The sequence below is a fragment of the Oncorhynchus clarkii genome, chromosome 16 (genome assembly GCF_045791955.1).
Source record: "Oncorhynchus clarkii lewisi isolate Uvic-CL-2024 chromosome 16, UVic_Ocla_1.0, whole genome shotgun sequence".
NCBI lineage: Eukaryota > Metazoa > Chordata > Actinopteri > Salmoniformes > Salmonidae > Oncorhynchus > Oncorhynchus clarkii.
Window position 1 is genome coordinate 73,063,629 of NC_092162.1, and position 72,089 is coordinate 73,135,717.

A 72,089-nucleotide genomic window follows, 5' to 3' on the forward strand; every position below is an offset into this window, starting at 1 on the left:
TATTTTATTTCACCTCATTTTAACATTATGTCATAAAGAATACATGTTGAACTTCATAAAAACACGTTTTCAAGAGGTTAAATAATAAAAATGACAATAGTAAATAACTATTAAACTAAAACACCACCCGTAAACTATATTTTGGTGTTTGTTTCATTAGTCGATTGTTGACATAGTCCCAAAATGTTTTGCTTGTTAGCACTCAAGGTTTCAAGATATGCAACTTTCAAAATACATAAATCAACCCTGTATGGTGCAAAACGCAGCATCATACGGGATTAATCTGTGAAGAGCACACTTCACCAGTGTCCATTGAAGGTGAGCATTTGCCCACTGAAGTCGGTTACGACACTGAACTGCAGTCAAGTCAAGACCCTGGTGAGGATGACGAGCACGCAGATGTGCTTCCCAGAGACTGCTTCTGACCGTTTGTACAGACCCACAGTTTCATCAGCTGTCCAGGTGACTGGTCTAAGATGATCCCGCAGGTGAAGAAGCCAGATGTGGAGGTCCTGGGTTGGCATGGTTACACGTGGTCTGGGGTTGTGAGGCCAGTTGGGCGTACTGCCAAATTCTCTAAAACGACAGAGGTGGCTTATGGTAGAGAAATGAACATTCAATTATCTGGCAACAGCTCTGGTGGACATTCCTGCAGTCAGCATGCCAATTGCACACCCCCTAAAAACTTGAGAATCTGTGGCATTGTGTTGTGATGAAACTGCACATTTTAGATTGGCCTTTTATTGTTCCTAGCACAAGGTGCACCTGTGTAATAATCTTGCTGCTCAATCAGCTTCTTGATATGCCACACCTGTCAGGTGGATGGATTATCTTGGCAAATGAGAAATGCTCACTAACAGGGATGTAAACACATTTGTGAGAAATAAGCTTTTTGTTCTTATGTACCATTTTGGGATTTTTTATTTCAGCTCATGAAACCAACAGTTTACATTTTTGTTCAGTGTAGATGTTCCTTTAGATTTTTGTTTTTAAAGGAATAGTTTCATCATATTAAAATTACAGTTCAGTTCACGTAACAGGATTGACCTTAAAATGAGAGACAGATGTAAATGAATCACTAATTACATTAAATAATGATCTTCAGAAATTACTTCTGAAATCAAAGCAACAAAATAACTAGGACTCTACAATGATGGTGAAACTTGGTGAAATGTTTGGATGCCACTGCGCTATGATAAACTACGTTCATATAGATGATTTCGCTATAGTCTTGGACCGATATTTAGTCAACATTCATAATCTGCTTTCTACTACACTGAACAAAAATACATTGAGTTCTATCAGTGAAGTAATTTTTGGAACCATTTACATGCAGCCTGGTCTAGGCCAATTGATGCCATGTAGTGTCCTGCAAACCTTTGCCCTGTTGTTGGAGTGGTGAGACAGCCTTTACTGGTGTCAACAAGCCACTTTGCTCGCCATCTCCACTATGGGCTTCTGGATACTGGTGTTTGTTTGATGCAGATGAGAAAATGGCGGCTTCCTGGGCGGCATGAGAAGTAGCCAAAGACAGTACTAGCTTCTCATTTTAACTGATATAATTATCTGGGTGCAATTTCTTAAATTGAGTCCCGCTCTCGAGACTTTTGATTAGTTACAATTAACGTGTAAGTATAATGTGGTATTGATCATTTCAATTTTTCTTTTTTTTTCTCGTTGCTTTTTGTTGTGACGGTATCTCCGCCATTTTTCTTGAGGGAAGTTGGCTAACTTGCTAGCAAGGCTAATAAGGAAAAGTAATTTATAACTGTTAATGCTTCAATGAAAGATACGTTAATAAAAGAAGTTCAACTTAAAATTTCCCCCCAAATTATTCTACCATGTTAGGTTTGTACTAAGGTTGCTCGTCATTCATAACTAGCTGTACTTGGTCAAGAAGGATATTAACTTTAGCTTCTAAGCCGGAAGCTAACGTTAACGAGAGAGCTAGCTAAGAAGCTAAATAGCTATATGCTAAATGCTATGTATAATCTGTCAGTAATGTTATTTTGAATCTTGATTTGCAGTATTAGCTAGCTAGCGGACTATCAAAGATGCTTCACTAGTGTTAGCTAGCTAGCTGTTAGCTAAACCAGCGCCTTTTTGACAGCTAACTAGCTAGCTTTTGTCAGATACCATCACAGTACAACAAAACAACACAAATGAACATTGCCTGCCTGCAACAATTACTAGAGATGACAATTGGAGTGGTACTGTTGGAAACAGGTTACAATTAAATCAACATATCTGCATCTAAATAAAATAAAAATGTCCTGAATAACATTAAATATGCATTTCTGCTCATGATAAAAGCATGAGAAAATAAACAGCTGGTGTGGCTACCTTCCCGGGACAATAATATCCAAATGTACATTTGGATTGTAAATTATATACGTGGAAGGAAGCTAACTCGTAATATATATAATTATAATAAAAAAACAATTCAGTCGTAACTAGCAAACTGGGTTCAGCGCCTAATTTGTGTCGGCCATTTTGGGTGGTTAGTTTGCGCCAAGATGGCGGCACCCATTGAATCGCACCGTTTTGCTTATGTGGAACTATTAACTGCAAAACACAACAAACAAAATGTATTGTGTGAATTTTGAAGAGATGCACAAAGTTGACTGCGAGTAACACCATTTTATTTTACATTATTATTTTTTATAAATGGCTGTGCATTCATGGTGTTACGGATTTATGTTGTTTTGACCTGCCGGCTTTTTTTTCTACAAATTTTCTGCAAAGCGTCGAGCAAGGTAAAATGGCGGCTCCCATAGATTTTTTATTTAGCTTCTTCTTGGCTAAATAAGCTTGCTTGCTACTGTTAGCTAGTAAGATAGAATCACAGCCGCCTGGACCTATTCTCAATACAACTATATACAATTGGACTTGAACTGGGATCAAAACAAACACATCTTGATTTTATATATATATATTTTTGTGTGCAGTATTTTAGCAGGACGCGATTATTAATCCTGTTAGTTTAGCGTTAGCCAACTAGCTGGCTATTCCTGACAGGAGCTAACTAGCGAGCTAGTTCATTTAGCATTGTTATACTTTTAGCTATTTATCTCAATTTTCAACTAATATTGAAAAGCTTTTCAATTTGGATTTTTTTTTCCCCACTCAAAGAGGAACTTCATCTCCCGGCACAATGGCATCTGGCTCAGTCCTGCAGCCACGGTGGAAGCGGGTTTTGGGTTGGTCCGGTCCTGTCCCCCGGCCCCGACATGGGCACCGTGCGGTTGCAATCAAAGAATTGATGGTCGTTTTCGGGGGGGGCAATGAAGGAATTGTGGATGAGTTGCACGTTTATAACACAGGTAAGGTTTAACGTCCAGTGGTTCATGCATACATTTAATACATATGGTTAAATCCTATCGTTAACATTTTTTAGCAATTGGATTCTAAACTAGCGCTTCCGCTAAATTGTGCTAGTCAGTTATTATATAGAAATAGAATGTATGGTTGGCTAGCAAACTACCTATACATATTATATTTAACCAAGTACTTAATCCGCTTATGCATTGTCGTTCAACATAGTGAATTAGCAATGCACCTCAGTGTTTGGTACATGGTTAAAATGTGACTTCTGTATTGCTCATCATTTTGCAAGGTAAGCAAGCGCCAGTGTTGACGTGCCGTGAAATGTAATGGGATCAGTAGTTCATTATGTGTGGGTAATGGTTCGCCTTGGGTGCTGATTGGAGAGAAAATCCAGAGAGAAATGGCGGGTTAATAGAAAACAGCAACGTCATAATATCAACAAAGATCCATCATTATTAAACACCAATCCACGATGCATTCTATGTTGTGCTATTTTTTTTTTTAAGCGTACCTGAGCACTGTCAAAATGGCGTGTCAAATAGTTGGCCACTAAACAAAAATGCAAAAAAATAAAAAATAAAATGCCATTTACATGCAATAGCACTGTATTTCAATGGTCTATCAGTGGTGCAGCATCAATAATTACTTTCCATATTGGCACATTTGTTAGACTATATTATTAATTGAAATCACTGGAATCCTCAGACTGTGGCTTTTGACATTTTTGTAGTTAAGCAGGTTATTACTACAGTGACATTTGTTAAATAGCAGGGGTTGTCATTAATCTAAGAGTTGATTGTGTTTCAGCGACCAACCAGTGGTTCATTCCTGCTGTCCGTGGTGATATCCCGCCTGGCTGTGCTGCGTATGGGTTTGTGTGCGACGGCACCAGGCTGCTGGTGTTCGGAGGGATGGTGGAGTATGGCAAATACAGCAACGATCTGTATGAACTGCAGGTACACGCTCAGCCCACATAATACACGGATTAGTTATTTCGTGAGACATTGGGGCGTAAAACACTATTGCACAAACAAAATCTGTATATTGTATTCTGTCAATTTAAACCAATTTCTCTGTTTTGCATCAGATGTCAGCCTAGGCTAGTTGGAGGTCGTAGGGCCACACCCAAGCTTGTTAGTGAGTTATCATCTGCATGATGTTATTTTCTCTGGCTGTCCACAGGCTAGCCGCTGGGAGTGGAAGCGTCTGAAGGCCAAATCTCCTAAGAACGGCCCTCCTCCCTGTCCCCGTCTGGGCCACAGCTTCTCCCTGGTAGGGAACAAATGCTACCTTTTCGGAGGACTGGCTAATGACAGCGAGGACCCCAAGAACAACATCCCCAGGTACACTACATCAATATATACTGAACAAAATCTAATTAATTACAGTTCATATAAGGAAATCAGTCAATGGAAATGTTCATTAGGCACTAGTCTATGGATTTCACATGACTGGGAATACAGATATGCATCCGTTGGTCACAGATACCTTTAAACAAAAAAACAGGATTGTGGATCACAAAACCAGTCAGTATCTGTTGTAACCACCATTTGCCTCATGTAGTGCGACACATCTCCTTCACATAGACTTGATCAGGCTGTTGATTGTGGCCTGTGGAATGTTGTCCCACTCCTCTTCAATGGCTCTGCGATGTTGCTGTATATTGGTGGGAACTGGAACACGCTGTCGATCCAGAGCATCCCAAACATGAACAATGAGTGACGTGTCTGGTGAGTATGCATATCATGTTGATACATGAGGTGATGGCGGTGGATGAATGGAACGACAAAGGGCCTCTGGATTGTCTGCCATCTCCCTGGTACAGTTGAAACCGGATTAATCCGAGATGAGCACACTTCTCCAGCGTGCCAGTGGCCGTCGAAGGTGAGCATTTGCACACTGAAGTTGGTGACGATGCCGAACTGCAGTGAGGTCAAGACCCTGGTGAGGACGACAAGCGTGCAGATGAGCTTCCCTGACACCGTTTCTGACAGTTTGTGCAGAAAGTCTACCGTTGTGCAAACCCACAGTTTCATCGGCTGTCTGTGTCTGGTCTCAGACCATCCCGCAGGTGAAGAAGCCGGATGTGGAGGTCCTGGGCTGGCGTGGTTGCTTGTGGTCTGCGGTTGTGAGGCCGGATGTGGAGGTCCTGGGCTGGCGTGGTTGCTCGTGGTCTGAGGTGAAGAAGCCGGATGTGGAGGTCCTGGGCTGGCGTGGTTGCTCGTGGTCTGCTGTTGTGAGGCCGGATGTGGAGGTCCTGGGCTGGCGTGGTTGCTCGTGGTCTGCGGTTGTGAGGCCGGATGTGGAGGTCCTGGGCTGGCGTGGATGCTCGTGGTCTGCGGTTGTGAGGCCGGATGTGGAGGTCCTGGGCTGGCGTGGTTGCTCGTGGTCTGCAGTTGTGAGGCCTGTTGGACGAGTTGCCAAATTCTTTAAAACCATACTTGTAACTGTTTCGCAACACAAGGGGTGGGAGCATGTTCCTAGTGACGTACTGGGTTGTCTTCACCACCCACTGGGGGTGGGGGGAGCATGTTCCCAGTGACATACTGGGTTGTCTTCACCTGGTGGGGCTCGAGCGTGTTCGGCAATAGAACTCCTAAAGGGCCAATGGCGTCTTAAAATGTTAATGACATAGGTCTACTTAGTAATAGAAACAACTAAATATTTTGAGTGAATAATTATTTTATATACAGTTGCATTTGGAAAGTTTTCAGACCCCTTGACTTTCTACACATTTTGTTACGTTACAGCCTTATTCTAAAATGTATTAAATAGATTTATTTCCTCATCAACCTGGATTTACTTATGTAAACAGGATTTTATTTACATAAGTATTAACACCCTTTGCTTTGAGCTCAGGTGTGTACCTGTTTCCATTTAAATTCAAATGATTGGACATGATTTGGAAAGGCACACACCTGTCTATATAAAGGTCCCACAGTTGACAGTGCATGTCAGAGCAAAAACCAAGACATGAGGTCGAAAGAATTGTCCGTAGAGCTCCGAGACAGGATTGGTACGGGATTTCTTAAGTTATGTCGTAGCACAGGGGGGGGGATTTCTTTAGTCATGTCGTAGCACAGGGAGGATTTCTCAAGTAGCACAGCGGGGATTTCTTAAGTAGTGTCGTAGCACAGGGGGGATTTCTTAAGTCATGTCGTAGCACAGGGGGGATTTCTTAAGTCGTGTCGTAGCACAGGGGGGATTTCTTAAGTCGTGTCGTAGCACAGGGGGGATTTCTTAAGTCGTGTCGTAGCACAGGGGGGATTTCTTAAGTCATGTCGTAGCACAGGGGGGGATTTCTTAAGTAGCACAGGGGGGATTTCTTAAGTCATGTCGTAGCACAGGGGGGGATTTCTTAAGTAGCACAGGGGGGATTTCTTAAGTAGTGTCGTAGCACAGGGGGGATTTCTTAAGTAGTGTCGTAGCACAGGGGGATTTCTTAAGTTGTGTCGTAGCACAGGGGGATTTCTTAAGTAGCACAGCGGGGATTTCTTAAGTAGTGTCGTAGCACAGGGGGATTTCTTAAGTCATGTCGTAGCACAGGGGGGATTTCTTAAGTAGCACAGCTGGGATTTCTTAAGTAGTGTCGTAGCACAGGGGGGATTTCTTAAGTCAGCTTTCTTCTTTTGTTTTCTAATACTCCTCTGTTCCTCAAGAAGGGGGGAGGCCGTTGCCATCACGACTTCCCATCAAACCAACTCCTTGAATGCCCTTCTTGAAGTTTGCAGTTGTGTGTATTAAAAAAAACAACACTCAAAACATATTTTCGTACCCTTTAGTGTGTTTTATACCTGGGATATCACGTTTCAACAGGAAACAGTTAAACTCACTGGAGAACGGTGTCCACTTTCCAGTTAGTGGATTGGTTGATACTTCAACCCCTGTCCAACCCCTGTCCAATAGATTATTGACTCGCAGTACACAGTGATCCCTGTTGGGATTGAACCCGTAACCTTGCCAAACACTATAGATATAACCAGATGAAGGGAGGCTGTAATCATCATGAGACAGAGGAACATCGGGGCCCCCAGCTAACTCTGGGGAGGGGAGGGGGGGGTCTACCATCCAGTGTGGTGGTTTGGATGGTGTTAATGTAGGCCTTGTCAAAACACAGCAACATTTAACACAATCTAGTCTTTTTCTTACAGCGTAATGACGGAACAGAATAAAATGTAACTGTGTTTCCTTTCCTCCACTCAGATACCTGAACGATCTGTATACGTTGGAGCTGCGTGCCGGCTCCAGTGTGGTGGGCTGGGACATCCCCATCACCTACGGGGTGTTGCCCCCGCCCAGAGAGAGCCACACTGCCGTCGTCTACACGGAGAAGTCCCGTCTGGTCATCTATGGAGGCATGAGTGGTTGTCGTCTGGGGGATCTGTGGATCTTAGACATAGGTGAGTGACGGCTCGAGTTTCCTGCCCGACTAGTTTATCAAATCAAGTTAATTTGTCTAGACGGGATACACATGGTGTTCACAGTACAGTGACACGCTGACTGGCAGGTTTGCGTGGCATCGACCAATGGCTGGCTGCGGTGCTACGTTATCGACTGTGCAGTTGGGCATCACGTCGTTATATCATGTTATGTGCTTGGCTGATATGTTAAACACCTACACAGGCTGTCCAATTATGGTCGAAAGATCTGATTGGTCAACAGACCAAATAGTGTAAAAAATAATCAAAATAGAGCTGTGTGTGTAAACGTAGCCTATTGCACGATCTAGGTTTATTAATATTATAATTAGTATTATTATAATTATTGGTATTATTATAATTATTGGTATTCTTATTAGTATTTTTTATAATTGTTATTATTAGTAGTGTTATTAGTATTATTATAATTATTGGTGTTATTATAATAATAATTATTGGTATAATTTGTATTATTATAATTATTGGTATTATAATTATTGGTATTATTATAATGGTTGGTATTATTATAATTTGTGTTATTATTTAAATTTAAATTATTATAATTAGTATTATTTTATTATAATTAGTATTATTATTATTATAATTAGTATTATTATTAGTATTGTTTTTATTATAATTAGTATTATTATTATTGGTATTATTATAATCGTAATTATTATAATTAATATAATTATTATTAATAATTAGTATTGATATTATAATTAGTATAGTCACTTCACACAGCGGGATCAAAAGCACTAAAATCCCACGTTAAAACTAGTACGGTTACGCTGAACCACAGGACAAGAGAAAAGCTACGACCGCAGACAATCCCAGATAATACACTATGAAGTGGTATAGTGGATCTTTCTAGCAGGTTTTCTGGGCCCAGATTAAGCCTACTTCCTGGGCTGAAATGATTTAAAATGGAGACATTTGTTGTTTTTTTAGTACAGTGGCTGGATGAGTTATTTGCTTTCCTCTGCAGACACCCTCACATGGAATAAGCCCTCGATCAACGGAACAGCTCCTCTCCCTCGCAGTCTCCACTCTGCCACAACTATCACCAACAAGTGAGTTCAATGTCATGTTTTAAAATGTGCGTATGTGATCCCTGTGGGAATTGAACCCACCGAGTTGGCATTGCTGGCTCCTACCAACTGAGTCACAGGATCATACTCATGGCCATCTTTATTCTTCACAAACTCAACTGTCCCACCTCTCTCTCTGTCTCTTTGTCTCACTCTCCCCTCTGTCTCACTCTCCCCTCTGTCTCACTCTCCCTCCTCACCTGTCTCCCTCCTCACCTGTCTGTTCTGTAACAGGATGTACGTGTTCGGAGGCTGGGTTCCCCTGGTGATGGATGACGTCAAAGTAGCGACACACGAGAAGGAGTGGAAGTGCACCAACACACTGGCCTGTCTCAACCTAGGTATGTCAGACTGACCAACACACTGGCCTGTCTCAACCTAGGTATGTCAGGCTGACCGACACACTGGCCTGTCTCAACCTAGGTATGTCAGGCTGACCGACACACTGGCCTGTCTCAACCTAGGTATGTCAGACTGACCGACACACTGGCCTGTCTCAACCTAGGTATGTCAGACTGACCCCACACACTGGCCTGTCTCAACCTAGGTATGTCAGACTGACCCCACACACTGGCCTGTCTCAACCTAGGTATGTCAGGCTGACCGACACACTGGCCTGTCTCAACCTAGGTATGTCAGGCTGACCGACACACTGGCCTGTCTCAACCTAGGTATGTCAGACTGACCGACACACTGGCCTGTCTCAACCTAGGTATGTCAGGCTGACCGACACACTGGCCTGTCTCAACCTAGGTATGTCAGACTGACCGACACACTGGCCTGTCTCAACCTAGGTATGTCAGACTGACCCCACACACTGGCCTGTCTCAACCTAGGTATGTCAGACTGACCCCACACACTGGCCTGTCTCAACCTAGGTATGTCAGGCTGACCGACACACTGGCCTGTCTCAACCTAGGTATGTCAGGCTGACCGACACACTGGCCTGTCTCAACCTAGGTATGTCAGACTGACCGACACACTGGCCTGTCTCAACCTAGGTATGTCAGACTGACCGACACACTGGCCTGTCTCAACCTAGGTATGTCAGACTGACCGACACACTGGCCTGTCTCAACCTAGGTATGTCAGACTGACCCCACACACTGGCCTGTCTCAACCTAGGTATGTCAGACTGACCCCACACACTGGCCTGTCTCAACCTAGGTATGTCAGGCTGACCGACACACTGGCCTGTCTCAACCTAGGTATGTCAGACTGACCGACACACTGGCCTGTCTCAACCTAGGTATGCCAGACTGACCGACACACTGGCCTGTCTCAACCTAGGTATGTCAGGCTGACCGACACACTGGCCTGTCTCAACCTAGGTATGTCAGACTGACCGACACACTGGCCTGTCTCAACCTAGGTATGTCAGGCTGACCGACACACTGGCCTGTCTCAACCTAGGTATGTCAGACTGACCCACACACTGGCCTGTCTCAACCTAGGTATGTCAGGCTGACCCCACACACTGGCCTGTCTCAACCTAGGTATGTCAGGCTGACCCCACACACTGGCCTGTCTCAACCTAGGTATGTCAGGCTGACCGACACACTGGCCTGTCTCAACCTAGGTATGTCAGGCTGACCGACACACTGGCCTGTCTCAACCTAGGTATGTCAGGCTGACCGACACACTGGCCTGTCTCAACCTAGGTATGTCAGGCTGACCGACACACTGGCCTGTCTCAACCTAGGTATGTCAGGCTGACCCCACACTCTGGCCTGTCTCAACCTAGGTATGTCAGGCTGACCCCACACTCTGGCCTGTCTCAACCTAGGTATGTCAGACTGACCCCACACACTGGCCCGTCTCAACCTAGGTATGTCAGACTGACCGACACACTGGCCTGTCTCAACCTAGGTATGTCAGGCTGACCGACACACTGGCCTGTCTCAACCTAGGTATGTCAGACTGACCCCACACACTGGCCTGTCTCAACCTAGGTATGTCAGACTGACCCCACACACTGGCCTGTCTCAACCTAGGTATGTCAGACTGACCGACACACTGGCCTGTCTCAACCTAGGTATGTCAGGCTGACCGACACACTGGCCTGTCTCAACCTAGGTATGTCAGACTGACCCCACACACTGGCCTGTCTCAACCTAGGTACAGTGGGGAGAACAAGTATTTGATACACTGCCGATTTTGCAGGTTTTCCTACTTACAAAGCATGTAGAGGTCTGTCATTTTTATCATAGGTACACTTCAACTGAGAGCAAATTAATTACTTAAAAATCATACAATGTGATTTTCTGGGTTTTTGTTTTAGATTCCGTCTCTCACAGTTGAAGTGTACCTATGATAAAAATTACAGAAATCTACATGCTTTGTAAGTAGGAAAACCTGCAAAATCGGCAGTGTATCAAATACTTGTTCTCCCCACTGGATGTCAGGCTGACCGACGCACCTGCCGGTCTCAACCTAGGTATCTCAGGCCGACCCAACACACCACTCTCTTAGATAAAATGGCCTAAAAATTACCACATTTGATGCCCAGTTTTTATAAAACGTTGAGTACAAACACAGTCAGCAGTGAAGCACAAAAGAAATCCCCTAAAAAAAAACTCAATTCTGACTGACAAACGTACCTCGGTAACAATGTACCTCTCAACTGATCCATGTAAAATGCTGCTCCTCTTGTCTTCTACTGTTTCCATTGACGATAACATCATATTTTACCAGACTCGATGGTGTGGGAGTCAGTTCTACTGGACTCTCTAGAGGATAATATCCCCAGGGCCCGAGCTGGACACTGCTCCGTGGCCATCAACTCACGTCTGTACGTCTGGAGCGGACGGGACGGATACCGCAAGGCCTGGAACAACCAGGTGTGCTGTAAGGACCTCTGGTACCTGGAGACAGGTGAGTGCTTCATCAGTGTCACTTCATCAGTCGGTATGATGCTGGTTATTCACCTGTCACTTCATCAGGCAGTATGATGCTGGTTATTCATCAGGCAGTATGATGCTGGTTATTCACCTGTCACTTCATCAGGCAGTATGATGCTGGTTATTCACCTGTCAGTATAATGCTGGTTATTCACTTCATCAGTCAGCATGATGCTGGTTATTCACCTGTCACTTCATCAGTCAACATGATGCTGGTTGTTCACTTCATCAGTCAGCATGATGCTGGTTATTCACCTGTCACTTCATCAGTCAGCATGATGCTGGTTGTTCACTTCATCAGTCAGTATGATGCTGGTTATTCACTTGTCGCTTCATCAGTCAGCATGATGCTGGTTATTCCCCTGTCAGCATGATGCTGGTTATTCACTTCATCAGTCAGTATGATGCTGGTTATTCCCCTGTCAGCATGATGCTGGTTATTCACCTGTCACTTCATCAGTCAGCATGATGCTGGTTATTTACCTGTCAGCATGATGCTGGTTATTCACCTGTCTCTTCATCTGTCAGTATGATGCTGGTTATTCCCCTATCAGCATGATGCTGGTTATTCACCTGTCACTTCATCTGTCAGTATGATGCTGGTTAATCCCCTGTCAGCATGATGCTGGTTATTCCCCTGTCAGTATGATTATGGTTATTCACCCCGTCACTTCATCTGTCAGTATGATGCTGGTTATTCACCTGTCACTTCATCAGTCAGCATGATGCTGGTTATTCATCAGTCAGTATGATGCTGGTTATTCACCTGTAACCTTCATCAGTCAGTATGATGCTGGTTATTCATCTGTAACCTTCATCAGTCAGTATGATGCTGGTTATTCACCTGTAACCTTCATCAGGCAGTATGATGCTGGTTATTCACCTGTCACTTCATCAGTCAGCATGATGCTGGTTATTCCCCTGTCAGCATGATGCTGGTTATTCACTTCATCAGTCAGTATGATGCTGGTTATTCCCCTGTCAGCATGATGCTGGTTATTCATCTGTAACCTTCATCAGGCAGTATGATGCTGGTTATTCACCTGTCACTTCATCAGTCAGCATGATGCTGGTTATTCCCCTGTCAGCATGATGCTGGTTATTCACTTCATCAGGCAGTATGATGCTGGTTATTCATCAGTCCGTATGATGCTGGTTATTCATCTGTAACCTTCATCAGTCAGTATGATGCTGGTTATTCACCTGTAACCTTCATCAGGCAGTATGATGCTGGTTATTCACCCATCACTTCATCAGTCAGTATGATGCTGGTTATTCATCAGTCAGTATGATGCTGGTTATTCACCTGTAACCTTCATCAGTCAGTATGATGCTGGTTATTCACCTGTAACCTTCATCAGGCAGTATGATGCTGGTTATTCATCAGTCAGTATGATGCTGGTTATTCACCCTGTCACTTCATCAGTCAGCATGATGCTGGTTATTTGTCAGTCACTATGAAGCTGGTTATTCATCAGTCAGTATGATGCTGGTTATTCACCTGTCACTTCATCAGTCAGTATGATGCTGGTTATTCATCAGTCAGTATGATGCTGGTTATTCATCAATCAGTATGATGCTGGTTATCCACCTGTCACTTCATCAGTCAGTATGATGCTGGTTATCCACCTGTCACTTCATCAGTCAGTATGATGCTGGTTATTCACTTCATCAGGCAGTATGATGCTGGTTATTCACTTCATCAGGCAGTATGATGCTGGTTATTCACCCGTCAATTCATCAGTCAGCATGATGCTGGTTTTTCACCCTGTCACTTCATCAGTCAGCATGATGCTGGTTATTTGTCAGTCACTATGAAGCTGGTTATTCATCAGTCAGTATGATGCTGGTTATTCACCTGTCACTTCATCAGTCAGTATGATGCTGGTTATCCACCTGTCACTTCATCAGTCAGTATGATGCTGGTTATCCACCTGTCACTTCATCAGTCAGTATGAGGCTGGTTATTTACTTCATCAGACAGTATGATGCTGGTTATTCACTTCATCAGGCAGTATGATGCTGGTTATTCACCCGACACTTCATCAGTCAGCATGATGCTGGTTATTCACCCTGTCACTTCATCAGTCAGCATGATGCTGGTTATTTGTCAGTCAATATGAAGCTGGTTATTCATCAGCCAGCATGATGCTGGTTATTCACCCCGTCACTTCATCAGCCATCATGATGCTGGTTATTCACTTCATCAGTCAGCATGATGCTGTTTATTCATCAGTCAGCATGATGCTGGTTATTCATCAGTCAGCATGATGCTGGTTATTCATCAGTCAGCATGATGCTGGTTATTCACCTGTCACTTCATCAGTCAGCATGATGCTGGTTATTCACCTGTCACTTCATCAGTCAGCATGATGCTGGTTATTCACAAAAATGCTTGTGTGTGTGTGTTAATTGTAAATGTATTTTTTAAATTACAAAATGTAAATGATTTAATCAGGTTGTTATTTAAGTCCTAACTGCTGCTCTGTTTTTATTCGTCTCCTCACAGAGAAGCCCCGCCCCCCGTCACGGGTGCAGCTGGTGAGAGCCAACACCAGTAGCCTGGAGGTGAGCTGGGGGGCGGTACCTACTGCAGACACCTACCTGTTACAGCTGCAGAAGTACGATATCCCCCCCGCCCCGGCCGCTACCACGCCCGGCGTCAGCCCCGCGACGCCACTGCCGGTCAATTCCTCCCCCAAAAGCCCCGTCTCAGCCTCGGCAGTGTCCGCCCAGGGCCACCCTCTCCAGGGCATCACCCTGGTCCCCTCCATGCCTGGGAGTCCAGTTCCTGCTCGCGGACCAGGTAACCGCTACTTACACGACAGTTTTTAGGCTGTTACTGTAATATTTTAAATGCTGTAGTTTCATTTCTCTGTAACTTTTCAAAAATAAGTAGATTGTAAAGGCTATGGTGAAGGAAAAGACATGCTGTCTAAACAATCTGTTTTTTAAAATTATTTTTATTATTATTTTTTATTTTTTTTACATCAAAATCAAATGGTTTCTTTCCAGATCAGCAACCTTCTAAACAGGGTTTTATTGTTTCTTCTCTTCAGCTATTCTTAAGGTGTCTGCTCCCCAATCCACCACAGGCGCCTCCATCGTCACGGTGAGACAGGCCAACCAGGGCGGGAAATCCCCTGTCATGGTTACATCACTTCCTGCTGGGGTCCGAATGGTGGTGCCGGCCCAGGTCGCACAGGGAACCGTATGAATAAATAAATACATTTATGGTCTGAGTTCTGGTCAAATGTAGTGCACTGTGTAGGATTCCATCTGACAGGGTTCCTTCTGGTTCCATCTGACAGGGTTCCTTCTGGTTCCATCTGACAGGGTTCCTTCTGGTTCCATCTGACAGGGTTCCTTCTGGTTCCATCTGACAGGGTTCCTTCTGGTTCCATCTGACAGGGTTCCTTCTGGTTCCATCTGACAGGGTTCCATCTGACAGGGTTCCTTCTGGTTCCATCTGACAGGGTTCCTTCTGGTTCCATCTGACAGGGTTCCTTCTGGTTCCATCTGACAGGGTTCCATCTGGTTCCATCTGACAGGGTTCCTTCTGACAGGGTTCCTTCTGGTTCCATCTGACATTTAACCTGTCAAATAATGGATTAAGACTGAAGAATTGGCACAAAATTGGCTCTTTTTTGTATACATTTTTTATAAAAAAAAAAGGTTATTTGGGTGTCGTCACTGTATGTTGTCTCTGAGGGCCTATTCCTATCTGCTTCCTCCTTCTCAGCCAATGGGCAGCAGCCCTCAGATGAGTGGCATGGCTGCGTTGGCTGCAGCAGCTGCGGCCACCCAGAAGATCCCGCCCTCCACGGCCACCATGCAGTTGCCAGCCGGTGCCACCATAGTCAAGACAGTAGCCATGAGCCCTGGCGCACAGACTGTCAAAGTAGCTTCGCCTGTTATGGTAAGAGATCCTGCTTGGACTAATAGTAACACACACACTCTCCATGTAAACCTCAGCTGTCAATTATAAAGTCAGCTGGCTGGCTCACTAGAGCGATTCATTTTGTAGTAGGGACGTGGATATTTGATCAATATCCACACTACCTACCGTACCACTTGGAATGAAGCAACCATTTTATTCTAAGTCCTGTAGGAATGTATTCTGAAGGGAATTATTAACACAACATGTAAAGTGTTGGTCCCATGTTTCATGAGCTGAAAGAAAAGATCCCAGGAATGTTCCATTATGAACAAAAAAGCTTATTTCTCTCAAATTTTGTGCACAAATTTGTTTATATCCCTGTCGGTGAGCATTTCTCCTTTGCTAAAATAATCCATCCACCTGAGAGGTGTGGCATATTAAGAAGCTGATTGAACAACATGATCATTACACAGGTGCACCTTGTGCTGGGGACAATAAAAGGCCACTCTAAAATTATTGTGATGTCATTATGGGTTATTGTGATGTCATTCTGGGTGGGGTATTATGTGTAGATTGATGAGGAGAAAAAATATATTTTATCCATTTTAGAATAAGGTTGTAACGTGATAAAGTTTAGGGGTCTGAATACTTTTCGAACACACTGCATATACGAACTGTGTTGTGAGCATAATATATATTCATTATTTGAAACGGGTGTCCAGCCCATATGGGCTTTAAAGGCACTACTTACATTAAAAAACTAAAAGAACAGTAGATATTTGAAACCTGACTCTCACCCCCTCCATGTCTCGTTCCTTCTCTCAGATTAGTAACCCAGCTACTCGCATGCTGAAGACTGCTGCGGCTCAGGTGGGCACGTCAGGTGTCGCCACACCCGGAACGCCCAATCGGCCAATCATCACCGTGCACAAGTCTGGCACGGTGACGGTTGCCCAGCAACACCAGGTGGTTACCACGGTAGTGGGAGGAGTCACCAAGACCATCACTCTGGTTAAGAGTCCCCTCACTCTGGGGGGAGGTGGCACGCTGGTAAGATCACACCTGACAGAGGCTGTTTAGTGGCCTTAGCAGGATCACTTAGTTAGCCAGTGAACTCTGATAAATATGAATAACATAATAATTTTGTATAATTCACTAGACACTTAAGATTTTCTGGTTCGGTTTCTGTAATTGTTTGTTTCGACTCTTATTGAAATAATCCGTGCCCATTTTTCAAGCATCATCATAAAAATGTATTTAAAACAATAACGTTTTAAGCCAGTCAGCTGACCAGCTTATTGACCCCTGGGTTTAGCAGGGACTCACTGCGTCTGTTTTGTGCCCCCGTTCTAAGCTGACCGCGGCCAACCAGGGTCAAAACAAAGTGATGTCTGGGAAGGACGTGCAGCATTGGGTTAGTTAGGATGTCTTCTGTTGTCTTTTACATGAACAGTCCATTCCCCCCCTCACATATGAAACATGTACAGTAGCACAGTCCATTCCCTCCATGAGGGGCTCACATATTAAACATGTACAGTGGGACAGTCCATTATCCCCATGGGGGGGGTCACATATTAAACATGTACAGTAGAACAGTCCATTCCCTCCATGGGGGGGGGGGGGTCACATATTAAACATGTACAGTAGAACAGTCCATTATCCCCATGGGGGTGGGGGGGCCACATATTAAACATGTACAGTGGAACAGTCCATTATCCCCATGGGGGTGGGGGGGCCACATATTAAACATGTACAGTAGAACAGTCCATTCCCTCCATGGGGGGGGGTCACTTATTAAACATGTACAGTGGAACAGTCCATTCCCTCCATGGGGATCACATATTAAACATGTACAGTAGAACAGTCCATTCCCTCCATGGGGGGCTCACATATTAAATACAGTAGAACAGTCCATTCCCTCCATGAGGGGCTCACATATTAAACATGTACATTAGAACAGTCCATTCCCTCCATGGGGGGGGGAGTCACATATTAAACATGTACAGTAGAACAGTCCAGTCCCTCCATGGGGGGCTCACATATTAAATACAGTAGAACAGTCCATTCCCTCCATGGGGGGGGGGGTCACATATTAAATACAGTAGAACAATCCATTCCCTCCATGGGGGGGGTCACATATTAAATACAGTAGAACAGTCCATTCCCTCCATGGGGGGCTCACATATTAAATACAGTAGAACAGTCCATTCCCTCCATGGGGGGCTCACATATTAAATACAGTAGAACAGTCCATTCCCTCCATGGGGGGGTCACATATTAAATACAGTAGAACAGTCCATTCCCTCCATGGGGGGCTCACATATTAAATACAGTAGAACAGTCCATTCCCTCCATGGGGGCTCACATATTAAATACAGTAGAACAGTCCATTCCCTCCATGGGGGGCTCACATATTAAATACAGTAGAACAGTCCATTCCCTCCATGGGGGGCTCACATATTAAATACAGTAGAACAGTCCATTCCCTCCATTGGGGGCTCACATATTAAATACAGTAGAACAGTCCATTCCCTCCATGGGGGGGTCACATATTAAATACAGTAGAACAGTCCATTCCCTCCATGGGGGGCTCACATATTAAATACAGTAGAACAGTCCATTCCCTCCATGGGGGGGGAGTCACATATTAAACATGTACAGTAGAACAGTCCATTCCCCCCATGTGGGGGTCACGTATTAAATACAGTAGAACAGTCCATTCCCTCCATGGGGGGGGTCACATATTAAATACAGTAGAACAGTCCATTCCCTCCATGGGGGGCTCACATATTAAATACAGTAGAACAGTCCATTACCCCATGGGGGGGCTCACATATTAAACATGTACAGTAGAACAGTCCCTCCATGGGGGGCTCACATATTAAATACAGTAGAACAGTCCATTCCCTCCATGAGGGGCTCACATATTAAACATGTACAGTAGAACAGTCCATTCCCTCCATGGGGGGGCTCACATATTAAACATGTACAGTAGAACAGTCCATTCCCCCCATGTGGGGGTCACGTATTAAATACAGTAGAACAGTCCATTCCCTCCATGGGGGGCTCACATATTAAATACAGTAGAACAGTCCATTCCCTCCATGAGGGGCTCACATATTAAACATGTACAGTAGAACAGTCCATTCCCTCCATGGGGGGGGAGTCACATATTAAACATGTACAGTGGAACAGTCCATTCCCTCCATGGGGGGGAGTCACATATTAAATACAGTAGAACAATCCAGTCCCCCCATGTGGGGGTCACGTATTAAATACAGTAGAACAGTCCATTCCCTCCATGGGGGGGGTCACATATTAAATACAGTAGAACAATCCAGTCCCCCCATGTGGGGGTCACGTATTAAATACAGTAGAACAGTCCATTCCCTCCATGGGGGGGGTCACATATTAAATACAGTAGAACAGTCCAGTCCCCCCATGTGGGGGTCACGTATTAAATACAGTAGAACAGTCCAATCTGAATAAGTCACGTGGAAGCGTCATAGTGTCATGCTGCATTACACTAAATAGAAATAGACCTATGTTGATAGTAAAAGTCATGTGGTGTTAGACCAGTCTTTCCTCTGTGATCTGACGGTCTCTCCTACTTCCTGTCCTCTAGCTGTCTAACCTGTCCAACCTGGGGAAGGTGATGTCCGTGGTCCAGACCAAGCCTGGTCAGACAGGAGCGGTGACGGGACAGGCTGGCTCCAGCCTCCAGCACATCCTACAGGTCAGTAATACATTTAGTTATGTAATACAGGTCAGTAATACATTTAGTTATGTAATACAGGTCAGTAATACATTTAGTTGTGTAATACAGGACAGTGGTGCCTGTAGTTGTGTAACACAGGACAGTGGTGCCTGTAGTTGTGTAACACAGGACAGTGGTGCCTGTAGTTGTGTAACACAGGACAGTGGTGCCTGTAGTTGTGTAACACAGGACAGTGGTGCCTGTAGTTGTGTAACACAGGACAGTGGTACCTCTAGTTGTGTAATACCAGACAGTGGTACCTGTAGTTGTGTAATACCAGACAGTGGTACCTGTAGTTGTGTAATACCGGACAGTGGTGCCTGTAGTTGTGTAACACAGGACAGTGGTGCCTGTAGTTGTGTAACACAGGACAGTGGTGCCTGTAGTTGTGTAACACAGGACAGTGGTGCCTGTAGTTGTGTGATACAGGACAGTGGTGCCTGTAGTTGTGTGACACAGGACAGTGGTGCCTGTAGTTGTGTGACACAGGACAGTGGTGCCTGTAGTTGTGTGACACAGGACAGTGGTGCCTGTAGTTGTGTGATACGGGACAGTGGTGCCTGTAGTTGTGTAATACGGGACAGTGGTGCCTGTAGTTGTGTAATACGGGACAGTGGTGCCTGTAGTTGTGTAACACGGGACAGTGGTGCCTGTAGTTGTGTAATACCGGACAGTGGTACCTGTAGTTGTGTAACACAGGACAGTGGTGCCTGTAGTTGTGTAATACAGGACAGTGGTACCTGTAGTTGCGTAATACGGGACAGTGGTACCTGTAGTTGTGTAACACGGGACAGTGGTGTCTGTAGTTGTGTGATACAGGACAGTGGTACCTGTAGTTGTGTAATACGGGACAGTGGTGCCTGTAGTTGTGTGATACAGGACAGTACACAACGATCAACTTATTGGTGAATTCACATCGTCAGCCGATTCTCATCCGTAGTTTCTGTGAGATCCCGTGGAAACAGACATGGAATATGTTCTGACGTATAGAGAAGAGTCTCCAACTGTCTACCAAGCTGAAATGGTGCTGGTTGTTTTCATGCATAAACCAACAGTTGGTGTAATCCATCTCGACGGAGATCACACCAACTCAAGGTGGGGCTCTATTTCACAAAGGTGTAGCATGATAAATGTTAGCTTCCACCTCTCGTCTTCACTTCTGACCCCTCTGTGTCTCTATCTCTGTGTGTCTCTCTCTCTCTATCTCTCTCTGTCTCTCTCTGTCTCTGTCTCTGTCTCTCTCTCTCTCTCTCTCTATCTCTCTGTCTCTCTATCTCTCTGTGTCTTTATCTCTCTGTGTCTTTATCTCTATCTCTCTGTCTCTCTGTCACTCTCTCTCTCTCTTTCTCTGTCTGTCTCTCTCTCTGTCTGTCTCTCTGTTTCTTTCTCTCTCTCTCTCTCTGTCTCTCTCTCTGTCTCTCTCTCTGTCTCTCTCTCTGTCTCTCTCTCTGTCTCTCTCTGTCTCTCTCTGTCTCTGTGTCTCTCTCTCTCTCTCTCTCTCCTCTTCCTGTCCCGCCAGACGAAGGGTCCTCTTCCGGCGGGTACTATCCTGAAGTTGGTGACGTCAGCCGACGGCACGCCCACCACCATCATCACCACTTCCAAGGCCGGGACCACCGTAGGGGGCAAGCCCACCATCTTGTCCTACAGCAGCATGCCTACCTCCACCTCCAAGCCGGGCACCCACATTATCAAGACCATACCCATGTCTTCCATCGGACAAACAGGTTAGTCTGCTTCCTATCGATCGTTTCAGTCAATTGCAGGTCTGGAGCCTTTTTTAAAATTTTGGTCAGGCGCTGGTGAATATTTCTCTGGAAAAAGTCTCTTGCCGAGCACCAGTACATGGATTTGACAGTCAAACTATCACTTAAATAGCAGCCAACCGTTGTCACTGCTGCTATGCTATGCCACGTTGTGATTGGTTTAAGTTAACTAACAGGAACATTTCTGTGATGGCAGTCTCCCGACATCAACATTCGACGTTCCAGAATATAGATATTTGTCTTGACTTGAATCAAAATGCAACACTTCAAAATTAACCTTATAGCAAGCAGTCTTCTAACCAAGCAGTCTTCTAACCAAGCAGTCTTCTAACCAAGCAGTCTTCTAACCAAGCAGTCTTCTAACCAAGCAGTCTTCTACAAGCAGTCTTCTAACCAAGCAGTCTTCTAACCAAGCAGTCTTCTACAAGCAGTCTTCTAACCAAGCAGTCTTCTAACCAAGCAGTCTTCTAACCAAGCAGTCTTCTAACCAAGCAGTCTTCTAACCAAGCAGTCTTCTAACCGAGCAGTCTTCTAACCGAGCAGTCTTCTAACCGAGCAGTCTTCTAACCGAGCAGTCTTCTAACCGAGCAGTCTTCTAACCGAGCAGTCTTCTAACCGAGCAGTCTTCTAACCGAGCAGTCTTCTAACCGAGCGGTCTTCTAACCGAGCGGTCTTCTAACCGAGCGGTCTTCTAACCGAGCGGTCTTCTAACCGAGCGGTCTTCTAACCGAGCGGTCTAACCAAGCAGTCTTCTACAAGCAGTCTTCTAACCGAGCGGTCTTCTAACCGAGCGGTCTTCTAACCAAGCAGTCTTCTAACCAAGCAGTCTTCTAACCAAGCAGTCTTCTAACCAAGCAGTCTTCTACAAATGGTATTCTAACCAAGCAGTCTTCTACAAATGGTCTTCTAACCAAGCAGTCTTCTACAAATGGTCTTCTAACCAAGCAGTCTTCTAACCAAGCAGTCTTCTACAAATGGTCTTCTAACCAAGCAGTCTTCTACAAATGGTCTTCTAACCAAGCAGTCTTCTACAAATGGTCTTCTAACCAAGCAGTCTTCTACAAATGGTCTTCTAACCAAGCAGTCTTCTACAAATGGTCTTCTAACCAAGCAGTCTTCTACAAATGGTCTTCTAACCAGGGATTCACTGATTCACACGATTCACAGATTCCGTGTGTTTTATTGTTTAGCTGTTCTAACAGGACGTGCCTCATCTCCTCCTTTTCACGCACTTGATTTCAACGTGATAATCGATAGGAGTGAACAGTGTGCTTCTCTTCCTATTCCGGTGACCCCCCCCCCCCCCCCGTATCAAAATGCAACATTTCAAAATGTCTGTTCTGCAGGTTGTCCTCTAACCAGTGATGTGAAAAAATATATATAAAGTTTAAATTAAATTGAGTCAATAACATTCAGAGAAAATCCCTAACTGAAAAAACTGCCATCAACATGTCTCCATCATCAAAGGGATTATTTCATTACGAATAAACCTACCTAATGCAACAATGCTGTGATGTTAGTTAGCAGATGTGTATCTTTCAAATTACTACTACTACTATATATATATATATATATGTTATTTAAGCAGGGAGTCACCATTGAGACCAGGTTCTCTTTCACAGGGAGCCCTGCATATACAATGACAAAAATCTTATCCAATATAAAACTAGTAAAATACAGCACAACACAAATACACAAGAAAAAAAAAACTATTACTTTTCTCATTAAGAAGGTGAGAAATCAATATTTTTTTCTAAAATTGATAAGAGGTACCAGAACATCCTATTGTAATGTATTGTGTAGCTGGTTCCAGCGATGAGGTGTTTTAAAACTAAATGCGGATTTATAAATGTGTCCATTTGGGGATCTGATAGTATTTCTGATTGGCTTAACTCACCACCACTAATGAGCTGTAGAGCCTCTCAAAGTCATGTTTTCTTCACCCCAATCAACAAGCAAACCAAGTCTTTTATTTTATTTTATTATGATTTTGTTTTTTACATCCATTGAGAATGACAATAGTTCCTCAATGTCTAGCTCTCTCTCGTTTGATAACCACTCTGTGTGAAAGGGACAAAATGTCATGCTCTGATCCAGTGGAAACATCATGAAAATAGGTCTACAGCTGTGTCTGTCCTGACCTCACTGGCACAGGAGACTAACTCTGAGGACCAGGAATATTTTATACAAGTTTGCTAGTGCAAGCTTTGGGCCTGACCCAAGTTAATAGTTGATACAATGTTTCAAGTTTGTTGCAGACAGACCATGTGTAGCCAATGTTGATTTATAGGATATTTATTGTTATCCATATATCGTCTATTTGCAGGCTGCAATGTTTTTATTTGTTGGCTTTATGTAGGCTTTTAAAAAAAAAATTTTTTACATAGTTGGCAATATAAGTAACTGAGGTTTTTATAATCTATTTATAATTTTGATTAACTACGTGACAATGATTTTGAGATATGAAGCCATTTTATTTTTTAAATTAAATTTAAACTGCTCCATGAAAAGGTGGATATGAAAACCGTAACTGGCACACACAGATTGGTAGAAATTAAGACACATTTGCAAAGCAAGTACATTTCTGTAGGCTTCGGTGCACACCACTCGCATGTGCAGAGGGAGTGGCGGGGAACGAAATTGAATGAGAGACACGTAACGGAGGGGGGGAAAAAAGAGAACGTAGGGAACACAACCGATCACTTGGTTTTGGTTTCTTTTTGTCGTTGTCGTGAGTCGCTTTAATGCACATAACAAATGGAAAGATAATTTGGGATAATTTCACCTGCCACAAAGCAGACTCCAGATGCCGTACTACTACTACTACTACTACTACTACTACTACTACTACTACGAACAACAACTACTACTACTACGAACAACTACTACGAACAACTACTACTACTACGAACAACTACTACTACTACGAACAACTACTACTACTACGAACAACTACTACTACTACGAACAACTACTACTACTACGAACAACTACTACTACTACGAACAACTACTACTACTACGAACAACTACTACTACTACGAACAACTACTACTACTACGAACAACTACTACTACTACTACTACTACTACTACTACTACTACTACTACTACTACGAACAACTACTACTACTACTACTACTACTACTACTACTACTACTACTACTACTACTACTACTACTACTACAACAACTACTACTACTACGAACAACTACTACTACTACGAACAACTACTACTACTACGAACAACTACTACTACTACGAACAACTACTACTACTACGAACAACTACTACTACTACGAACAACTACTACTACTACGAACAACTACTACTACTACGAACAACTACTACTACTACGAACAACTACAACTACTACGAACAACTACTACTACTACGAACAACTACTACTACTACGAACAACTACTACTACTACGAACAACTACTACTACTACGAACAACTACAACTACTACGAACAACTACTACTACTACGAACAACTACTACTACTACGAACAACTACTACTACTACGAACAACTACTACTACTACTACTACTACTACTACTACTACGAACAACTACTACTACTACTACTACTACTACTACTACTACTACTACTACTACTACTACTACTACTACTACTACGAACAACAACTACTACTACTACGAACAACTACTACTACTACGAACAACTACTACTACTACTACTACTAACTACTACTACTACTACGAACAACTACTACTACTACGAACAACTACTACTACTACGAACAACTACTACTACTACTACTACTACTACTACTACTACTACTACTACTACTACTACTACTACTACTACGAACAACTACAACTACTACGAACAACTACTACTACTACTACTACTACGAACAACAACTACTACTACTACAACTACTACTACTACAACTACTACTACTACTACTACTACTACTACGAACAACAACTACTACTACTACTACTACTACTACTACTACTACTACTACTACTACTACTACTACTACGAACAACTACTACAACTACTACTACTACTACTACTACGAACAACAACTACTACTACTACGAACTACTACTACTACTACTACTACTACTACTACTACTACTACTACTACTACTACTACTACTACTACTACGAACAACTACTACTACTACTACTACTACTACTACTACTACTACTACAACTACTACTACTACTACTACTACGAACAACAACTACTACTACTACTACTACTACTACTACTACTACTACTACTACTACTACTACTACTACTACTACTACTACTACTACTACTACTACTACTACTACTACTACTACTACTACTACTACTACTACTACTACTACTACTACGAACAACAACTACTACTACTACTACTACTACTACTACTACTACTACTACTACTACTACTACTACTACTACTACTACTACTACGAACAACTGTATGACTGCAGTAGAATTGTATTGGCCCCCCCTAGTAGTCATACCACCCATAGGATTTTACCTGCAGTTTTGTCTTATAGATTTAACACCCCTTAATGTAAACATTAAGAACAAAAAAAACTGTAATCTGTATTGAGGTCGGGATTTTCTTCCGCGAGCAGAAATTTGGCCCAGTTCCATCTCTTCCCACTGCCGGCCACTGGGCTTCCTGTCATGACCATATTTGGTGGGGAGTGGAAATTCCGACCGGATTCTTCAGGTTTAGATATCTGGTGAAACGTCTGGCTCCTTGTTCCGTCTACTTGTTCTAGCTATGGCATCATTTTTCAATTTAATTTTCGGGAATATAAATTTAATTTTCAACATTAATTTCCAATGATATTGTACTTTTATCAGGTAACGACTAAATGAGTCCAAAAGTGTGCTGGGATTTATTTTATTGATATACCAGAAATGGGTTCCCCCTTGCCTACTACATGCACTAATGTGTTTTAATCTGTTGTCTGGTCAGGAGTGACAGGAAGTGGTATGAAGTCCCCCATTACCATCATTACCACTAAGATGATGACACCAGGCACCGGGACACCAGGCAAGATCATCAGCGCAATGCCCAGAACTGGGGCTGGTCAGCAGGGACTCACACAGGTACACCAACCCCCCTCTATCCCTTCTCTAACCTTTAACCCTGGTGCAGTAACACCAAGCATGATCATCAGCACTATGCACAGAACGGGCTGGTCAACAGGGACTCACACAGGTACACCAACCCCCCTCTATCCCTTCTCTAACCTTTAACCCTGGTGCAGTAACACCAGGCATGATCATCAGCACTATGCACAGAACGGGCTGGTCAACAGGGACTCACACAGGTACACCAACCCCCCTCTATCCCCTCTCTAACCTTTTAATCCTGGTACAGTAACACCAGACATGATCATCAGCACTGTGCCCAGAACTGGGGCTGGTCAGCAGGGACTCACACAGGTAAAGAGGATGTACAAGTCAGTAATAAACCCCTTTATGATAAAATCCATAATCAAATTAGTAAAACTAACATTTGTAAAATGCTGCAGAAATTTGACCTTTTTTAAAATCTAACTCGGCAAGTCAGTTAAGAACAAATTCTCATTTTCAATGACGACCTAGGAACAGTGGGTTAACTGCCTTGTTCAGGGGAACAGTGGGTTAACTGCCTTGTTCAGGGGAACAGTGGGTTAACTGCCTTGTTCAGGGGAACAGTGGGTTAACTGCCTTGTTCAGGGGAACAGTGGGTTAAGTGCCTTGTTCAGGGGAACAGTGGGTTAAGTGCCTTGTTCAGGGGAACAGTGGGTTAACTGCCTTGTTCAGGGGAACAGTGGGTTAACTGCCTTGTTCAGGGGAACAGTGGGTTAACTGCCTTGTTCAGGGGAACAGTGGGTTAACTGCCTTGTTCAGGGGAACAGTGGGTTAACTGCCTTGTTCAGGGGAACAGTGGGTTAACTGCCTTGCTCAGGGGAACAGTGGGTTAACTGCCTTGCTCAGGGGAACAGTGGGTTAACTGCCTTGCTCAGGGGAACAGTGGGTTAACTGCCTTGCTCAGGGGAACAGTGGGTTAACTGCCTTGCTCAGGGGAACAGTGGGTTAACTGCCTTGCTCAGGGGAACAGTGGGTTAACTGCCTTGCTCAGGGGAACAGTGGGTTAACTGCCTTGTTCAGGGGAACAGTGGGTTAACTGCCTTGTTCAGGGGAACAGTGGGTTAACTGCCTGTTCAGGGGAACAGTAGGTTAACTGCCTTGTTCAGGGGAACAGTAGGTTAACTGCCTTGTTCAGGGGAACAGTGGGTTAACTGCCTTGTTCAGGGGAACAGTGGGTTAACTGCCTTGTTCAGGGGAACAGTGGGTTAACTGCCTTGTTCAGGGGAACAGTGGGTTAACTGCCTTGTTCAGGGGAACAGTGGGTTAACTGCCTGTTCAGGGGAACAGTAGGTTAACTGCCTTGTTCAGGGGAACAGTAGGTTAACTGCCTTGTTCAGGGGAACAGTGGGTTAACTGCCTTGTTCAGGGGAACAGTGGGTTAACTGCCTTGTTCAGGGGAACAGTAGGGGAACAGTGGGTTAACTAGGGGAACAGTGGGTTAACTGCCTTGTTCAGGGGAACAGTGGGTTAACTGCCTGTTCAGGGGAACAGTAGGGGAACAGTGGGTTAACTGCCTCACTCAGAGGAACAGTGGGTTAACTGCCTGTTCAGGGGAACAGTGGGTTAACTGCCTGTTCAGGGGAACAGTGGGTTAACTGCCTTGTTCAGGGGAACAGTAGGGGAACAGTGGGTTAACTGCCTTGTTCAGGGGAACAGTAGGGGAACAGTGGGTTAACTGCCTCTGCCTGTTCAGGGGAACAGTGGGTTAACTGCCTTGTTCAGGGGAACAGTGGGTTAACTGCCTTGTCAGGGGAACAGTAGGGGAACAGTGGGTTAACTGCCTGAACAGTGGGTTAACTGCCTGTTCAGGGGAACAGTAGGGGAACAGTGGGTTAACTGCCTCCTCAGAGGAACAGTGGGTTAACTGCCTGTTCAGGGGAACAGTGGGTTAAGGGGAACAGTGGGTTAACTGCCTTGTTCAGGGGAACAGTAGGGGAACAGTGGGTTAACTGCCTTGTTCAGGGGAACAGTAGGGGAACAGTGGGTTAACTGCCTCGCTCAAGGGAACAGTGGTTTAACTGCCTTGTTCAGGGGAACAGTGGGTTAACTGCCTTGTTCAGGGGAACAGTGGGTTAACTGCCTTGCTCAGGGGAACAGTGGGTTAACTGCCTTGTTCAGGGGAACATTGGCTTAGCCTGTTCAGGGGAACAGTGGGTTAACTGCCTTGTTCAGGGGAACAGTAGGTTAACTGCCTTGTTCAGGGGAACAGTGGGTTAACTGCCTTGTTCAGGGGAACAGTGGGTTAACTGCCTAGCTCAGGGGAACAGTGGGTTAACTGCCTTGCTCAGGGGAACAGTGGGTTAACTGCCTTGCTCAGGGGAACAGTGGGTTAACTGCCTTGCTCAGGGGAACAGTGGGTTAACTGCCTTGCTCAGGGGAACAGTGGGTTAACTGCCTTGTTCAGGGGAACAGTGGGTTAACTGCCTTGTTCAGGGGAACAGTGGGTTAACTGCCTTGTTCAGGGGAACAGTGGGTTAACTGCCTTGTTCAGGGGAACAGTGGGTTAACTGCCTTGTTCAGGGGAACAGTGGGTTAACTGCCTTGTTCACTGCCTTGGGGAACAGTGGGTTAACTGCCTTGTTCAGGGGAACAGTGGGTTAACTGCCTTGTTCACTGCCTTGGGGAACAGTGGGTTAACTGCCTTGTTCAGGGGAACAGTGGGTTAACTGCCAGTGGGTTAACTGCCTTGCTCAGGGGAACAGTGGGTTAACTGCCTTGCTCAGGGGAACAGTGGGTTAACTGCCTTGCTCAGGGGAACAGTGGGTTAACTGCCTTGCTCAGGGGAACAGTGGGTTAACTGCCTTGCTCAGGGGAACAGTGGGTTAACTGCCTTGCTCAGGGGAACAGTGGGTTAACTGCCTTGCTCAGGGGAACAGTGGGTTAACTGCCTTGCTCAGGGGAACAGTGGGTTAACTGCCTTGCTCAGGGGAACAGTGGGTTAACTGCCTTGTTCAGGGGAACAGTGGGTTAACTGCCTTGTTCAGGGGAACAGTGGGTTAACTGCCTGTTCAGGGGAACAGTGGGTTAACTGCCTTGTTCAGGGGAACAGTAGGTTAACTGCCTTGTTCAGGGGAACAGTGGGTTAACTGCCTTGTTCAGGGGAACAGTGGGTTAACTGCCTTGTTCAGGGGAACAGTGGGTTAACTGCCTTGTTCAGGGGAACAGTGGGTTAACTGCCTTGTTCAGGGGAACAGTGGGTTAACTGCCTGTTCAGGGGAACAGTAGGTTAACTGCCTTGTTCAGGGGAACAGTAGGTTAACTGCCTTGTTCAGGGGAACAGTGGGTTAACTGCCTTGTTCAGGGGAACAGTGGGTTAACTGCCTTGTTCAGGGGAACAGTAGGGGAACAGTGGGTTAACTGCCTGTTCAGGGGAACAGTGGGTTAACTGCCTTGTTCAGGGGAACAGTGGGTTAACTGCCTTGCTCAGGGGAACAGTAGGGGAACAGTGGGTTAACTGCCTTGTTCAGGGGAACAGTGGGTTAACTGCCTGTTCAGGGGAACAGTAGGGGAACAGTGGGTTAACTGCCTCACTCAGAGGAACAGTGGGTTAACTGCCTGTTCAGGGGAACAGTGGGTTAACTGCCTGTTCAGGGGAACAGTGGGTTAACTGCCTTGTTCAGGGGAACAGTAGGGGAACAGTGGGTTAACTGCCTTGTTCAGGGGAACAGTAGGGGAACAGTGGGTTAACTGCCTCGCTCAAGGGAACAGTGGTTTAACTGCCTTGTTCAGGGGAACAGTGGGTTAACTGCCTTGTTCAGGGGAACAGTGGGTTAACTGCCTTGCTCAGGGGAACAGTGGGTTAACTGCCTTGTTCAGGGGAACATTGGCTTAGCCTGTTCAGGGGAACAGTGGGTTAACTGCCTTGTTCAGGGGAACAGTAGGTTAACTGCCTTGTTCAGGGGAACAGTGGGTTAACTGCCTTGTTCAGGGGAACAGTGGGTTAACTGCCTTGCTCAGGGGAACAGTGGGTTAACTGCCTTGCTCAGGGGAACAGTGGGTTAACTGCCTTGCTCAGGGGAACAGTGGGTTAACTGCCTTGCTCAGGGGAACAGTGGGTTAACTGCCTTGCTCAGGGGAACAGTGGGTTAACTGCCTTGCTCAGGGGAACAGTAGGGGAACAGTGGGTTAACTGCCTCGCTCAGGGGAACAGTAGGGGAACAGTGGGTTAACTGCCTTGTTCAGGGGAACAGTGGTTTAAAAGTCTTGTTCAGGGGAACAGTGGGTTAACTGCCTTGCTCAGGGGAACAGTGGGTTAACTGCCTTGCTCAGGGGAACAGTGGGTTAACTGCCTTGCTCAGGGGAACAGTGGGTTAACTGCCTTGCTCAGGGGAACAGTGGGTTAACTGCCTTGCTCAGGGGAACAGTGGGTTAACTGCCTTGCTCAGGGGAACAGTGGGTTAACTGCCTTGCTCAGGGGAACGGTGGGTTAACTGCCTTGCTGAGGGGAACGGTGGGTTAACTGCCTTGCTCAGGGGAACGGTGGGTTAACTGCCTTGCTCAGGGGAACGGTGGGTTAACTGCCTTGTTCAGGGGAACGGTGGGTTAACTGCCTTGCTCAGGGGAACGGTGGGTTAACTGCCTTGTTCAGGGACAGAACGACAGATTTGTTACCTTCAATACAATGTGAAGCAGATTAGTGATGGGTGCAGTTATTCAAATATCCAAATGGACTGGTAGTTCCTACCAAGGCAGCAGCTACTCTTCCTTGGGTTTATTATGGATCCCCATTAGTTCCTACCAAGGCAGCAGCTACTCTTCCTGGGGTTTATTATGGATCCCCATTAGTTCCTGTCAAGGCAGCAGCTACTCTTCCTTGGGTTTATTATGGATCCCCATTAGTTCCTACCAAGGCAGCAGCTACTCTTCCTGGGGTTTATTATGGATCCCCATTAGTTCCTACCAAGGCAGCAGCTACTCTTCCTGGGGTTTATTATGGATCCTCATTAGTTCCTGTCAAGGCAGCAGCTACTCTTCCTGGGGTTTATTATGGATCCCCATTAGTTCCTACCAAGGCAGCAGCTACTCTTCCTGGGGTTTATTATGGATCCCCATTAGTTCCTACCAAGGCAGCAGCTACTCTTCCTGGGGTTTATTATGGATCCTCATTAGTTCCTGTCAAGGCAGCAGCTACTCTTCCTGGGGTTTAATATGGATCCCCGTTAGTTCCTGCCAAGGCAGCAGCTACTCTTCCTGGGGTTTATTATGGATCCCCATTAGTTCCTACCAAGGAAGCAGCTACTCTTCCTGGGGTTTAATATGGATCCCCGTTAGTTCCTGCCAAGGCAGCAGCTACTCTTCCTGGGGTCCAGCAACATTAAATCAGTTATTTGAAAAATAATATAATATTTTAAATTGTATAACAGTTAAGAGCCTTGCTCAGGGGAATAACTGTGTATATTTCCTATATTGCACATGTATACATTCTCTGTTACTACCAGGTGGCGCCGAAGTGTTCCCCAGGACAGCCCGGAACTATTTTACTGTATATAAGGCCTCTATGTAGATTAACATGCTGTTATTATTATTATTATGTTACTACCAGGTGGTGCTGAAGGGTGCCCCAGGACAGCCCGGAACTATTTTACGGACCGTCCCCATGGGAGGTGTACGTCTCGTCTCCCCGGCAACGGTTTCCGGTGTCAAACCTAACGTCACCACCCTGGTCGTCAAGGGAACCACAGGTAAGGAGCTCAGTGATAATCTCATCACGGCTTTGCTAGTCATGTCTAGTTATGCTACTAAATATGGTTTTAGTTAGTGATTTAATATGATTTTAGTTAGTGATTTAATATGATTTTAGTTAGTGATTTAATGTGATTTTAGTTAGTGATTTAATGTGATTTTAGTTAGTGATTTAATATGATTTTAGTTAGTGATTTAATGTGATTTTAGTTAGTGATTTAATGTGAATTTAGTTAGCGACACATTGAATCATCAACAGGTCACCGGCAGGCTTTAGCTTGTGCTGTTTTGCAGCATCAGTCCCGTTACACGAGCCTGGGAACCAGTCTGTTAGCGCTACCAATGGCCGTCAATCAATTCATAATTCAATGTTCTCCCTCTGAACAGGTGTGACTACGTTGGGTACGGTGACTGGCACAGTGTCGACCAGCCTGGCAGGAGGAAGTGTTGCCACCGTTGCTCCTATCACCACCTTGGGCACCATGACGACCCTGCCAGGACAGGTCACCGTCTCCGCAGCACAGGTACAGTTTATGTAGATGACGTAGGATGCGTTTACACAGGTAGCCCAATTCTGATCTTTTGCCCAATTATCGGCAAAAGAGCTAATCTAATTGGTCAATAGTCCAATTAGTGAATAAAAAGAATTGCAGCCTTAGTGTTTTATATGTCAGTCCAGTTTAGTACTGGTACGTACTGTCGTCATTAATACTTGGAATGGATTGACTTCCATTTAAATTTGCTGCTGAGCTTGTCCTGGTGGCATACACCTGGGAGACACCAATCTGACTATGATACGTCCGGGAGACACCAAGCTGACTATGATACGTCCGGGAGACACCAAGCTGACTATGATACGTCCGGGAGACACCAAGCTGACTATGATACGTCCGGGAGACACCAAGCTGACTATGATACGTCCGGGAGACACCAAGCTGACTATGATACGTCCGGGAGACACCAAGCTGACTATGATACGTCCGGTAGACACCAAGCTGACTATGATACGCCCGGGAGACACCAAGCTGACTATGATACGTCCGGGTGACACCAAGCTGACTATGATATGTCCGGGAGACACCAAGCTGACACCAAGCTGACTATGATAAGTCAGGGTGACGTTGCAGTGCTTCTTGTATGAACTGTGGAAATTATTTTTCTGTTCAAACATGCCACCATGAAAACATATCACTCGGAGTGACATAACATTCCATTTTATATACATTTTTCTTAATTATAATGGCTAGATTGAATTGTATTAAGTTGTTTAATTGACATCTTGCATCTCTGTCCTCCAGGCAGGAGGCCAGGCCACCCAGGTGACCTTAATCACTTCCCCTAGCGGTGTGGAGGCTCAGCCTGTCCATGACCTTCCTGTCTCCATCCTGTCATCCCCCACCTCCGCCGACCCCTCCTCCACCCAGCCCGAGGCAGGCGACCCAGGCACCGTGACCCTGGTCTGCTCAAACCCCCCCTGCGAGACCCACGAGACCGGCACTACCAATACAGCTACCACGGCCTCCGCTAACATGACTGGTAATGGTGGGGCGGAGAGGGTGTGTTCAAACCCGCCGTGCGAAACCCACGAGACCGGCACCACCAACACTCAAACGACAGCGTCCTCCAACATGGGCCAGGTGCAGCAGGTGTGCACCAACCCGCCGTCAGAGACCCACGATACAGGTACCACCAACACCCAGACCACCGCCAGCTGTAACATGGGATCCAACCAGCAACAACAAGGCTCCAGCGTAGCCAACAACACCAGCGGGTCTGATCCCCCGTCCTCTCCGCCCCCCTCCTCCTCCTCCTCCGGAGACCTCTCCCCCTCGTCTGTTTCTGGTACCAGCTCTGTGCCCGGGGTGCTACGACCGGAGACTCTGAGAACAGGGACCACCTACACCTCGACCACCGCACGCTCTAACATGGGCTCTGACAAGATGGGCATGACGCTCAGCTCCTCGTCCTCAGATAACCAGAGCAAGTCATCCAGCGGAGGAGGAGGAGGAGGATCCCCCCTCACCTCTCCTGTCTGCTCCAATCCACCTTGTGAATCACACGAGACTGGAACTACCACTACCTCGACGCAGGACAACTCCAGTATGGGCATCGGGCAGACTACAGGGACAGTGCAGAGAGTGTGTTCCAATCCACCGTGTGAGACGCACGAAACAGGGACGACCAACACCCCGTCTCAGACTACGTCCAACCTGACAGGAACGGGGACAGGAACGGGGACAGGAACGGGCACGGGCACGGTCCAGAGAGTGTGTTCCAATCCGCCGTGTGAGACGCACGAAACAGGAACCACCAACACCCCGTCTCAGACTACGTCCAACCTGACAGGAACGGGGACAGGAACGGGGACAGGAACGGGCACGGGCACGGTCCAGAGAGTGTGTTCCAATCCGCCGTGTGAGACGCACGAAACAGGAACCACCAACACCCCGTCTCAGACTACGTCCAACCTGACAGGAACGGGGACAGGAACGGGGACAGGGACGGGCACGGTCCAGAGAGTGTGTTCCAATCCGCCGTGTGAGACGCACGAAACGGGCACCACCAACACAGCTACCACAGGTAGGACTTACTGTTATCTATCCACTGAGCCTGTAACCCGTCCCTTTCTTCAAGTTGACAGATTCAGGTTCGTACAGTCAGGGTTCGTACAGTCAGGGTTCGTACAGTCAGGGTTCGTACAGTTTTGAAAATCCTGGAGAAGTCATTGTATTTGAAAATGTTTTTTTCCCCAGGCCTGGAAAGTTGTGGGAAATTATCAAATCGGAAAATAAATGAATTTGTCATTTATGTTAATGTCATTTATTTAAGTACAGTTTTTAAATATTTTATTAATCAAATAAAAACCAACATACTTTTGGTCATGTAGTGGACAGCTGCTTGTCCAACTTCTCATTCCAAAATCATGGGCATTAATATGGATTTGGTCCCCCCTTTTGCTGCTATAACAGCCTCCACTCTTCTGGGAAGGCTTTCCACTAGATGTTGGAACATTGCTGCTATAACAGCCTCCACTCTTCTGGGAAGAGTTTCCACTAGATGTTGGAACATTGCTACTATAACAGCCTCCACTCTTCTGGGAAGAGTTTCCACTAGATGTTGGAACATTGCTGCTATAACAGCCTCCACTCTTCTGGGAAGGCTTTCCACTAGATGTTGGAACATTGCTGCTATAACAGCCTCCACTCTTCTGGGAAGGCTTTCCACTAGATGTAGGAACATTGCTGCTATAACAGCCTCCACTCTTCTGGGAAGGCTTTCCACTAGATGTTGGAACATTGCTGCTATAACAGCCTCCACTCTTCTGGGAAGGCTTTCCACTAGATGTAGGAACATTGCTGCTATAACAGCCTCCACTCTTCTGGGAAGGCTTTCCACTAGATGTTGGAACATTGCTGCTATAACAGCCTCCACTCTTCTGGGAAGGCTTTCCACTAGATGTTGGAACATTGCTGCTATAACAGCCTCCACTCTTCTGGGAAGGCTTTCCACTAGATGTTGGAACATTGCTGCTATAACAGCCTCCACTCTTCTGGGAACGCTTTCCACTAGATGTTGGGACATTGCTGCGGGGACTTGTTTCCATTCATCCACAAGTGATTAGGCCTGGCTCGCAGTCGGCGTTCCAATTCATCCCAAAAGGTGTTCGATGTTTTTGAAGTCAGGGCTCAATGCAGCTCAGTCAAGTTCTTCCACACCGATCTCGACAATCCAGTTCTGTATGGACCTCGCTTTGTGCATGGGGGCGTTGTCATGCTGAAACATGAAAGGGCTTTCCCCAAACTGTTCCCACAAAGTTGGAAGCATGAAAGCACAGAATTGTCTAGAATGTCATTGTATGCTGTAGTGTTATGATTTCCCTTCACTGGAGTGAAGGGGCCTAGCCTGAACCATGAAAAACAGCCCCAGACCATTATTCCTCTTCCACCAAACTTTACAGTTGGCACTATGCGTTGGGGGAGGTAGCATTTTCCTGGCAGCCGCCAAACCAAGATTTGTCCGTCGGACTGCCAGATGGTGAAGCGTGATTCACCACTCCAGAGAACGCGTTTCCACTGCTCCAGTTTCCAATGGCGGCGATCTTTACACCACTCCAGCTGAAGCTTGGCATTGCGCATGATGATCTTAGGTTTGTATGCGGCTGCTCGCCCATGGAAACCCATTTCATTAAGCTTCCAACAAACAGTTATTGTGCTGATGTTGGTTCCAGAGGCAATTTGGGACTCAGTAGGGAGTGTTGCAACCGAGGACAGACGAATTTACGCGCTTCAGGACTCGGGCGGTCCAGTTCTGTGACCTTGTGTGGACTACCATTTCGCAGTATAAATGAGCCGTTGTTGCTCCTAGACATTTCCACTTCACAATAATAGCACTGTAGGGCTGACCCCAATTAGTTGATTGTTTGGTCGTTAGGCTGTTGATCGACCGATATTGTGTTACTGCTCCACTAAAACAAACGTACCAGTCCACTTTGGGGACACCTACTCATTCAAGTGTTTTTTTTACTATTTTCTACATTGTAGAATAATAATGAAGACATCAAAACTATGAAACAACAGATATGGAATCATGTAGTAACCAAAAAAGTGTTAAACAAAAATCTAAATATTTTATTTGAGAATCTTCAAAGTGGCTAGCCTTTAGCCTTGATTACAGCGTTGCATACTCTTGGCATTCTGGGTGCTGTTTATATTTAGGTGCAGGAGCGCCACAAAACTTTTCAACAAATATTCTATAAGAGGAACAGGAACCGCTCTAGAACATTTTGAGGTGGCAGGGATCCCTCCAGCGAGCTCCTGCCCAAGTTAAGCACTGCTACTTATCCCAACCTCACTGGCATGGGAAACTCTTGAGGACCCAGAATATTTTATACAATGTTGCAAGTTTGCTAGTGCAAGCTTTGGGCCTGACCCAAGTTAATAGTTGATACAATGTTTGAAGTTTGTTGCAGACAGGCCATGTGTAGCCAATGGTGATTTATAGGATATTTATTTTTAATAAATCAGGATTCTACCTGCAGGCTGCAATGTTTTGTTGTCAAATATAGCCTACATAAAGCCATGTTTTTGCAACGGCAATAGAAGTAACTTTTTAGGTTAGTATCATTTTCATTTAGATTTAGATATAATTTTGATTAACCAAAATATGCGTCAGCCAGTAGGAGCGGGAGGTTAACGTTTTTTTTATTCTGGTTATCTAGATCTCTGGCACCCTCTTGAGGCATAATAACCGTAAGCTTAAAGCATCAGACAAGCTCAATGCACTAAAGTTGATTTTGGAAAAATCGATTGGACGAAAGAAGAGACTACTTTCAGCACTTATCGTTGTCCGGGCAGATCTAGCAGGGAAGAAATTTGATGAGCTAACTTGTTGAAAAGGTGGCCTCACAGGACAGTGCCACATTGGGAAGTCACTGAGCTCTTCAGTATGGCCATTCTACTGCCAATGTTTGTCTATGGAGATTGCATGGCTGTGCGGTTGATTTTATACAACTGTCAGCAACGGGTGTGGCTGAAATAGCTAAATCCACTAAATTTAAGGGGTGTCCACATACTTTTGTGTGTGTGTGTAGATATAGATATATATCTCAGCCAGGATGTAAATGACACATTAGTGCAGGAGTGTCAAACTCAATCACCACACGGGCCATATTGAAAACGCTACGAATTCGCGGGCCAGACATAGACAATTATGTTTGAACAAAACAACGTGCATACAACTGATCCAAACTGGCCTCTGTTTTATTAGAAAAAAATGTGGCCCTTTTTTTTATAATGTCCACTTATGTCCACAGGATGCTATAAATCAAGTTTTGACATTATTAAAACAAGAGATCAGTTATATTTGTCCAGCCTTTGCTGCTATGCTTGCAGATGTGCATAACTCCAAATAACCAAACATAGCTAGGTTGTTGTAACGTTTTGAAATGTAAAACATGCATGTTTTTTTTGTGGTGTGTGTGTGGATCACTGGTGCAGTTGAATACAGCATTGCTGCATGGTGCACTCAATGTGTTGTAGGCCTTGTTGAGTAGCCAGCCTAGACTACTGTTCAAAATGTTGCTGTGATAGGCCTAGATGGGGGGGGGGGGTTGCAGCTTTTTTTTGGAGGGGCTATTTATTGTCAAGCATTAGAAACCGAAGCCAGACTGCAACATGTTAGTAGCCTAGCTAGAACTATGGCATGTGTCTGTACCAGTGGAGGCTCCTCAGAGGAGGAAGGGGAGGACCATCCTCAACAGTGACTTTCATAAAAATGTAATTTGTAAAACATTCAAGTTATAATTTTTTGATAAAACTATCCTAAATATAATCACATTACCAAATAATTGATTAAAACACACTATTTTGCAAAGAAGGTCTACAGTAGCCTCAACAGCACTCTGTAGGGTAGCACCATAGTGTAGCCGGAGGACAGCTAGCTTCCATCCTCCTCTGAGTACATTGACTTCCATACAAAACCTAAGAGGCCCATGGTTCTCACCTCCTTCCATAGACTTACACAGTAATTATGACAACTTACAGAGGATGTCCTCCAACCTATCAGAGCTCTTGCAGCATGAACTGATGTTGTCCACCCAATCAAAGGGTCAGATAATTATTCTAGTACTGAAAGCATAATCTACAGCTAGCTAGCACTGCAGTGTATAAAATGTGGTGGCTAGTTGACTCAAAGAGAGAGAAAGACAATAGTTGAACAGTTATGAACAAATTAATTTCTTCCAAAATGAAGGAGAAGCAAGAGTGGAAATAGAGAGATTTAGTATTTATTTTTTCTCTCACTTTGTTTCACTTATGTTGCTAGCAAATGCCGCTAGCTAGTTTAGCCCACTGAAACACCCTGGATGTTAACAGGCTATGACTTTCTAACACAACACTGGAACTCTTCCAAGTCAAGCTAAGTTTTTTGGTTTTATTAATGTATTGCTACTGGGGCCCTGTAACTGCTTACTGACTGTACACTAACGTTACTGCGTGATTGTAGCGGGTTTACTAATGCATTAGTTATATAAGCAATGCTGACTATGATGTTACTTTAACTAATATGGTTAAAGTTTTTTTTATTTTTTTTGCCTGGTCACAAACAGCTGATGTGTTGTGCATTGAAGTCCTCAAGGGATTGGAAAAGGTGAGAGGAGGAGAGTACATAGAAGGAATACAACGTGGCTGCTATGAAAGTGAACTGTGTTTCACGCGTGATCAGGGGTGTATTCATTCCGTCGATTCTGTTGGGGGGAAGAAAAAAAAAGTTTATTCAACAGAAGCAAAAGGAACAAAACGGGTATAAAAAACAACATACCTGTATTTGTCCAATAGAAACTCTCGTTTGCAACAGTTGGACTAATGATTACACCCCCAGATCAGCTAGATAACAAGGCAAGAGTGTGCAAGGAAATATTGAATGTCACTGTCGGTCACCTCAAATTTGTCTCTCGACCTGTGTGCACCTACGTTGTAATCTTTTATTCATAGGCTAGGTTGTAGAAACCTCGTAATGGGTATAGGGGAAAATGAGAGTATCATGGAGTAGCCTAAACCTATCACTGTTACATTGAACTGGGTGAATGGAATATGAATGACAGTAACCTAAACCCATCACTGTTACATTGAACTGGGTGAATATGAATGACAGTAACCTAAACCCGTCACTGTTACATTGAACTGGGTGAATATGAATGACAGTAACCTAAACCCGTCACTGTTACATTGAACTGGGTGAATATGAATGACAGTAACCTAAACCCGTCACTGTTACATTGAACTGGGTGAATATGAATGACAGTAACCTAAACCCGTCACTGTTACATTGAACTGGGTGAATATGAATGACAGTAACCTAAACCCGTCACTGTTACATTGAACTGGGTGAATATGAATGACAGTAACCTAAACCTGTCACTGTTACATTGAACTGGGTGAATATGAATGACAGTAACCTAAACCCGTCACTGTTACATTGAACTGGGTGAATATGAATGACAGTAACCTAAACCCGTCACTGTTACATTGAACTGGGTGAATGGAATATGAATGACAGTCATACAATATATATGCTGTAATAGAAATAAGGCCATGTTCATGAAAAAAATAAAAATAAAGGGAACACTTAAACAACACAATGTAACTCCGAGTCAATCACACTTCTGTGAAATTAAACTGTCCACTTAGGAAGCAACACTGATTGACAATAAATGTCACATGCTGTTGTGCAAATGGAATAGACAACAGGTGGAAATTATAGGCAATTAGCTAGACACCCCCAATAAAGGAGTGGTTCTGCAGGTGGTGACCACAGACCACTTCTCAGTACCTATGCTTCCTGGCTGATGTTTTGGTCACTTTTGAATGCTGGCGGTGCTTTCACTCTAGTGGTAGCATGAAACTGAGTCTACAACCCACACAAGTGGCTCAGTTAGTGCAGCTCATCCAGGATGGCACATCAATGCGAGCTGTGACAAGGTTTGCTGTGTCTGTCAGCGTAGTGTCCAGAGCATGGAGGCGCTACCAGGAGACAGGCCAGTACATCAGGAGACGTGGAGGAGGCCGTAGGAGGGCAACAACCCATCAGCAGGACCGCTACCTCCGCCTTTGTGCAAGGAGGAGCAGGAGGAGCACTGCCAGAGCCCTGCAAAATGACCTCCAGCAGGCCACTAATGTGCATGTGTCTGCTCAAACAGTCAGAAACAGACTCCATGAGGGTGGTATGAGGGCCCGACGTCCACAGGTGGGGGTTGTGCTTACAGCCCAACACCGTGCAGGACGTTTGGCAATTGCCAGAGAACACCAAGATTGGCAAATTTGCCACTGGCGCCGCGCCTTGTGCTCTTCACAGATGAAAGCAGGTTCACACTGAGCACATTTGACAGACGGGACAGAGTCTGGAGACGCCGTGGAGAACGTTCTGCAGCCTGCAACATCCTCCAGCATAACCGGTTTGGCGGTGGGTCAGTCATGGTGTGGGGTGGCATTTCTTTGGGGGCCCTCCATGTGCTCGCCAGAGGTAGCCTGACTGCCATTAGGTACCGAGATGAGATCCTCAGACCCCTTGTGAGACCATATGCTGGTGCGGTTGGCCCTGGGTTCCTCCTAATGCAAGACAATGCTAGACCTCATGTGGCTGGAGTGTGTCAGCAGTTCCTGCAAGAGGAAGGCATTGATGCTATGGACTGGCCCGCCCGTTCCCCAGACCTGAATCCAATTGAGCACATCTGGGACATCATGTCTCGCTCCATCCACCACGTTGCACTACAGACTTTCCAGGCGTTGGCGGATGCTTTAGTCCAGGTCTTGGAGGAGATCCCAGATGTTGCCATTTCTTCTGGATGTCTCTCCAACCTGTTTTGTAGATCCTTCCAGTTGGTTTGGTCATCCAATGTATGGGACATTGCAACTCAATAGATGCTAGTCAGCCTACAAGGTGAACACTTAGTTCAAAGGTAACTAAGATACATATGACCGAACTAGAAAAGCTACATTTTCTGAAGACTTATTTGTGGGCTTCAGCTGAATAAAATGATTTGTAGTTTACCATAGCCATTTGATCTTTTGATATATTGAATGAGCTAATTATTTCAAAAGGCATAAAACGTATTTGGTTGTAATGTTGCAATGTTTCCCATCAAGGGTGGTCCACCATCCTCCAGGAGAGATAATGGGTGGTCCACCATCCTCCAGGAGAGATAATGGGTGGTCCACCATCCTCCAGGAAAGATAATGGGTGGTCCACCATCCTCCAGGAGAGATAATGGGTGGTCCACCATCCTCCAGGAGAGATAATGGGTGGTCCACCATCCTCCAGGAGAGATAATGGGTGGTCCACCATCCTCCAGGAGAGATGATGGGTGGTCCAACATCCTCCAGGAGAGATGATGGGTGGTCCAACATCCTCCAGGAGAGATGATGGGTGGTCCAACATCCTCCAGGAGAGATGATGGGTGGTCCAACATCCTCCAGGAGAGATGATGGGTGGTCCACCATCCTCCAGGAGAGATGATGGGTGGTCCACCATCCTCCAGGAGAGATGATGGGTGGTCCACCATCCTCCAGGAGAGATGATGGGTGGTCCACCATCCTCCAGGAGAGATGATGGGTGGTCCACCATCCTCCAGGAGAGATGATGGGTGGTCCACCATCCTCCAGGAGAGCTCATGGGGGTGCAGGGTTTTAATTCCCCTCAAACTACATTTTAGAAATTAGATTCTCAACCGGACCTTGAAAAACTGGCTCGGATGTGTTTGAGAAGACCCAGTATGTCTCCAGACTGAGGGTTGACTATGTTTTAAAAAAAAAACTTTTATTACATTTTTTCCCTCGTGATTTAAAAATATATATATATCTATTTAAAAAATGTTGGTATTTTCTTAACTGCATCGTTGGTTAAAGGCTTGTAAGTAAGCATTTCACTGTTGTATTTGGCGCATGTGACAAATCAAATTTGATTTGATGTGTTTTATACAGTTGCCTACAACAGGAGTTGGTACATGGGATCAGAGAACATCCTCCCGGTGGCGATACCACATGGGATCAGAGAACATCCTCCCGGTGGCGATACCACATGGGATCAGAGAACATCCTCCCGGTGGCGATACCCACATGGGATCAGAGAACAGCCTCCCGGTGGCGATACCCACATGGGATCAGAGAACAGCCTCCCGGTGGCGATACCCACATGGGATCAGAGAACAGCCTCCCGGTGTCGATACCCACATGGGATCAGAGAACATCCTCCCGGTGGCGATACCCACATGGGATCAGAGAACAGCCTCCCGGTGGCGATACCCACATGGGATCAGAGAACAGCCTCCCGGTGGCGATACCCACATGGGATCAGAGAACAGCCTCCCGGTGGCGATACCCACATGGGATCAGAGAACAGCCTCCCGGTGGCGATACCCACATGGGATCAGAGAACAGCCTCCCGGTGGCGATACCCACATGGGATCAGAGAACAGCCTCCCGGTGGCGATACCCACATGGGATCAGAGAACAGCCTCCCGGTGGCGATACCCACATGGGATCAGAGAACAGCCTCCCGGTGGCGACACCACATGGGATCAGAGAACAGCCTCCCTGTATCCATACCCACATGGGATCAGAGAACAGCCTCCCTGTGGCGATACCACATGGGATCAGAGAACAGCCTCCCGGTGGCGACACCACATGGGATCACAGAACAGCCTCCCGGTGGCGATACCAAACTCCTTATTTTTTGTATACGTACTTCGAGACGCTACAAATTGTTGCTAAAGGAAAATTAATGAAATTCCATCTTTGATAATGTGTATGAACCCTTACATGTATAATAGGAAAGATTTTTCCGGACACAGATTGAGTCTCGTCCTAGACTGCAAAGATGAATCTCCGTAAGGAATCGGTTTTAATTTGGGTCCGGGAAGTTGTCCCTTATGCTGTGTTTTACACAGGCAGCCCAATTTATTTATTTTTTTGCCCAATTATTGTCAACAGATCTGATTGGCCAACACCTGTGTGTTAGTCCTGCTGTTTGGGGGGGACCGTTTTTATTCATAATGTTGGGATGTCTCTCCTCCCTCCAGCCCAGCCTGGTGACTCGACACAAGGAGACAACGGAACTCAAGAGGCTCCCTCGTCGTCCTCGGCAACCACCGAGTCCAGCGCATCGACGACATCTGGCAGAGCCGTCACCACGGTTACTCAGTCCACGCCCACACCTGGGCCCTGCGTTCCCGTAAGGACATTATTACACCTGGCTTTCATACGGTCAACTCTTTTTGGGGTTTTGGTTAGTGTATTTGTCCTTGGGGGTTAGGTATCCCTGGTTTGAGTCCCACAGCTGTTCTCTGCACTATAGACTGTTCAAGATATTTATTTTGGACATCATGGATGGGTAGCACCAACATGGATTAACTATTAAACTGGTTAATTTAAGGTTTTATCTATTAATCAAACTTTAAACCAAGCTTTTAATTAATCCTAGTATTCATTTAACCTTAATCTAAAATAAATTTCAACAATGTTGGTGCAAACAACCCAGTAAGTTTTTGGATCATTTGACAATTCATCCCTTTCTTTTTTTAAACTTCATCGCTGACTCCTTTCGCGCTCTCTCACTCTCCTCTCTCTCACTCTCCTCTCTCTCACTCTCCTATCTCTCACTCTCCTCTCTCTCACTCTCCTCTCTCTCACTCTCCTCTCTCTCACTCTCCTCTCTCTCGTTCTCCTATCTCTCGTTCTCCTATCTCTCGTTCTCCTATCTCTCGTTCTCCTATCTCTCGCTCTCCTATCTCTCGCTCTCCTTCTCGCTCTCCTTCTCGCTCTCCTTCTCTCTCTCGTTCTCCTCTCTCTCGTTCTCCTATCTCTCGTCCTCCTATCTCTCGTTCTCCTATCTCTCGTTCTCTCTCTCGCTCTCCTTCTCGCTCTCCTTCTCGCTCTCCTTCTCGCTCTCGTTCTCCTTCTCTCCTCTCTCACTCTCTTCTCTCTCACTCTCTTCTCTCTCACTCTCTTCTCTCTCACTCTCCTCTCTCTCACTCTCCTATCTCTCCTCTCTCTCGTTCTCCTTCTCTCTCTCCTTCTCTCTCTCGTTCTCCTTCTCTCTCTCCTCTCTCTCTCTCGTTCTCCTTCTCTTTCTCCTCTCTCTCGTTCTCCTTCTCTTTCTCCTTCTCTCTCTCGTTCTCCTTCTCTCTCTCGTTCTCCTTCTCTCTCTCGTTCTCCTTCTCTCTCTCGTTCTCCTTCTCTCTCTCGTTCTCCTTCTCTCTCTCGTTCTCCTTCTCTCTCTCGTTCTCCTTCTCTCTCGTTCTCCTTCTCTCTCGCTCTGCTCTCTCTCGCTCTCCTTCTCTCTCTCTCGCTCTCCTTCTCTCTCTCTCGCTCTCCTTCTCTCTCCTTCTCTCTCCTTCTCTCTCTCGCTCTCCTATCTCTCGTTCTCCTATCTCTCCTTCTCTCTCTCGTTCTCCTATCTCTCGCTCTCTCTCGCTCTCTCTCTCGCTCTCCTTCTCTCTCTCGCTCTCCTTCTCTCTCTCGCTCTCCTCCTCGCTCTCCTCTCTCGCTCTCCTTCTCTCTCTCGCTCTCCTTCTCTCTCTCGATCTCCTTCTCGCTCTCCTCTCTCGCTCTCCTTCTCTCTCGCTCTCCTTCTCTCTCGCTCTCCTCTCTCTCGCTCTCCTTCTCGCTCTCCTTCTCTCTCTCGCTCTCCTTCTCGCTCTCCTTCTCTCTCTCGCTCTCCTTCTCGCTCTCCTTCTCGCTCTCCTTCTCGCTCTCCTTCTCGCTCTCGCTCTCCTTCTCTCTCTCGCTCTCCTTCTCTCTCTCGCTCTCCTTCTCTCTCTCGCTCTCCTTCTTGCTCTCCTTGCTCGCTCTGCTTCCCGCTCTCCTTCTCTCCTTGACTCTTTCTCTTCTATATTCTCCAGGAGATCTCATCAATGTCTGGGTCGTCCGAGGCGGTGGCATCGAGGGCTGAAGAGGAAGAGGAGGCCATGCAGACCGACTCTCTCCCAGAGGGCACGGTGAGGGTTGTGACCCTGGAAGAGGCTGCTGCGGCTGGGATACATGTCCATGTGGAGGACATGGAGGAACAGAACCAGGGGGAGCAGGAGGTGCACTTCATTTCTGAGCCAAGCTTGTTGTTTAGTTGTCAAGATGTGTAAATGTATCACATTGTCCTCAACATTTTCCCCCTTTCTCTGCATCCTGTTGTCTAGGGCCTGCCTGCGGAGCTGATGTCTGAAGGTGGCTCGGGGGGCCAGCAGACCCTGATGGTGACGGGTTTAACCCCCGAGGAGCTGGCTGTTACCGCTGCAGCCGAGCAGGCAGCACAGCACGCTGCTACTGAGGAGGCCCAGGCCAAGGCCATACAGGCTGTCCTGCAGGCCGCACAGCACGCTGTCATGAGTGAGTGCACAGATGGGTGGGTGTGCGGAAGGGTGGGCAGAGAGCCGGACGGCCAGCCAGCCAGAGAGAGAGCCAGCCAGAGAGAGAGCCAGCCAGACAGACAGAGAGCCAGCCAGCCTGACCCTGGCCATACAGGCTGTCATGAGGAAGTAGAGAAAGACAGACTGGGGACTAGGGCCTACTGCTCCACTAGGGCCTTCTGCTCCACCAGGGCCTACTGCTCCACTAGAATCTACTGCTACACTAGGGCCTACTGCTCCACTAGGGCCTACTGCTCCACTAGGGTCTACTGCTCCACTAGGGCCTACTGGGCCTACTGCTCCACTAGGGTCTACTGCTCCACTAGGGCCTACTGCTCCACTAGGGCCTACTGCTCCACTAGGGCCTACTGCTCCACTAGGGCCTACTGCTCCACTAGGGTCTACTGCTCCACTAGGGCCTACTGCTCCACTAGGGCCTACTGCTCCACTAGGGTCTACTGCTCCACTAGGGTCTACTGCTCCACTAGGGTCTACTGCTCCACTAGGGCCTTCTGCTCCACTAGGGTCTACTGCTCCACTAGGGCCTTCTGCTCCACTAGGGCCTACTGCTCCACTAGGGTCTACTGCTCCACTAGGGCCTACTGGGCCTACTGCTCCACTAGGGCCTACTGCTCCACTAGGGCCTTCTGCTCCACCAGGGCCTACTGCTCCACCAGGGCCTACTGCTCCACTAGGGTCTACTGCTCCACTAGGGTCTACTGCTCCACTAGGGCCTACTGCTCCACTAGGGCCTACTGCTCCACTAGGGCCTACTGCTCCACTAGGGCCTACTGGGCCTACTGCTCCACTAGGGTCTACTGCTCCACTAGGGTCTACTGCTCCACTAGGGCCTACTGCTCCACTAGGGTCTACTGCTCCACTAGGGCCTACTGCTCCACTAGGGTCTACTGCTCCACTAGGGTCTACTGCTCCACTAGGGCCTACTGCTCCACTAGGGCCTACTGCTCCACTAGGGTCTACTGCTCCACTAGGGTCTACTGCTCCACTAGGGCCTACTGCTCCACTAGGGTCTACTGCTCCACTAGGGCCTACTGCTCCACTAGGGCCTACTGCTCCACTAGGGCCTACTGCTCCACTAGGGCCTACTGCTCCACTAGGGTCTACTGCTACACTAGGGCCTACTGCTCCACTAGGGCCTACTGGGCCTACTGCTCCACTAGGGCCTACTGCTACACTAGGGCCTACTGCTCCACTAGGGCCTACTGGGCCTACTGCTCCACTAGGGCCTACTGCTCCACTAGGGCCTACTGCTCCACTAGGGTCTACTGCTCCACTAGGGCCTACTGCTCCACTAGGGCCTACTGCTCCACTAGGGCCTACTGCTCCACTAGGGCCTACTGCTCCACTAGGGCCTACTGCTCCACTAGGGCCTACTGCTCCACTAGAATCTACTGCTCCACCAGGGCCTACTGCTCCACTAGGGCCTACTGCTCCAGCACCAGGGCCTGTTTACACAAAGCATCTGAGTAGGAGTGCTGATCTAGGATCAGTTTAAACTTTTTTTTAAATAAAAATGAATGAGATGACTTGGACAAGGGGGACCTGATCCTAGATCAGCACTCCTACTCTGAGACACTATGAATACGGGCCCTGATGTAGAACCAGCAGGGGGTGTCGTTACAGACTTGTTAAATCCCAACGCTGGCACATCTTATGAAGACTAGCAGGTTGGCTGTTTTAACCAGATGTGTGGTAGGGCTGGAGAGAGAATCGTTGGTGTTAGCAGTCTCTCCTGTCCCCCTCCAGATGAAGGAGACGGTGGCCATCACACCACCACCATCCCCATTGTGTTGACTCAGGCTGAGCTGGCAGCCCTGGTACAACAACAGCAGCAGCTGCAGGAGGCCCAGGCTCTTGCTCAGGCCCAGGCTCTTGCTCAGGCCCAGGCTCTTGCTCAGGCCCAGGCTCTTGCTCAGGCCCAGGCTCTTGCTCAGGCCCAGGCAGCAGCAGCACAACACAACCAGGTCGGTCAGCCTAACCACTGTTTTACTGCCTGTCGTTAACCGTTTGTCTGCCTTCCTGTCTGTCGCTAACTGTCTGCCTGTCTGTCGCTAACTTTCTAACTTTCTGCCTGTCTGCCGCTAACTGTCTGCCGCTAACTTTCTGCCTGCCTGTCTGTCTGTCGCTAACTTTCTGTCTGTCTGTCGCTAACTTTCTGCCTGCCTGTCGCTAACTTTCTGCCTGCCTGTCTGTCTGCCACTAACTGCCTGTCTGTCGCCAACTGTCTGTCTGTCGCTAACTGCCTGCCTGCCTGTCTGTCGCTAACTGCCTGCCTGCCTGCCTGCCTGTCTGTCGCTAACTGCCTGCCTGCCTGTCTGTCTGTCACTAACTGCCTGTCTGTCTGTCGCTAACTGCCTGTCTGTCGCTAACTGCCTGTCTGTCGCTAACTGCCTGTCTGCCTGCCTGTCTGTCGCTATCTGCCTGCCTGTCTGTCGCTAACTGCCTGTCTGCCTGCCTGTCTGTCGCTAACTGCCTGTCTGTCGCTAACTGCCTGTCTGTCGCTAACTGCCTGTCTGTCGCTAACTGCCTGTCTGTCGCTAACTGCCTGTTTGTCGCTAACTGCCTGTCTCCAACTGTCTCCTACTGCCCAGGCAGCAGCACAACACAACCAGGTCAGTCGGCCCAACCTCTGTTTTACTCTAACGGTCTGCCTGCCTCTAACCGCTCTGCCTGCATCTAACCGGTCTGCCTGTCTCTAACCGCTCTGCCTGCCTCTGTCTCTAACCGCTCTGCCTGCCTCTGTCTCTAACCGCTCTGCCTGCCTCTGTCTCTAACCGATCTGCCTGCCTCTGTCTCTAACCGATCTGCCTGCCTCTGTCTCTAACCGATCTGCCTGCCTCTGTCTCTAACCGATCTGCCTGCCTCTGTCTCTAACCGATCTGCCTGCCTCTGTCTCTAACCGATCTGCCTGCCTCTGTCTCTAACCGATCTGCCTGCCTCTGTCTCTAACCGATCTGCCTGCCTCTGTCTCTAACCGATCTGCCTGCCTCTGTCTCTAACCGATCTGCCTGCCTCTGTCTCTAACCGATCTGCCTGCCTCTGTCTCTAACCGATCTGCCTGCCTCTGTCTCTAACCGATCTGCCTGCCTCTGTCTCTAACCGATCTGCCTGCCTCTGTCTCTAACCGATCTGCCTGCCTCTGTCTCTAACCGATCTGCCTGCCTCTGTCTCTAACCGATCTGCCTGCCTCTGTCTCTAACCGATCTGCCTGCCTCTGTCTCTAACCGATCTGCCTGCCTCTGTCTCTAACCGATCTGCCTGCCTCTGTCTCTAACCGATCTGCCTGCCTCTGTCTCTAACCGATCTGCCTGCCTCTGTCTCTAACCGATCTGCCTGCCTCTGTCTCTAACCGCTCTGCCTGCCTCTGTCTCTAACCGCTCTGCCTGCCTCTGTCTCTAACCGCTCTGCCTGCCTCTGTCTCTAACCGCTCTGCCTGCCTCTGTCTCTAACCGCTCTGCCTCTGTCTCTAACCGCTCTGCCTCTGTCTCTAACCGCTCTGCCTCTAACCGCTCTGCCTCTAACCGCTCTGCCTCTAACCGCTCTGCCTGCCTCTAACCGCTCTGCCTGCCTCTAACCGCTCTGCCTGCCTCTAACCGCTCTGCCTGCCTCTAACCGCTCTGCCTGCCTCTCTCTAACCGCTCTGCCTGCCTCTCTCTAACCGCTCTGCCTGCCTCTCTCTAACCGCTCTGCCTGCCTCAAACTAAGTGTCTCTGTCTAACTGTCTCTAACTGTCTGTCTGTATTGATCGTTCTGTCTAGTCTCATTATATTTGAGTGTCTTGTCTGTCTATCGTTCTGTCTAGTCTCATTATATTTTATTGATCGTATAGATCACGACACTTGGACTCATTTAAATTTTATGATTTTATGTTAAGATAGAAAGCAACAGCGTTCTTGTTTGGAACCATTTGTTGACCTAACAGAATGAACTTTACAGTGAATCTAACAGCGAGGAGGATTACCTGCGCTGCTTGATTGACAGGGGGCGGGGCTTGTTGTGTGTGTGGGAAGTAGCCACAAGTTGAGGAGGGAGACGACAGAGTAAACTAGGGGGAAAAAAACTACTAAACGTTGGGCTTTAGTGGTCGTTTTTCAAAATATTGCGTGCGATATGCATCTCTTTTGCGATATTGATATTATGGTTTCGATGTGAATTATTGTGCAGCCCTACTGTCTTGTCTGTTTTCTGTCTGTCTTTTAGGCGGTCTGAATGTATTGTTCGCATTTGTTAAGGAAGCACCTTGAACTGCGTTTTAATTATTACGAAATGCTTTTATAAGTAACGTTTATGATTTGACCCAGCCCACCGAGGGCCTGGCCCCAGCAGACAGCCTGAACGACCCAGCGTCAGAGAGTAACGCCGATGAGCTGGCCGCTGCAGTGACCCAGGCTGTGGCCCGATTAGCTCCGTCCTGCACCTTAACCCCCACTCAGACAATGATGGTGACCAGCCCGGCTAAGATACAGGCGGCTACAACCATGGCAGAGGTGGTCAATGGAATAGAGTCTGCCGCTGGGGTGAGTGGACTGGACTAGACTGGCTTTCTGGCCTCTGTTAACCTGATTTTAATTATTGAAGTAACTCAAAATGGCTGTTATTTAGTCAGTTTCACTATGATTTATTTTATAAGACATTATAAAAGGGGTCATACATGCTCATGACAAGTCTTATAATGCATTATAACCGCACGCTTCAGGTAAAGTGTTACCAAACAGGGTTTTTTTTTTCTGGATAAAAATGAGGTTTAGGTGGTGGGCTTGGCGAATTTTCTGCGAAAATGGGTGATGCCCGATTTTAATATACAATGGGGCAAAAAAGTATTTAGTCAGTCACCAATTGTGCAAGTTCTCCCACTTAAAAAGATGAGAGAGGCCTGTAATTTTCATCATAGGTACACTTCAACTATGACAGACAAAATGAGGGAAGAAAATCACATTGTAGGATTTATGAATTTATTTGCAAATTATGATGGAAAATAAGTATTTGGTCACCTACAAACAAGCAAGATTTCTGGCTCTCACAGACCTGTAACTTCTTATTTAAGAGGCTCCTCTGTCCTCCACTCGTTACCTGTATTAATGGAACCTGTTTGAACTTGTTATCAGTATAAAAGACACCTGTCCACAACCTCAAACAGTCACACTCCAAACTCCACTATGGCCAAGACCAAAGAGCTGTCAAAGGACACCAGAAACAAAATTGTAGACTTGCACCAGGCTGGGAAGACTGAATCTGCAATAGGTAAGCAGCTTGGTTTGAAGAAATCAACTGTGGGAGCAATTATTAGGAAATGGAAGACATACAAGACCACTGATAATCTCCCTCGATCTGGGGCTCCACGCAAGATCGTAACGTGTAATAAAATATATATTTTTCCACCCTGAAAATTATTATTAAAATAATCTGTTTGAACATAGGCCCGCCCAATACTTTTTTTTATACAGAAAAAACCCTGCCAAAGAATGACGCGTATGTTTCCATCATGTTTCTTCCAGAGTCCTGACTTCTCTTCTCCTCTTTGACAAACCAACTCATTATTGTATAATATCTTCTTATTTTAAATTTTTTTAATGACTAATCTGGCTGAATAAAGGTTCCTAAAGAAATCATATTTTTTTAAATTGTAAAAAAATATATATATATATATATTAATGTAGATTCGCTCATTTTAATTATTACATATTTTTTCTGTGTTGTCTATTCCTCTAATGAATAAATGTGACATCTGTTCTTCTTCTTCTTCTTCTTTGTGTTTTGTTGTAACCGCCTTCTCCAGAGGCCAGCGCCTCCTCCTGCGGTGGCCAAAGCCCCGCTGAAGAAAGACAACCAGTGGTTTGACGTTGGCATCGTCAAGGTGACCAACACGGTGGTCACGCACTACTACCTACCCGACGAAGACGCGGCTGCCGTTGATGTAAGACACTAACGCAACGATCAACACCGCTGACTGTTGTTCTGAAGTCGCTGATGTTACCGATGATAATGCATCGGGTTTTTATATAGAGCTTTTCTAAGTGCTTTCACACATTCTGACTTTGTTTTCCTCAATTCCTCACACGCTCGCTCATAGTCTCATTCTCAAAATGTGTTGGAGGAGAACCTCCCAAGGTTCATCCTTCTGAACTTCTCCTCCAGTGCTTTTTGGGGAGGAGGAGGTAAGGAGAGACGATGCGACGAATCAAGGAAATACTTATGATCTACGGCGTCCTCCTACTAGGGTTGTTTGGTTGACCGTATTACCGGCAGTCATGAGTCATGGCCGCAGTAAAATTCCACCCGACCGTTGAGTCACGGTGATCTCCTTTTATGCATTATAAACGTGCTTTGGTTGTACCCAAATTGTACACGACCATCAGGTCCTAATGGCCTGGTACTCAGGGCTCTATTTTCTCTCTATCAGGTCCTAATGGCCTGGTACTCAGGGCTCTATTGTCTCTCTACCAGGTCCTAATGGCCTGGTACTCACAGGGCTCTGTTGTCGCTCCATCAGGTCCTAATGGCCTGGTACTCAGGGCTATATTGTCCCTCCATCAGGTCCTAATGGCCTGGTACTCAGGGCTCTATTGTCACTCCATCAGGTCCTAATGGCCTGGTACTCAGGGCTCTATTGTCACTCCATCAGGTCCTAATGGCCTGGTACTCAGGGCTCTATTGTCACTCCATCAGGTCCTAATAACCTGGTACTCAGGGCTCTATTGTCCCTCCATCAGGTCCTAATGGCCTGGTACTCAGGGCTCTATTGTCACTCCATCAGGTCCTAATGGCCTGGTACTCAGGGCTCTATTGTCACTCCATCAGGTCCTAATGGCCTGGTACTCAGGGCTCTATTGTCACTCCATCAGGTCCTAATAACCTGGTACTCAGGGCTCTATTGTCCCTCCATCAGGTCCTAATGGCCTGGTACTCAGGGCTCTATTTTCTCTCTATCAGGTCCTAATGGCCTGGTACTCAGGGCTCTATTGTCCCTCCATCAGGTCCTAATGGCCTGGTACTCAGGGCTCTATTGTCCCTCCATCAGGTCCTAATGGCCTGGTACTCAGGGCTCTATTGTCCCTCTATCAGGTCCTAATAACCTGGTACTCAGGGCTCTATTGTCCCTCCATCAGGTCCTAATGGCCTGGTACTCAGGGCTCTATTGTCCCTCCATCAGGTCCTAATGGCCTGGTACTCAGGGCTCTATTGTCACTCTAACCCCTCTGACATCGATGCAGATGTGATCTAAAATCACATCCAACACTTATCATCAAAACAGTACGCATCTTTTAAAACTCCCCTCACTGTGATGATCAGTATTGAAGAAACAAGTTCAACAGCAGGTTGAAACAGTGGAAAACATGGTTGTTTTAAAGCCTTAACACAACAAAATGGACAATGCTTTCCGAGCTGATGATTATTTCAAAACACCCATAATTATATTAGAGCCTATGAGCCCAAGCTTGAAAAAATGAAGAGAACCTATAACCCTGGCGATGCTGTTGGTTCAATGATTGTGGGAGAGAACCTATAACCCTGGCGATGCTGTTGGTTCAATGATTGTGGGAGAGAACCTATAACCCTGGCGATGCTGTTGGTTCAATGATTGTGGGAGAGAACCTATAACCCTGGCGATGCTGTTGGTTCAATGATTGTGGGAGAGAACCTATAACCCTGGCGATGCTGTTGGTTCAATGATTGTGGGAGAGAACCTATAACCCTGGCGATGCTGTTGGTTCAATGATTGTGGGAGAGAACCTATAACCCTGGCGATGCTGTTGGTTCAATGATTGTGCAGGGCGGCTTATAGTTAGCCTTCGATTATAGTGAATTTTATATTTTGATTTTGAATAGCCTAGTAAAAGGGATTTTTTAAATATATTTTCATAATTAATTGGGTGACACATTAACTTTTTAGCTATACAGAATATCTCACCACCAGTCTCCTCTCTCACTTTTTAGTCCTTTCTAGAGCGCACAGCAAGGCTGTCAACAGTTTAGTGGCACTATCTTTCGTTGCGACAGCATGTTACAATCGATGTTAGATGAAGCACTGGGTAGCTGCAGGTTAGAGAGCCCATGACATTACAGCCTTATTCTAAAATGTATTAAATTGTTGTTTTTTGTTCTTATCAATTTACACACAATACTCCATAATGACATCACAATACTCCATAATGACATCACAATACTCCACAATGACATCACAATACTCCACAATGACATCACAATACCCCATAATGACAAAGCAAAAACATGTTTAAAAAAAACAAACAAATATCACATTTACATAAGTATTCAAACCCTTTACTCAGTACTTGGTTGAAGCATCTTTGGCAGCGATTACAGCCTCGAGTCTTCTTGGGAATGAAGAAACTTCTTAGGTATGATGCTATAAACTTGGCACACCTGTATTTGGGGAGTTTCTCCCATTCTTCTCTGCAGATCCTCTCAAGCTCTGTCAGGTTGGACGGGGAGCGTCGCTGCACAGCTATTTTCAGGTCTCTCCAGAGATGTTCGATCGGATTCAAGTCCAGGCTCTGGCTGGGCCACTCAAGGACATTCAGAGACTTGTCCCGAAGCCACTCCTGCATTGTCTTGGCTGTGTGCTTAGGGTTGTTGTCCTGTTGGAAGGTGAACATTCGCCCCAGTCTGAGGTCCTGAGCGTTCTGGAGCAGGTTTTCATCCAGGATCTCTACTTTTTTCCTGTCCATCTTTCCCTCAATCCTGATTTAGTCTCCAAGTCCCTGCCTCTGAAAACCATCCCCACAGTATGATGCTGCCACCACCATGCTTCACCGTAGGGATGGTGCCAGGTTTCCTCCAGACGTGGCGCTTGGCATTCAGGCACAAGAGTTCAATCTTGGTTTCATCAGAGATAGTTGTCCATCTGGAAGGTACTCCCATCTCAACAGAGGAATTCTGGAGCTCTGTCAGTGACCATCGGGTTCTTGGTCACCTCCCCTGACCAAGGCCGTTCTCACCCGATTGCACAATTTGGCCGGGCGGCCAGCTCTAGGAAGAGTCTTGATGGTTCCAAACTTCTTCCATTTAATAATAAAGGCCACTGTCCTCTTGGGCACTTTCAATATTGCAGAAATGTTTTGGTACCCTTCCCCAGATCTGTGCCTCGACACAGTCCTGTCTCGGAGCTCTACGGATAATTTCTTAGACCTCATGGCTTGGTTTTTGCTCTGACATGCACTGTCAACTGTGGGACCTTATATAGACAGGTGTGTGCCTTTCCAAATCATGTCCAATCAATTGAATTTACCACAGGTGGACTCTAGTCAAGTTGTAGAAACATCTCAAGGATGATAAATGGAAACAGGATGCACGTGAACTCAATTTCGAGTCTCACAGCGAGGGGTCTGAAGACTTATGTAAATAAGGTATTTCAGTTTTTTTTTTACTTGTAATAAATTAGCAACAATGACAAACCTGTTTTACCTTTGCCATTATGGGGTATTGTGATGTCATTATGGGGCATTGTGATGTCATTATGGGGCATTGTGATGTCATTATGGGGTATTGTGATGTCATGGGGTATTGTGATGTCATGAGGTATTGTGTGTAGATTGATGAGGAAAAACAGTTATTTAATCAATTTTAGAATAAGGCTGTAACGTAACGGAAGAAGGTGAAAGGGTCTGAATACTTTCCGAACTCACTGAATGTTTTGATATCTAAGACATTGTAAGGTTTGTATTATTCACAACCTAAGTCTATAACTCTAAATCTATCATATAGGACCTGTTTCACGTAATCGCTATTACCTCAATATAGCCACATCATTTACCACAGTTACTCCGTAATGGGGAAAAAAATATACTTAAGAAATATTTTCAGCTAACTTAAAATAATCTTACTATAAAATAATGGCACAGGACTTATAAACATATCTTGTCAGCTAAATGAACAAGCCTAAAGCAAAAATCAAATCAAATTTATTTGTCACATACACATGGTTAGCAGATGTTAATGCGAGTGTAGCGAAATGCTTTTGCTTCTAGTTCCGACAATGCAGTAATAACCAACGAGTAATCTAACTAACAATTCCACAACAACTACCTTATACACACACAAGTGTAAAGGGATAAAGAATATGTACATACAGATATATATGAATGAGTGATGGTACAGAACGGCATAGGCAAGATGCAGTAGATGGTATAGAGTACAGTATATACATATGAGATGAGTAATGTAGGGTATGTAAACATTATATTAAGTAGCATTGTTTAAAGTGGCTAGTGATATATTTTACATCAATTTCCATCAATTCCCATTATTAAAGTGGCTGGAGTTGAGTCAGTGTGTTGGCAGCAGCCACTCAATGTTAGTGGTGGCTGTTTAACAGTCTGATGGCCTTGAGATAGAAGCTGTTTTTCAGTCTCTCGGTCCCTGCTTTGATGCACCTGTACTGACCTCGCCTTCTGGATGATAGCGGGGTGAACAGGCAGTGGCTCGGGTGGTTGTTGTCCTTGATGATCTTTATGGCCTTCCTGTGACATCGGGTGGTGTAGGTGTCCTGGAGGGCAGGTAGTTTGCCCCCGGTGATGCGTTGTGCAGACCTCACTACCCTCTGGAGAGCCTTACGGTTGTGGGCGGAGCAGTTGCCGTACCAGGCGGTGATACAGCCCGACAGGATGCTTTCGATTGTGCATCTGTAGAAGTTTGTGAGTGCTTTTGGTGACAAGCCGAATGTCTTCAGCCTCCTGAGGTTGAAGAGGCGCTGCTGAGCCTTCTTCACCACGCTGTCTATGTGGGTGGATCAATTCAGTTTGTCTGTGATGTGTACGCCGAGGAACTTAAAACGTACTACCCTCTCCACTACTGTCCCGTCAGCCTATGTCACAGAGCATAAGATATCAAGGAAAACATGTAGTTTTTCTGTGTGTTGTAGGATGACTCTGGGACGATCCCGGACTACAGTCAGATGAGGAAGATGGATCTCCAGCCTGGGACGGCCTATAAATTCAGAGTGGCCGGGATCAACACCTGTGGTCGGGGGAACTTCTCAGAGGTCTCGGCCTTCAAGACGTGTCTACCAGGCTTCCCCGGCGCTCCCTGTGCTATCAAGATCAGCAAGGTTAACATTTTATTTGATTCAATTACATTTGTAGTATTTAACCAGTTAATTCAGTAAAGAAAAAATTCTCAAACATATTTTTACCCAGGGAGTGTTGTTTTATCAAACGTATTTTACCACTCATGTTTTATTTCACCTTGTTTATATGATTCTGTGTTTGTAGCTCACGCTTTCTTCCCCTCTCTTCCTCTCCCCCCTCCTCCCTCTCTGTTTCCCCACTCCTCCCCTCCTCCCTCTCTCCCTCCCCACTCCTCCCCTCCTCCCTCTCTCCCCTCAGAGCCCAGACGGCGCCCACCTGACCTGGGAGCCTCCGTCGGTCACATCTGGTAAGATCATTGAGTACTCGGTGTATCTGGCCATCCAGAGCGCCCAGAGCGGGGAGCAGGCCAAGCCCACCACCACCACCACCCCAGCCCAGCTGGCTTTCATGCGGGTGTTCTGTGGGCCCAACCCTTCCTGCCTGGTGCAGTCGTCCAGCCTCTCCAACGCGCACATAGACTACACCACGAAGCCTGCCATCATCTTCCGTATCGCAGCCCGCAACGAGAAAGGTTACGGCCCTGCCACGCAGGTCAGGTGGCTCCAAGGTACGGAACGTTATGTTAAACTCGATTCACTTGTCAATATTACATTGAACAAAATTATAAACGCAACATGTAAAGTGTTGGTCCCATGTTTCATGAGCTGAAATTAAAGATCCCAGAAATGTTCCATTATGCACAAAAAGCTTATTTCTCTAAAATGTTTTGCACAAATTTGTTTACATCCCTGTTAGTGAGCATTTATCTTTTGCCATGATAGTCCATCTACCTGACAGGTGTGGCATATCAAGAAGCTGAGTGAACAAAATTATCATTACACAGGTGCGCCTTGTGCTGGGGACAATAAAAGGCCACTCTAAAATGTTCAGTTTTGTCACACAACACAATGCCACAGATGTCTCAAGTTTTTAGGGAGCGTGTAATTGACATGCTGACTGCAGGAATGTCCACCAAACCTGTTGCCAGAGAATTTGAATGTTAATTTCTCTACCATAAGCCGCCTCTAACATCGTTTTAGAGAATTTGGCAGTAAGTCCAACCGGCCTGACAACCACAGACCACGTGTAAACACGCCAGCCCAGGACCTCCACATCTGGCTTCTTCACCTGCGGGGGATCGTCTGAGACCAGCCACCTGGACAGCTGATGAAACTGTGGGTTTGCACAACCGAAGAATATCTGCACAAACTGTCAGAAACCGTCTTAAGGAAGTTGACCTGCATGCTCACCGTCCTCACCCAGGGTCTTGACCTGCAGTTCGGCGTCGTAACCGACTTCAGTGGGCAACATGCACACCTTCGATGGCCACTGGACAACAGTGGTCTTCAAGGATGAATCCTGAGTTCAACTGTACCGGGCAGATGGCAGACAGCGTGTATGGCGTTGTGTGGGTGAGCGGTTTGCAGATGTCAACGTTGTGAACAGAGTGCCCCATGGTGGCGGTGGGGTTATGGTATGGGGCAGGCATAAGCTACGGACAACATACACAATTGCAATTTGAATGCACAGAGATACTATGTCGAGATCCTGCTATATGATCTGAGGTACATTTGTCGTGCCATTCATCCACCGCCATCACCTCATGTTTCAGCATAATAATGCACAGTCACAAGGATCTGTACACAATTCCTGGAGGCTGAGAATTTCCCAGTTTTTTTTTTTACCCCCTCCCCCCATGGTCTGCATCATCACCAGACGTCACCACACCCGTTGAGCATGTTTGGGATGCTCTGGATCGACGTGTATGACGGTGTGTTCCAGTTCCCGACGATATCCGGTATCGTCACACAACCATTGAAGAGGAGCGGGACAACAACTCTCTGTGAAGATGTCACGCTGCAATAAGGCAAATGGTGGTCACACCCAGACACCGACTGGTTTTCGGATCTACGCCATAAATTAGGGCCGAAATCTAATTTGTCAGTTGACTGATTTCCTCATATGAACTTGTAACTCCAGTAAAATCTTTGACATGTTGTTCAGTCCAATCCGTTTCCCCTCTCCCCTGTAGAGATTAGTAAAGATGGCCTTGCAGGTAAACCTACCGTTAAGAGACCAGGTTCCTCACCTGACATGTGAGTACTAGGATTCATCCTCCACTCTCTCTCTCTCTCTCTTTTTTATTTTTAGTATCCACCAAACGATTTAAATAAGAAGTTAGAATTCGTGAATTCAACTGTACATTCCTTTAAAAAAAAATACTATGAATTAATTAATTTATTTGGAAATGCCAAAGTGTTTGAATTTTTTTTGCAGTAGTCGGTTGTGGTCACCCCCTCGGTCATAACTCTGCAGCCTTATCTGTGTTCATCTGTTGATTCGTGTTTTGTCTCCTCTTGTAGGAAACCTGCTGGTCCGAAGAAGGCCAGATCAGACCAGTGAGGGGTTACCTTCCTCTCCCCTTGTTGTCCATGATGACTATGACTGAATTCATTACCTTCCTACTGATTACAATACCGCAGGCTCCACCTAGACCCCGGACTCCAACCTCTACCAGAACCCCATCTAACCCTACAACAGCACATCCTGAACCCAGACCAGGCCCCCAATCCTGAACCCAGACCAGGCCCCCCCCCATCCTGAACCCAGACCAGGCCCCCCCCATCCTGAACCCAGATCAGGCCCCCCCCATCCTGAACCCAGACCAGGCCCCCCCCCCATCCTGAACCCAGACCAGGCCCCCCCATGCTGAACCCAGACCAGGCCCCCCCCCATGCTGAACCCAGACCAGGCCCCCCCCATCCTGAACCCAGACCAGGCCCCCCCCATCCTGAACCCAGACCAGCCCCCCCCCCATCCTGAACCCAGACCAGGCCCCCCCCATCCTGAACCCAGATCAGGCCCCCCCCCCCCCATCCTGAACCCAGACCAGGCCCGACCACCCATCAGTCACAAAATGGCTGCAAAATAGATAAAGCTGAGAAACACCAGATCCCCTGCCCTCATCACTGGACGTTGTGGTGCCATGGACGCCTTATTTCATTCTTCTGTATTTCTTCTTCTTATTATTATTATTATTGATATTTACTTGTTTAAACCATGGAAAGCACATAATTAACTTTTTTATTTTCCTAAGATATGATTTTCTGTGGAATACAAACAAACTGTTCGGTCTGGTTTAACTGTTGTTGCTAGATAGTTCTCTAGTCTCTTTCATGCGTTTCCTCTCCCCTGTTAATCTACACAAGCAATAGACAACACAAATAACTGCTCATAATATAATCTAGTGTATCTCATTATTGGAGGAGGGGGGGGAGGGGTGTGGGCATCAGTAGGTTGCATTCAGAAGAATCAGACGGTTGCTATAGGAGACGGTTGGAACATAAGAAGATGCCATCATTGTCACATCGTCATAGAGATTTAATAAATACACCAAACGGACAGCAGGTCGCTATGGAGAGGACAAGTGTTCCCCGTTCCAAGGGAATCCTCATCAACCAATCAATACTCTGTATCTGTCCTGGCTGTCATCTTGCTTTGTGACATCACTGTGTTTTTAATGTGTAGCTATGTCAGCGAGGAGACTGAGTTAAAGGATTAGCTTCAGGGAAAAAAATACCTGTGGTTCATGTAGGTTTAGGAGACTGCTTTATTCTCCCTCTAGTTGACGATCTACTCCGGTAGTTTCTCTGCTTTCATTGGAGGAGTTTGTTGACAGTGATTTGGCTGACTGCCAGGGGTGACAGTGATTTGGCTGACTGCCAGGGGTGACAGTGATTTGGCTGACTGCCAGGGGTGACACAACCCAATACGTATTTTATAACCTTATTTGACCGTTTCAGAGTTGGTGGTGTAAGGAACGATTTACGTAACAAGGACTTTTTGTACTTGTTCTGCTGCAGAACAGAACATAAGATTTGTCAGAAAAAAAGAGGAGTGGATTGTTTTATTTTTGTTTACTTAATTTTTTTTATTCAAGAAATTAATTTGCTGGAAAAAAATATTTATTTTTACCTCACCCCCCCCCTTTGAATCTGTCGATATTCCGTAGTAGAATTAATTTGTTGGACTATGGAATTCAAAAGGTTATTTTTATTTTCCCAAGGCTTGTTTTCTTTTCTTTTCTTTAGATAAATCCCAGTTTATTCCGCCCCCAAATTGTGGAGAAAGTTTTCGTATTGATAAACATTGACATTTTGTTTTTGGTGTATTATGTGTTAAGGTATGCAATTGTGTAACGTGACGAGTGTTTTCCACGTAGTCTTTTTGAGCGGAACGTTTTTTTAGTTACCTAGTGGATATGATGGCAGGGAGAGTGATTGATTGGCGCAGCTAGTATCGGCTCAGTTGTAAATAAAGTTCCTTCACGTAGCAAGAAGTAAAAAATAAAAAAATAAAACTTGAAAAAAAATGGCTTTTTATATAACTATCAGTAACAAAAATGGCTTTTATATGTTTGTCATCTCGGTTGCTTTGTCTAGATATAAAAAATAATAATAATAATTAAAAAGGAAATGTCTTCCTGCTCTGTCTTGTTCTCGCTTCTGTTTTTCCTCATTGACTATAATGCAGAACCCTTCTTCTTGATATCGTTGTCATGGTTATAATGCCCAAGTTGCGTTGGCAAGCAGGGAGGTCAGGAGGTTGTATTAAGAACCAAACATAGAAATAGAATCTAGAATAGATTGTTGAGTAGATTATATTTCTATGGAAGCAACAGCTAGCTGATGGAGATTTGAGATTTGTTCAATCTGATCTGACAGATGTTTGGGTATTAATCTGTTTGTGAATATTACTATGGAAAATTAAACTTTTTAGTGCATCCTTTTCTTACAATTTCTGGAGATGTGACTTATTTTGTGTGAATGTTGTGTTGCTAATGAGCTCCTTAACTTGGACACTGGTTGAGTTCACCACCACCTCTACTTGTGTGTAATTGTTCTTCCTTGTTTAAATGTAAAATATAAAGTACATACTGTTCGGCTATACAGTGGGGCAAAAAAGTATTTAGTCAGCCACCAATTGTGCAAGTTCTCCCACTTAAAAAGTTGAGAGAGGCCTGTCATTTTCATCATAGGTACACTTCAACTATGACAGATCACAAAATACTTATTTTCCACCATAATTTGCAAATAAATTCATAAAAAAATCCTACAATGTGATTTTCTGGATTTTTTTTCTCATTTTGTCTGTCATAGTTGAAGTGTACCTACTGTATAATACAACTTTTATTTATTTTATCAGAATATAATTGTTAGTTTAGAACATTTACATTCTTGTAAGGACGATTTCCCTAATAATCCTTTTTACATGAGTTTGACAACTACCTCTCTCAAAGAGTGCCGTGTATAAAGTCAGAAAATCTGCTGTCTCAGGCTCTGCCTGTCACCGAGGGAGTACCCCAAGGCTCGATCCTAGGCCCCACGCTCTTCTCAATTTACATCAACAACATAGCTCAGGAGGTAGGAAGCTCTCTCATCCATTTATATGCAGATGATACAGTCTTATACTCAGCTGGCCCCTCCCCGGATTTTGTGTTAAACGCTATGAAACAAAGCTTTCTCTGCCCTTAACCTTGTTCCGAACGCCTCCAAAACAAAGGTCATGTGGTTTGGTAAGAAGAATGCCCCTCTCCCCACAGGTGTGATTACTACCTCGGACGGTTTCGAGCTTGAGGTAGTCACCTCATACAAGTACTTGGGAGAATGGCTAGACGGTAGACTGTCCTTCTCTCAGCACGTATCAAAGCTGCAGTCTAAGGTTAAAACCTCTATCATACTTGCTCTTTCACCCCAGCTGCCAAACTAACCCTGATTCAGATGACCATCCTACGCATGTTAGATTACGGAGATGTAATTTATAGATTGGCAGGTCAGGTCGCTCTCGAGCGGCTAGATGTTCTTTACCATTCGGCCATCAGATTTGCCACCAATGCTCCTTATAGGACACATCACTGCACTCTATACTCCTCTGTAAACTGGTCATCTCTGTATACCTGTCACAAGACCCACTGGTTGATGCTTATTTATAAAACCCTCTTAGGCCTCACCCCCCCCATCTGAGATATCTACTGCAGCCCTCATCCTCCACATACAACACCCATTCTGCCAGTCACATTCTGTTAAAGGTCCCCAAAGCACACACATCCCAGGGTCGCTCCTCTTTTCAGTTCGCTGCAGCTAGCGACTGGAACGAGCTGCAACAAACACTTAAACTTGTATAGTTTTATTTCCTTCTCTTCATTCAAAGTCTCAATCATGGACACACTGACAGTTGTGGCTGCTTCACGTGATGAATTGTTGTCTCTACCTTCTTGACCTTTGTGCTGTTGTCTCTACCTTCTTGACCTTTGTGCTGTTGTCTCTACCTTCTTGACCTTTGTGCTGTTGTCTCTACCTTCTTGACCTTTGTGCTGTTGTCTCTACCTTCTTGACCTTTGTGGTGTTGTCTCTACCTTCTTGACCTTTGTGGTGTTGTCTCTGTCCAATAATGTTTTACCATGTTTTTGTGTTGCTACCATGATGTTGTCATGTTGAGGTGCTACCATGCTGTGTTGTCATGTTGTGCTGCTACCATGCTGTGTTGTCATGTTGAGGTGCTACCATGCTGTGTTGTCATGTTGTTCTGCTACCATGCTGTGGTGTCTTTAGGTCTCTCTTTATGTTGTGTTGTCATGTTGTGCTGCTACCATGCTGTGTTGTCATGTTGTTCTGCTACCATGCTGTGTTGTCATGTTGAGGTGCTACCATGCTGTGTTGTCATGTTGTTCTGCTACCATGCTGTGGTGTCTTTAGGTCTCTCTTTATGTTGTGTTGTCATGTTGTGCTGCTACCATGCTGTGTTGTCATGTTGAGGTGCTACCATGCTGTGTTGTCATGTTGAGGTGCTACCATGCTGTGTTGTCATGTTGTTCTGCTACCATGCTGTGTTGTCATGTTGAGGTGCTACCATGCTGTGTTGTCATGTTGTTCTGCTACCATGCTGTGGTGTCTTTAGGTCTCTCTTTATGTTGTGTTGTCATGTTGTGCTGCTACCATGCTGTGTTGTCATGTTGTTCTGCTACCATGCTGTGTTGTCATGTTGTGCTGCTACCATGCTGTGTTGTCATGTTGTGCTGCTACCATGCTGTGGTGTCATGTTGTGCTGCTACCATGCTGTGGTGTCTTTAGGTCTCTCTTTATGTTGTGTTGTCATGTTGTTCTGCTACCATGCTGTGTTGTCATGTTGTTCTGCTACCATGCTGTGGTGTCTTAGGTCTCTCTTTATGTTGTGTCTCTGTCGTGATGTGCTGCTACCATGCTGTGGTGTCATGTTGTGGTGCTACCATGCTGTGTTGTCATGTTGAGGTGCTACCTTGCTGTGTTGTCATGTTGTGTTGCTACCATGCTGTGTTGTCATGTTGTTCTGCTACCATGCTGTGTTGTCATGTTGAGGTGCTACCATGCTGTGTTGTCATGTTGAGGTGCTACCATGCTGTGTTGTCATGTTGTGTTGCTACCATGCTGTGTTGTCATGTTGTTCTGCTACCATGCTGTGTTGTCATGTTGAGGTGCTACCATGCTGTGTTGTCATGTTGTTCTGCTACCATGCTGTGTTGTCTTGTTGTGTTGCTACCATGCTATGTTGTCATGTTGTGTTGCTACCATGCTGTGGTGTCATGTTGAGGTGCTACCATGCTGTGTTGTCATGTTGTTCTGCTACCATGCTGTGTTGTCTTGTTGTGTTGCTACCATGCTGTGTTGTCATGTTGTGTTGCTACCATGCTGTGTTGTCATGTTGTGTTGCTACCATGCTGTGTTGTCTTGTTGTGTTGCTACCATGCTGTGGTGTCTTTAGGTCTCTTTATGTTGTGTTGTCATGTTGTGCTGCTACCATGCTGTGGTGTCTTTAGGTCTCTTTATGTTGTGTTGTCATGTTGAGGTGCTACCATGCTGTGTTGTCATGTTGTTCTGCTACCATGCTGTGGTGTCTTTAGGTCTCTCTTTATGTTGTGTCTCTGTCGTGATGTGTTGCTACCATGCTGTGGTGTCTTTAGGTCTCTCTTTATGTTGTGTCTCTGTCGTGATGTGCTGCTACCATGCGGTGGTGTCTTTAGGTCTCTCTTTATGTTGTGTCTCTGTCGTGATGTGCTGCTACCATGCGGTGGTGTCTTTAGGTCTCTCTTTATGTTGTGTCTCTGTCGTGATGTGTTGCTACCATGCTGTGGTGTCTTTAGGTCTCTCTTTATGTTGTGTCTCTGTCGTGATGTGTTGCTACCATGCTGTGGTGTCTTTAGGTCTCTCTTTATGTTGTGTCTCTGTCGTGATGTGTTGCTACCATGCTGTGGTGTCTTTAGGTCTCTCTTTATGTTGTGTCTCTGTCGTGATGTGCTGCTACCATGCGGTGGTGTCTTTAGGTCTCTCTTTATGTTGTGTCTCTGTCGTGATGTGTTGCTACCATGCTGTGGTGTCTTTAGGTCTCTCTTTATGTTGTGTCTCTGTCGTGATGTGTTGCTACCATGCTGTGGTGTCTTTAGGTCTCTCTTTATGTTGTGTCTCTGTCGTGATGTGTTGCTACCATGCTGTGGTGTCTTTAGGTCTCTCTTTATGTTGTGTCTCTGTCGTGATGTGTTGCTACCATGCGGTGGTGTCTTTAGGTCTCTCTTTATGTTGTGTCTCTGTCGTGATGTGTTGCTACCATGCTGTGGTGTCTTTAGGTCTCTCTTTATGTTGTGTCTCTGTCGTGATGTGTTGCTACCATGCTGTGGTGTCTTTAGGTCTCTCTTTATGTTGTGTCTCTGTCGTGATGTGCTGCTACCATGCTGTGGTGTCTTTAGGTCTCTCTTTATGTTGTGTTGTCATGTTGAGGTGCTACCATGCTGTGGTGTCATGTTGTTCTGCTACCATGCTGTGGTGTCATGTTGAGGTGCTACCATGCTGTGGTGTCTTTAGGTCTCTCTTTATGTTGTGTCTCTGTCGTGATGTGCTGCTACCATGCGGTGGTGTCTTTAGGTCTCTCTTTATGTTGTGTCTCTGTCGTGATGTGTTGCTACCATGCTGTGGTGTCTTTAGGTCTCTCTTTATGTTGTGTCTCTGTCGTGATGTGTTGCTACCATGCTGTGGTGTCTTTAGGTCTCTCTTTATGTTGTGTCTCTGTCGTGATGTGTTGCTACCATGCTGTGGTGTCTTTAGGTCTCTCTTTATGTTGTGTCTCTGTCGTGATGTGTTGCTACCATGCTGTGGTGTCTTTAGGTCTCTCTTTATGTTGTGTCTCTGTCGTGATGTGTTGCTACCATGCTGTGGTGTCTTTAGGTCTCTCTTTATGTTGTGTCTCTGTCGTGTTGTTCTGCTACCATGCGGTGGTGTCTTTAGGTCTCTCTTTATGTTGTGTCTCTGTCGTGATGTGTTGCTACCATGCTGTGGTGTCTTTAGGTCTCTCTTTATGTTGTGTCTCTGTCGTGATGTGTTGCTACCATGCGGTGGTGTCTTTAGGTCTCTCTTTATGTTGTGTCTCTGTCGTGATGTGTTGCTACCATGCTGTGGTGTCATGTTGTTCTGCTACCATGCTGTGGTGTCTTTAGGTCTCTCTTTATGTTGTGTCTCTGTCGTGATGTGTTGCTACCATGCGGTGGTGTCTTTAGGTCTCTCTTTATGTTGTGTCTCTGTCGTGATGTGTTGCTACCATGCTGTGGTGTCATGTTGTTCTGCTACCATGCTGTGGTGTCTTTAGGTCTCTCTTTATGTTGTGTCTCTGTCGTGATGTGTTGCTACCATGCTGTGGTGTCATGTTGTTCTGCTACCATGCTGTGGTGTCATGTTGAGCTGCTACCATGCTGTGGTGTCATGTTGAGGTGCTACCATGCTGTGGTGTCATGTTGAGGTGCTACCATGCTGTGGTGTCATGTTGAGGTGCTACCATGCTGTGGTGTCATGTTGAGGTGCTACCATGCTGTGGTGTCTTTAGGTCTCTCTTTATGTTGTCTCTGTCGTGATGTGTTGCTACCATGCTGTGGTGTCTTTAGGTCTCTCTTTATGTTGTGTCTCTGCCGTGTTGTTCTGCTACCATGCTGTGGTGTCATGTTGTTCTGCTACCATGCTGTGGTGTCATGTTGTTCTGCTACCATGCTGTGGTGTCATGTTGTTCTGCTACCATGCTGTGGTGTCTTTAGGTCTCTCTTTATGTGGTCTCTGTTTTTATCATATTTTTTATTTAATCCCAGCAGGAAACCTTTTGCCTTTTGATAGTCCATCATTGTAAATAAGAGTTGGTTCGTTAACTGACTTAGTTAAATAAAATAAATAAACATGGACATCAGGTTACTGGAAACCTTCATTGCCATGCGTTGGAGTTTAGTCCGCTAGCTAGTGAAGGGACTTTGGATACATGCAACAACAACAACAAAATCGGCATTCAAAATAAACGCTCTACCACAGCATCCATGTTATTTATATTTATGAGACATTTTTGATTCTGAGTTCCGGCCCATATAAGGTATGAAAACTATTTCTAAGATGCCTACTTTCAGTGTTCCGGAACTCAAGAGGGAGGCTTCCACTACCGGTGGATGAAAGATCAGACACCTCTGGAAGGCCGATTTAAACTGTTTACCTATCTTAATATTTACACAGATTTCCAGAGGTCAATATATATAATGACGTGATTGCGCACGACTCTGCATAAAGTGGTAGTCCTCCCAAAGGCGGGAAGGCAGGCGACACGTTTAGTTCCAAAATAAACCCATAGAAACGCATTGGGTTTATTTTTGGTGAGAGTGAAACCTCTCGCTTCACTGCTATGATGATGACACACAGCTGTACATTTCAATGAAACACGGTGAAGCCCCAAAATTGCCCCTCGCTAGAAGCATGTGTTTCAGACATAAGGAAGTGAATGGCTGCAAACTTTCTACTTATAAACTCGGACAAAACAGAGATGCTTGTTCTAGGTCCTAAGAAACAAAGAGATTTTCTGTTGAATCTGACAATTAATCTTGATGGTTGTACAGTCGTCTCAAATAAAACTGTGAAGGACCTCGGCGTTACTCTGGACCCTGATCTCTCTTTTGAAGAACATATCAAGGACAGCTTTTTTCCATCTATGTAACATTGCAAAAATCAGAAACTTTCTGTCCAAAAATGATGCAGAAAAATTAATCCATGCTTTTATTACTTTGAGGTTAGACTACTGCAATGCTCTACTTTCTGGCTACCCGGATAAAGCACTAAATAAACTTCAGTTAGTGCTAAATACGGCTGCTAGAATCCTGACTAGAAAAATGTGATCATATTACTCCAGTGCTAGCCTCTCGACTCTGGCTTCCTGTCAAGGCAAGGGCTGATTTCAAGGTTTTACTGCTAACCTACAAAGCATTACATGGGCTTGCTCCTACCTATCTCTCTGATTTGGTCCTGCCGTACATACCTACACGTACGCTACGGTCACAAGACGCAGGCCTCCTTATTGTCCCTAGAATTTCTAAGCAAACAGCTGGAGGCAGGGCTTTCTCCTATAGAGCTCCATTTTTATGGAACGGTCTGCCTACCCATGTCAGAGACGCAAACTCGGTCTCAACCTTTAAGTCTTTACTGAAGACTCATCTCTTCAGTGGATCATATGATTGAGTGTAGTCTGACCCAGGGGTGTGAAGGTGAACAAAAAGGCACTGGAGCAACGAACCGCCCTTGCTGTCTCTGCCTGGCCGGTTCCCCTCTTTCCACTGGGATTCTCTGCCTCTAACCCTATTACAGGGGCTGAGTCACTGGCTTACTGGGGCTCTTTCATGCCGTCCCTAGGAGGGGTGTGTCACTTGAGTGGGTTGAGTCACTGACGTGATCTTCCTGTCCAGGTTGGCGCCCCACCGGGTTTGTGCTATGGGGGAGATCTTCGTGGGCTATACTCGGCCTTGTCTCAGGGTAGTAAGTTGGTCCTTTGGCAAAGTGGGTGGGGTTATATCCTACCCGTTTGGCCCTGTCCGGGGGTATCGTCAGATGGGGCCACAGTGGCTCCCGACCCCTCTTGTCTCAGCCTCCAGTATCTATGCTGCAATAGTTTATGTACTGGGGGCTAGGATCAGTCTGTTATATCTGGAGTATTTCTCCTGTCTTATCCGGTGTCCTGTGTGAATTTAAGTATGCTCTCTCTAATTCTCTCTCCCTCCCCTCCCCTCCCGGAGGACCTGAGCCCTGGGACCATGCCTCAGGACTACCTGAGTCCTTGTTCTCCCCAGTCCACCTGGTCGTGCTGCTGCTCCAGTTTCAACAGTTCTGCCTGCGGCTAGGGAACCCTGACCTGTTCCCCGGACGTGCTACCTGTCCCAGACCTGCTGTTTTGGACTCTCTCTATCGCACCTGCTGTCTCTAACTCTGAATGATCGGCTATGAAAAGCCAACTGACATTTACTCCTGAGGTGCTGACCTGTTGCACCCTCTACAACCACTGTGATTATTAAGCCAGCAGCATACCACCCTGCATACCACTGCTGGCTTGCTTCTGAAGCTAAGCAGGGTTGGTCCTGGTCAGTCCTTGGATGGGAGACCAAATGCCGCTGGAAGTGGTGTTGGAGGGCCAGTAAGAGGCACTCTTTCCTCTGGTCTAAAGAAATATCCCAATGCCCCAGGGCAGTGATTGGGGACACTGCCCTGTGTAGGCTGCTGTCTTTCGGATGGGACGTTAAACGGGTGTCCTGACTCTCTGAGGTCATTAAAGATCCCATGGCACTTATCGTAAGAGTAGGGGTGTTAACCCCGGTGTCCTGGCTAAATTCCCAATCTGGCCCTCAAACCATCACGGTCACCTAATAATCCCCAGTTTACAATTGTCTCATTCATCCCCCTCCTCTCCCCTGTAACTATTCCCCAGGTCGTTGCTGTAAATGAGAATGTGTTCTCAGTCAACTTACCTGGTAAAATAACAGATAAATAAAAATTATTATTTGACCCTGCTGGTCATTTATGAACATTTGAACATCTTGGCCATGTTCTGTTATAATCTCCACCCGGCACAGCCAGAAGAGGTCTGGCCACCCCTCATAGCCTGGTTCCTCTCTAGGTTTCTTCCTAGGTTTTGGCCTTTCTAGGGAGTTTTTCCTAGCCACCGTGCTTCTACACCTGCAGTGCTTGCTGTTTGGGGTTTTAGGCTGGATTTCTGTACAGCACTTTGAGATATCAGCTGATGTAAGAAGGGCTTTATAAATACATTTGATTGATATCCAACCATTATACTAATTTAAAGCAATAGTTGTGTGTGGTCACTTACATTATACATGTTGGCACCGTTTTGACAAGTGTGGGGGACTCGTCTAGATAAATCAATCAATGGCACATCTTTGTTTTCATTGAATTTCTGTTTGAATATTTGTTAATTAAATTGGGGAAATGTTAGCTAAATTGAGGTGTGTGCTAATTATCATATTTTTCCTAGTTTGCTCATACATTAGCTGATCAGAACATTTTGTTAGCGTGTTATACATTAGCTGATCAGAACATTTTGTTAGCGTGTTATACATTAGCTGGCCAGAACATTTTGTTAGCTTGTTATACATTAGCTGATCAGAACATTTTGTTAGCGTGTTACACATTAGCTGATCAGAATGTTTTGTTAGCGTGTTACACATTAGCTGATCAGAATGTTTTGTTAGCGTGTTACACATTAGCTGATCAGAATGTTTTGTTAGCGTGTTATACATTAGCTGATCAGAACATTTTGTTAGCGTGTTATACACGTGGATTTTTCTCTTCAGCCTGTCCTACTCCCTACCAGAATTCTGTGACTTTATAATCAATCAATGTGATTCTGTTTCACTGAATCTCTGTCTGTATGTTTGGTTAATTGATCTCTGCGCTGTCCCCTATTGCTGCCCATATGAGAGCTTCGGTAGAAAATGTGTGATCAACAAACGTTATGAAAGTGGGGATGGATTTATTTTTAGTTGTTCCCCGTTTAAGATACCTTGATATTTAAACTATTTCCACTCTATTTCCACTCTTCATGTCTCTGTTATTCATGAGCTTATCTGCTATCTGTATAATGATCAACTCCATTTGGCCAAATAGGAGACATTCTGTCATTTGTTGGAGGTTATCAACTTTGATCAATTTACTTTTGTTTGACTTCCATTACAAAGTTTGAATGACTTGCCAACGCTATAGCCTACTCGGGTGTGGAGATAGCCTGCTGAAATGCGCTGAATTAATTGAGGAACATGATAATGCTTGGAATTTATGAACAGCCTGTTTCACAATTCACAACAATGTAATTGGTGATCAAAGTTTAAACTGAGAGCATTCTGCATCATTCAGTCCAGTCAACTCAGAGCATTCTGAATCATTCAGTCAACTCAGAGCATTCTGCATCATTCAGTCAACTCAGAGCATTCTGCATCATTCAGTCAACTCAGAGCATTCTGCATCATTCAGTCCAGTCAACTCAGAGCATTCTGAATTAAATGATTGTCTGCTGCTTAGCAACAATGGTGGAGGATGTTGGATACAGCTCTTTGGGTTCTCTGTCTCCCTCTGTATCTGTCTCTCTCTCTATCTCTCTCTCTCTGTCTGTCTCCCACTGTTTCTCTCTCTCTCTCTCTCTCTCTCTCTCTCTCTCTCTCTCTCTCTCTCAATATAACCCTTCCACCCCTCTAGAGGAGATAGTCCCTGATATCTCGTCTCAGGCTGTAGTCCCTGATATCTCGTCTCAGGCTGTAGTCCCTGATATCTCGTCTCAGGCTGTAGTCCCTGATATCTCGTCTCAGGCTGTAGTCCCTGATATCTCGTCTCAGGCTGTAGTCCCTGATATCTCGTCTCAGGCTGTAGTCCCTGATTTCTCGTCTCAGGCCGTGGACCTGCTAAACAAGTTCGTGGTCTACCCCTTTCATCAGAGGATCAAGGCCCGACAGGTCAGCTACTAGAATGATCAACAACAACAAAAACGGTTTAAGGAAAACACAATATAACCTACTAAAAGCTACGTGATTGTATTGGTGACAAATATACATATACATTATTATACTGCCACATATTTCAGTTGCACTTGATTTAGTTAGTCAGTCAGGTACAGTGAACTCAACGAACCAATAGAATAGTCCCAAAAGTACACACTCTAAGTTGAATCAAGCTCAGGTTAAACACTTTCATCAAATATTTTAAACAGTATTCAACCCAGGTCTGAAGAGAGGCCACACGCTCTATCTCACACAATAACATACGCACTAT

The 72,089-nt window shown here is 45.8% G+C and overlaps 1 protein-coding gene across 5 annotated transcripts; it reads left to right on the forward strand.

Moving 5' to 3' along the window:
* Positions 1-1,483: 1,483 nt before the first annotated feature.
* On the forward strand, positions 1,484-59,558 carry LOC139369008 (host cell factor 1-like). 5 transcript variants are annotated; one of them, XM_071108571.1, is made up of 30 exons: positions 1,484-1,628; positions 3,133-3,323; positions 4,135-4,283; positions 4,510-4,670; positions 7,531-7,727; positions 8,734-8,818; positions 9,071-9,177; positions 11,531-11,710; positions 14,246-14,542; positions 14,796-14,947; positions 15,479-15,655; positions 16,442-16,666; positions 16,971-17,030; positions 19,242-19,352; positions 20,893-21,100; positions 26,099-26,232; positions 31,805-31,943; positions 32,332-32,468; positions 33,243-34,524; positions 43,517-43,668; positions 45,338-45,523; positions 45,629-45,818; positions 47,606-47,823; positions 48,451-48,471; positions 50,161-50,376; positions 51,636-51,773; positions 56,739-56,924; positions 57,202-57,511; positions 58,976-59,039; positions 59,307-59,558. In XM_071108571.1, exons 2-30 carry the CDS (start codon positions 3,155-3,157, stop codon positions 59,344-59,346), a joined length of 5,691 nt encoding a protein of 1,896 aa, XP_070964672.1. In that variant the 5' UTR covers positions 1,484-1,628; positions 3,133-3,154; the 3' UTR covers positions 59,347-59,558. The 5 variants fall into 5 exon arrangements, with proteins under 5 accessions (XP_070964672.1, XP_070964671.1, XP_070964674.1 ...); XM_071108570.1 differs by lacking the exon at positions 1,484-1,628 and adding an exon at positions 2,530-2,756; XM_071108573.1 differs by lacking the exon at positions 1,484-1,628 and adding an exon at positions 2,530-2,756 and having other exon boundaries at positions 14,832-14,947.
* Positions 59,559-72,089: the final 12,531 nt, after the last annotated feature.

What these genes read in the sequence shown, in the direction of transcription:
- LOC139369008 (XM_071108571.1), top strand. Translation starts at nt 3,155, where the DNA reads ATGGCATCTGGCTCAGTCCTGCAGCCACGGTGGAAGCGGGTTTTGGGT. An exon ending in CCTCTGGTACCTGGAGACAG is followed by an intron (nt 11,711 to 14,245) that starts GTGAGTGCTTCA and finishes GTCTCCTCACAG; the next exon opens with AGAAGCCCCGCCCCCCGTCA. An exon ending in GTGCTATCAAGATCAGCAAG is followed by an intron (nt 56,925 to 57,201) that starts GTTAACATTTTA and finishes CTCTCCCCTCAG; the next exon opens with AGCCCAGACGGCGCCCACCT.